General features: G+C 33.5%; 2 protein-coding genes across 3 annotated transcripts; both read left to right on the top strand.

Annotated features, from left to right (window-relative positions):
- Nucleotides 1–23,399: 23,399 nt before the first annotated feature.
- LOC131042110 (uncharacterized) lies at nucleotides 23,400–27,424 on the top strand. The gene is made up of 7 exons (XM_057975425.2): nucleotides 23,400–23,813; nucleotides 25,864–25,944; nucleotides 26,064–26,152; nucleotides 26,261–26,335; nucleotides 26,547–26,608; nucleotides 26,718–26,771; nucleotides 26,957–27,424. Exons 1-7 carry the CDS (start codon nucleotides 23,691–23,693, stop codon nucleotides 27,118–27,120), a joined length of 648 nt encoding a protein of 215 aa, XP_057831408.2. The 5' UTR covers nucleotides 23,400–23,690; the 3' UTR covers nucleotides 27,121–27,424.
- Nucleotides 27,425–43,849: 16,425 nt separating this feature from the next.
- Nucleotides 43,850–47,109, top strand: LOC131042109 (uncharacterized). Of its 2 annotated transcripts, none has more exons than XM_057975424.2 (7): nucleotides 43,850–44,223; nucleotides 45,581–45,661; nucleotides 45,792–45,880; nucleotides 46,032–46,106; nucleotides 46,303–46,364; nucleotides 46,477–46,542; nucleotides 46,702–47,109. In XM_057975424.2, the coding sequence occupies exons 1-7, from the start codon at nucleotides 44,101–44,103 to the stop codon at nucleotides 46,863–46,865; spliced, it is 660 nt and encodes a 219-aa protein (XP_057831407.2). In that variant the 5' UTR covers nucleotides 43,850–44,100; the 3' UTR covers nucleotides 46,866–47,109. The 2 variants fall into 2 exon arrangements, with proteins under 2 accessions (XP_057831407.2, XP_057831405.2); XM_057975422.2 differs by having other exon boundaries at nucleotides 43,858–44,223; nucleotides 46,471–46,542.
- Nucleotides 47,110–72,089: the final 24,980 nt, after the last annotated feature.

Below are 72,089 nucleotides of genomic sequence, written 5' to 3'. Positions count from 1 at the left end.
TGATGGATATGGAGTTTGAATGTTTGTGTAGGGATGGATGGAAATGTTGGCAATATCAACTTTGGCACACACCTTGAAGGGTGGTGGAGTGATGAAGCCATAACCGATAAAACCCTCAAAGAGAATCAACTAGCTTATGCAACAAGAGTAACACAACAAAAGTAACGAGAAAACATAACAAGATTACATAAACAAATCATATTATTGTTTTAGAACTTTTGGCAACCATCTGTTTATCATCATATAATCATCAAAGAATATCCATTAGTTAAATGGTTACATGCATGCTATCAACTAGATATAATCCAACCGAAACTCTAAGAATCAACCAGATCACAAAATGCAAATCTCAATCCTTATTCTCAATTCTACTTCCTCTCCCCCTACAAATGATTACATAACATCATATTTATACCCACCCGGAACATATCCGGGTTGACCTCATAAGATTACATTTACCAATGCAGGAAAATGAAACGTGTAATTAGGTCGGTCCTAAGAATTAAAGAAATCTTTCTAAAAAATAACAACCAAGAGGTGTAGTTCAGCAAGAAGGTTGGCCACACGCCAAAGAACATCGGACAAGGCCCAAAATAGATCCACACGCCAAGAATCACGCTGATAATGAAGTAAAACCAACCGGTAAGCACAAGAATTGTCCCGGAACCCAGAAACAGCCAACCAGAAGTGATAACTGACCAGAAAACAACCCAAATAAACTGGGAATATGGAATTAAGCACATGAACTAGCCTAGAAACCAAAAATAAGATCTTCCATGAAAAGAAAGCGACTACTAGTACCAACCGGTAAGAACACAAAAATTTTCATAAAGAACTAAACAAGAACAAAACTGAAAGGAAATATTTTTTGTTGATGCAAGATTGCTCATCGACCGGGGATGCTCCTGCATCATGGAGAGAAAATGGATTTTGGAGTTTGTGATTTTGATGGAGAAGTGGATATGGACTATGAGACATAAGGACCCAAAATAGATTTGAAAGGTGGGAGATGTTTAGATGGAGAAGTGAAGGTGCCCTTTAGAGGAAAAAAATATAATCAATTAAATAAAATTTAATTAGTTATGTAGGAAAGGGGAAATTTTGGAGGGTAATCAATTTTAAGTATTAAATTTAATAAATTATAGAAGAAAGGGAAAAATAATTAAATATTAAATCTAATTAATTAGTGAAAAATTTGGATGTCTACAGTTGGAATTGTAGGAAGTGGTCCATGTGAAGAGATAATGTGTAAATAAGAATATGAATTTTGATTATTCTTATAAAAATTATTTTTCAATGATGCTACTTATTCATTTTTTATTTATACTAACATGGTTAGTGATGACTCATGTCTTATTGATTTAGGTGTCTCATACCACATGACTTCTCACAAGGAGTGTTAGTAATCTTACATAGCATATGATGGTGGTAAAGTGTGTTAGACAGTTCAAATAACCGGAAGACAACTAGGAGAGGGGGGGGGGGGGGTGAATCAGTTGTCACAGATTATCGAAAGTGTTAGCAAGTTAATACTTTAATATCGGAACCCAAAACATTAATACCGAAATAGCAGTTAAACCAATTAAGTATAAACAGTAATCACATAATAAAAACCATCCACACGACACCAAGATTTATACATGGAAAACCTGGTAAAGGGAAAAACCACGGTGGGAAGCCTACCCACAGTTAGATAATACTTTTGCAGTAAGTATGTGAATTACAATTGAGGGGCCTGCACTTGTAGGAAGGCCAACAACCTAGATCACACTGCTCATCACAAAAGGAGCCTCACTAACTACATAGAAATCCAGACTACAATTTGGAGAAGTGTTGAATTGTAAAAGATAGCATTTCCCATGCCTAAGTAGAGTTGATGTTAAGCTCAATACCGGAGGACTGGATCCTCTTACATAAACCAAATTTGATCTCCAATGATCGACCAAATCCTCTGCCTGAATGATATTACATTATTTGCATATTACATTCCTTGACCATGACCTCTAACATAACCACAATTATCTACAATGAGATCTTACATCTATATATACAAACCCTCGACCATAAACAATTAGGTCAGCCACTAGATAATAAACCAATTACATAATTACAAACCATGTCAGCCTTAGACCAAACAAATAATATCCACCACATAAGACATCTTGGGAATACATCGAGAGGTCCAATCCACACGTTACATTAAAGTCGGTCCATAATCTAGATCAACCGGGACCCAGTATAGGTCCACACGCTACAACAATGATCTCCATCTGCCAAGTCTCGAACATGATCACCAACAACATCCTGAAAGTCCACTAGAAGTTGCATCAACACCACTTATGCAATTCATCAAAGATCTTCATCAAAAGCTCTACCGGTGAAACCCTCGCCAAAACCAAAAACTAAGCTTCTAAGCAAGAAGGATAGCATCTGATCACCAGACCAAAACCAATTGACCGAATATGAGCATGAGTATCATGAACAAGACAATTCCATCACCAAACTATACTAGAGCCTACCGGATCATGCTGGATTCAAATCAACCAAAAACCACTCAACCTACCGGGACCAGAAGGGTGCCGGTAAAGCATCCAAACAGCTAGTGTTGGCATCAATGACAAAAAATCAATGCAACACATAATCAACTCCACCAAATAGACAACAAAGTGTTCCTTGGCAACAATAATTTGCATTGGGTTTTTTGTAAAGGGGAGGTAAATATATATTTTTGATAATTAAAGCAACAAAACAAGGGTGTTGACCCTATACAAAATCAAGTTGAACAATCCACTAACAACATAAGGCCAAATAGACCTACAATAGCACACTAGTAGTACAACTAGGAACCCAACTCAAGAGTGGGAATAAATTTCACCTACAACTTGAGGAAGAGTTTTATGGGGGAAGGAGAAGAATTACCTTTTCACCTACAACAAACAACAGACTAGGAAATACTAAATTATTAGGAACATCATTATAAGTGGGATCAAGGGGAGGAATCCTCTTAGAGGGTATGTTAGCACCTGGAGTAGACTATTGATGAACTCAAAAAGGTTGTTGCAGAATAAGAACAATAGGATTAAAAACCATAGGGTCAGAGGAGGCCTCACTAGTAATAAGAGGGGGAGTAGGACCCATGGGAACAAAGAAGCCTATGACAATACTAAGAGGTACAACCTCATCCCCGAAGGAGTCACCATTAGCATGTGAACAATCATCAAAATCAGAAGCCTCGATAGTCAAATGATCACCATTAGCATCCTTCCACCAAGTAGAAACACCTTTATGACATGAGAGAGAACAATACTTGGCTAAGTGACCAGTTGAGAAGCATCTATGACAATGAAAGGGGAGGCCCTCATAATCCAATGATTGAGTCATGGCCTATCCCCAACCAAAAAAACCACATCCCTGAGGAGAGGCATAAAGATGTCTATGTTAATTAAAATGCAAGCAAAAGTAGAATGACCCATGAAGGAAGTGGTATCATCAACCTTGAAGAAGTAGTTGATAGAGTTGCCAATAGCCTCATAACAAGAATGCTCCCAAAAATGAAGAGGAAGATTGAGAAAATGAACCCACACTAGATGCACATTGAGTGGTTCAGTAAGACAGTTAAAAGAAGTTGTCCAGGGTTTGATTAAGAGAAAGTTAACTCCCCAAGCCCATAACTTTCTTAGGACCAAGTCACGATCATTAGAAGAAGAAAAGGAAGAAATAAAAAAACCCTTAGCACAAGGGAAAATTTCAATGTTACCAACAACCAAAGACTTCCAAGAATCCTGCACCCAATGATGAAGATTCGGGAGGGAAGGCCAGAGCCCAACAAATTTGCACACCAATCCACAATGTTGGTAGAAAACAACATTCTACATTCTCACAATTATATTGCACATTCTAGGTCTTATGAGAAATTCACTTTCTATGTTTAAGATGAATGGTGTTGGAGTAATGTGACTTTTGATAAGAAAGGTTGTAGGTTAGTGAGAGGGAATTCAATTCTTGCAAAGATATCTAATTGTGGAGCTTTATGTATGATTAATGTGATACTCATAACTTTGCTAATATAATTAGAAATTATTAAAGTTCATGTATATTGGTGCACCAAAAATTGGCCCATATTGATGCAAAAAAGTCTTCAAACCATGATGAAAAAAGTATAATTTTTTATTATTTAATTGAGTTTAATTTTTGTGAGCACTAGATGTTCTTGGTAAACAAAAATAGAGTTATTTTTTCCTTTTTGAAATATTAAAGCTAAGAGATGTTTCAAATTTATGAAGTGGATATTTTTTTGTCTAATGGATGTTCTCTTTATTAGAAAATCTTGTTATTATGTTAATTAGATATAGATTATTATTTGAGATATACTTAGATTTTCTTAGACATAAATATGAAGTTTTCTTTGTATTTAAATATTTAAGGCTATTGACATTTGATAATGGAGATAAATATTATTCTAGGTTCAATTTAATGATTTATGTAGACAAGTAGGTATTATATTGTAGAAAAATACTCCTTTCATTACTAAAGAAAATAGGATCATAAAATGATAAATTAAATATTGATGAAAAGATTCTGATTTCAAAAGTATAATGAGTGGTGCTAAGGTTGTGAGTATTCCTTATTACTTGGTCCACATTTATCCTTATTTAGATCTAGTTGATATAGCATATGAGGTATAGCTAGGTAAGAAATCACTTGTTTCACATCTAAGAGTTTTTTTATAAATATTTTAATTACATTCTACGGTAAAAATAATTTAGATATCAAACCTCAAAAGTGTATATTCATTAGATACGGTGAGTATGTTAAGGGTTATAAGATTTAGAATCCTCTAACCTTTTAAATCCAAAATAATTAAAAATAGAAAAAAAAATAAAATACTTTATGAGATGGATTAAAAATTAGGCAAATAATAATAGGTCGGATTTGAGGATGCAGAGGGAGAAAACAATTTAGGTGAGATTTTTGAGAAAGTAGAAAAATCCTCTTTCTCTAACCTCGAAGAGATCCACAAGATAATGGTATTCACCCAAGGAAAGGAAGCCTATTGGATGCAAGTGGGTGCTTGACAATTTTTATTTAAAGAAAATAGTAAGTTTAAGAGGTATAAGGAAATATTTCTACTTAAAAGATACTCCTAGAGAGAGGGAGCTAATTTTAGAGAAATTTTCTCTCATATTATTTTTTAAAAATTGGTTTCCTACTTTTTCTTATGATTTTAAAGACAAAATGGATGTCAAAACTATACTCTTGTAGAGAGATCTTTAAGAGATTTATTTATTTTGATTAAAAGAAAAGAAAATTTGGTTTGTATGTTGAAAAATAATTACATAGTTTGAAACAATCACCCTAGATGTGGTATTAGCATTTATAATTTTGCATTAAAGTTGGGTTTTATTAGAAGTGAAGAGCAATGCGTAGATGTTAAAATTATTGATAATTGGTTGTAAATTACTATCTTGTATGTTGGATACATGTAGATGAAACAACAAATTAAAGAATAGACATCTTAAAAATTAGTTTTCTAATGCATTCAACAAATTAATACTTTAAGGTTAGTCACAGTAAGCATGTTGACACTATTTTGCAACAATTTTCTTTCCAATATTATAAACTAGTGGATATAGTATTCCTTTACCTATAGATACAAACATTTATTTGGATTAGTGCCCTAAGTTAGATAATGATTTGGAGGGTACATATAATTTTACCTATGCTAGTTCTTTAGTAGCCTAATGTAGAAATATGTACAAGACTAAATATTAGGTACCAAATAGTGGGAGTTCTTAGTAGGTTCATGTCTAATTTTGGGAGAGATAATTGGATTTATATAAAGAGGTTGTTTAGATATTTGCAAGAAAATTCTAATTAATATTTATGTTATTATGATGTGAGAAATTTTCTGGACATACAATACTTTGTTGATCTATATTGTGTTGGTAATTTGGATATAAGGATGCGCACAAGGGAATATGAGTTTTTTTGTTTGGTAGAGTTGTTATTTGGATGAGTAAGAGGCAACCCGTGGTTTCTTTATCTACTAGTAAAGTAAAGTACATGGCTGATAGACATGTGTGTAAGGAGACAATAAGGTTATAGATTTTTTGTTTAGGTATTGCTTTTATTTCTAGGGTGGTAAAGATAATTTGTAATAGTCACAGTCTTGTATGTTTGGCTAGAAATCCCATGCACCACACACAATTTAAGCATATAAATGTGCAATATCACTTTTTTCATGAGATGGTAGAGAATAATAAGTTCATGATTGATAAGATTGAAATTCATGATAATATTTTAGATTGCCTTATGAAATTAGTGAGCTTGAAGAAGTTCTTGTTTTAGGGAGGCTATAGACCTTGCCTCATCTTGTACTTAGTTCATTTATAGTTTCTTGTTATGCCATTGTGATGTATGATATTAAGTAGGGGAACTAGAGAATAAGGTTGTATACTGTTTCATGCTTAAAAATCATAAATATTGAAATAGGAAATAAGGACAATCATAGAATCCTTAACTATTAAAGCAAATTCAAACATAAATAAATGAAATATAATGCATGAATGAAAGAATTAAACAATAATCATAATTGAAAACACCCTCAATTGCATTGTAGCTTCCATTGCTCTTCTCCAGAATTGTGTGGTTGATTGGCTCTCAGATGTTGCACCAGGATTCCTACATAGATTAGACACAATAATTTTGAAGTCTGTGATTATTGAAATTGAGAAATTGATCTTGTATTTATAGATTTTCAAGTGAGATGGGGTGAGATTTGGAACTGAAGTGTTGATTGATAGTTCACTAATTTTTATTGATCAGTTAAGTGGATTGATTGATCTGTTAACATGATAGATTGATCTGTTAACTCAATTGATTGAATAGTCAACTATATTGATTGGGAAGAAGACTGAATATATGAGTTAGTCAAAAAAGGTGATTTGTAGTGAAAATGAGAGATTGAAAAGTTAACCGAGTTAACTAATTAGTTAACTGATTTGATCAACCAGTCATGATTTTCAACATGTGCTATAGGATTTTGAATTGAAATTCATTTTCATTTTGATTTGAATTTGAATTTGGATTTTTGAATGATGAAATGCACATGAGATTTACTGAAATTTATTGAAATTCAGATTTGGTGAAATGTGAATTTGGGAGAAATGAAATTAGATGGAATGAGTTGAAATTCGAATTTGGGGAATTGGAGGAATAAGTTAATTAATTAAATAATTTAATATGAAATTATTTAATCATTAGAAATGGGTTTAATTAAATACTAAAAATTATTTAATTAAGAGAATTAATCATAATTAATTAAATAAATAATATTTAATTAATATTTGAAAGGGGGTTAAATGATTAATTGATGGAGAAATGATAGGAATTGAATGATTAATAATGTTGAAGGTGATGATTGAATTAGTTTAGAAGACTAATTAGTTTAATTAAATAATTAAAGAATTACTTAATTAAATAGGACGAATAATTAGTGTGATTAATGAGACATTTTTAGGTGTCTACAGATACTAACATTGAAAGCCTGTATACTTTTCATGTGTCCATGATGCTCTTGGAATGAATACTTGGATGCCCATGAGATGTTGAGAGTAATTATTTTTATTTTTCTTCTCTAAGAAATCATGAATATTATTGCATTGACTATACAAGGGGAATTATAGTTGGTAGGCATTACACATTTTTAGTTTCAATATATTGTATATGTCTGTAATGTAGTGCTTAGGAGAGTGGAGAATTTTGTTTATGAATTATGGGGTCCATATATTAGTTAGTCACTCTATTATGGAGAGCTATGCTTAGGATTTGTGCCCACCTCTGTGGATTAAATATTTTATACATAGGATGTCTATTTTGACAAATTGATGGATTTAGTCGTGGAGGCATTGAATTTTTGACAAGACAACAATTTGGTTCTTCTTTGTTTTAGGAAGCCACTTATAGTTTCCTCTCCTTGGTTCTTTATAAATTGGATGATTGGAAAGTTTTTTACATGGGTCTTTTGTAGATTGAGTACTATTATGCTACCATAATGTTGTTAGATCAAGGGATTTGATAGAATGTGTTATGTAAGAATCAAGTTCCTTTGATGATTGTTTTTTTAAGGTCTCTTCACAGTAATTGTGTTGTTATGTGTTCTATATGATTTTATTGATCTTAATCTGTTAATATATGTTCCTAAACACTTTTCTTTATAATTTTATTGGATAATTACAAGAATCCTTAATGATATTTAAATATTATCACTAATGATTTATGTTTTCACTATATCTAATTACTTTATTCTTAATTAGAACATATTCTCATTCTAAATACATACATAAAAATTATCCAAAAAATATCAAATAATTATATTTCAAATAAAAAACAATCACATTTCAGAAAACATAATATATGCACATTATAATACACTCATATTAAGACTTAAGGCACATATTTTCTAATTCAAACTCATTATAATGCATACGTATGCATACTACCAGTAAAGTCTGTGTCTATTTGTTGTATCTCCTGCCTTTCATTTTGGTGTTCAAAGATTTCTGAGTATATTTAAACATTTTGATATCTTTGTCAGCAAGAATAAGAATAAGATATATATTCCAACAGTTTGCCTATCTTTAGCAGCGCTCCACCTTATGAATAAGATCCACTGGGCTATTATGAATTGCATCTAATATTCTGATTCACTCTAGATTTTAAAATCTGTCTACAGTGTATAAATATAAATTCGATTATAAAATATATTATGAATTGGTGCATTCTGTTGGCCTCATAATCAATTCTGATATTCATCATGTTTTATTTCTGAAAATTTCTTTTTCACACAATTTTATTTATAATACATTTATTATGAAGAATATTCAATCATCTTATATTGCTATGAATGATACATGGTGTGATGTGGGTACACGTTCATTACATGTACATAACATTTTCGCACCTTGTATCGCTATTCTTTCTTCTTAATATTTGCTTTGATAGAAAGACATGTTGGACCAAGAGTGTTTCTCTACTTGAAAGGTAATTAAATTCTAAGAGTCTTTAAATAAAAGTAATGAGTTTGAAAGGTACCTAAATGACTCAGTAGATAAGAAATTTGATTGTTCTATTCAAGGGGATCCATTAGAATCTAGATGGAAAATCAATATTTATGTTCTATTTTTCTCAAATGGCAAGTTTATAGGCTACCCATGTGTATATATAATCTCAAGAAGTTTGTATTGTAGTGATTAACAATCTTTCATAAGTAAAGAAAAACATGTCTTTTTTAATAAATTTTCATTTATTGATTTTCATATGACAAAGAGTTTCACATTTGTAATTTATATAACTTATCAATTTACATAAATACAAATTGAAATTCTAGATTTAATCATTATATAATCCTATTCTTAAAAATTAGAAATAGTAGGGCAAGAATGAGCTTAGGAAGTCTTGTTCTAAAACAAATCAAAGCATACATTTCCTATTGCTTGCAAAAGAAGGTCTAATCATCTAAGGTAAGAGGACTTAGAAAATTTGTAGTTGGCAACCACTCTATTGTAGGTGCAAGTTGCAAACACAAGTACCATAGTTGTTGTGCACAAAGTTGATCAAATAGAGTCCATTTCTATTATAAAGACACCATTTATTTGAAACACTCAAGAGTTTAATAATACTAATAACAAGATTTTTAAATCTATTAAAAACCAACAAAGAGAATTGGAAACAATCTTTATTAATTATAGTCAAGTTTTCAAATGGTTCATAATCAATTGAATGTTGGATTTTTACATACATATAGGTCTTCCTAATATAGAATCTATGAGGATTTTCTTCCAATAAGCCATAAAAGACAAAATAATTTATAATTACATTAAAGCCTAGTTTTTTTTATAAGAACGACCATAAACTTTAACTTTACAAAATGACAAAATTATACTTGAGAACAATATTTAAATCCATCGATCTAATAGAACCATCACTATCCCATTAACACTATGCAAAATAAATTTTTATAAGCTATCTTGCAAAGTAGCCCAAATTCTAGGAATCTCCACACTAGGTCTTCTTGATACTTGAGTTGTATTTGATTTTAAAAATGAAAACAATTCTCCCATGTCCATATTCTAAGTTCATTAGAGCTCCTATCTCTTCTTCATAAGTACATGCATATATTTTTCATTGGTATTCATTTCCTTGGGTATCCTCTTTGATATGTAGTTGTCATCCGTTTATCTTCTTGCATGATTTGAGTAGCAAATAAAATCTTACTTGACTTTTTCCCTTTCAAAATTCTCTTAAAAACCCACATTTGCTATTCAAGTATTCTTTTGTCTCATTGGTCAAGATACAAGTATTAAGAACTAGTTATCAATATGCATTTATTTCATTTCTAAGTACAATTCAAACAAAAAATATACAATGCCCTACATATTCAAAACAAAATATCAATCTCCTATTTAAGATGAAATTTCAAACCATATTTGAAATGAACTCATAATTATACTAGTAACTTATATAGGACTAGGAATTTATAAACATCAAAACTATCAATTATCATGTGAATGTGCATCAATTTATTGTTGGCTAAACATACAAATACCTTAGGCTAATAAATTGAGCTCTTTGACTACTAATTAAATATAGGTCCTCTCAATGGAAACATATGACTAGGTACATATGTTATGAGTGGCAATCACTTGTACATTAGTCCAATTGACACTTGCATTATAATAAAATCTTATTCATTTTATATGTATACAAGCCTTTACATCACCCTTTCTCATGAAGGCAAACACAAATGTCTATAAGTCTTAATACATAGCATCAATCATAATCCTTTATAATTCAAACAATCAAACACAAATGAACATTCAAACATCTCTATCTAAATTATAGCTTGAACTTGTCCCAAAATATTTATTTTAATTCATTTTAATACTTTTTGCAAAGCCTCACACAACTTTTAAATATTTTAAACACCATTTGTATATTCAAGGAAATATTATACTTCATTGGTCTTGGACACACGATGACTTCCTCCACTGCGCTCTACAATCTAATGCCTTGTGTAGTTTTAAAGTATTGACCCTATGTGGATTCATGACTTGGTATCATCATTCTCTATTTATTTAGGTTTTAATTGAGTTTTATTTGTATTTATTTATGAGAGTTTTATTTTAATGATTCTTTTCATGAAGTTTTGAGAGAAGAATTATATTTGCAATTTGTGGAGAATTTTGAAGGAAAATTGTGGAGAAGGGTTTGCATTTTTTTTTGTATTGATTGAAGGATTTTTTTTCTTTTGCTTGGGGCTTGGATTGGAATGATACAATAAGGCACTAGCTAAGGTGCATGCCACATATTTGGTTAGTTGGATCCAAGAAATATGCATAATAAGAATAAACCAATACCACATTAGAAAAGCATCATGCCTATAAGAAAATAAATGGTGATAAAGGACTATTCAAAGTATAAAATAAAAGTCATATGCAGACTTCAAGTGTGAAGGGCTATGCAATAGCCAATGGTAAAGAGATACCAAGGTCCATAGGGCTAGTCATACAATGATGTTCGGGGGATAATCTAAGGGAATGATGGAAAGAAAACCTTATAACAAGTGTCAAGTTATGCCTAATGAGTAACAAAGTCACATTGCAAACTTAAGATGTACATAGGAGGATTTCAAATATAAAAAGTTTCAACAATCATCAAAATTAGGCTAAAACATACATGTTGACAAGAAAATATAGACTAGAAATTTGAGTTACTTATATGTTAGAGTTTTGTTTCACCCCAATGTGATCGATAAGGAAGAGAATATAAAAGAGTGCAATAAGATTATATAATGAACAAAGGAAAATATACACATGTACTTATTCATTATATGTATATTAATTCTCCATAAAATCTCATATATCATTATATTCTCATATTATACATTATCGTTGTTGTTCATACATCTCTCATAGCTTGAAAAATATTCTTCATACAATTATTAATATGTGTATGTGTATGTGTATGTGTATGTTTATATTTATGCATGCATGCATGTATGTATATACATGTATATATGTATATGTGTATGTGTATCTATAGACATTTATGTATAAATATGTATATATACAAATATATACATATGCATATAATATCTACCAAAATAGAGAAGATAAAATATAAAAAAATGAATGTGTGTGTGCATGTGCGTATGTATGTATGTATGTATGTATGTATGTATGTATGTATGTATGTATGTATGTATGTATAATACACAAACATATAACATGTATATGTATATGTATAAGTGTGTGTCAATGTGTGTATATATATTCTCATTTTATATTTTATCTTCTCTATTTTGGAAATTCTTCCATCCCACTATATTACATCATGTATCATATGATCATGTTACTATATCAATTTCTCTATATACGGGGACACATCCTTATCCCTATCCCTTCCTGATTATGTCATTTTAAAGTTACCTCAAGTCATCTAAATGTGTCTCATTGTTGGTCCTTTGAACAATGGTAGTTTTGACTACCTTCAATCTATATAAGGATGGATTATTTGATGCCAACATTTGGTACTCTATTGGTTTCACCATTGACCTCTATTTGGCCACTATTTTGAGTTTTCAACCTAATGGAAATAGTTTAACTACCTTTCCCATCCTTCAATTATACTGATTTGAATCATCTCTATCCCTACCACTATGATATCCTAGATTAAATCATGTCTTGTCCTTAATACGTGTTGGTGTTATCTACCAACTTCAACAACAAGATTCAAATCTACTTTAATTTTTATGTAGAAAATCTCAAAATAGCCATTGGCTTAAATGTGTATGCATCTATATTATTAAAAATATATGAAAATTGACATAAATAAAAAAGTATCCCTAAGGCAATTAGATACTTTTATTAATTACCTAAATCGATTATATATATATTTATCTAATTAATAATTGATACAGATAGTGCACTTGAATCTCAAGCTTAATTATTAGTGCTTTAGTCTTGAATCTAGAGAAGGAGTTAGTGAGTTGGAGTCCACCACGAGTTTGGTATCAATGAAATTTTCTAATATCTACTATATTAATTAGAAGCTTACCACCTATTTGAATTTTTTGTTTGATTAATGGTCCCAGCGTATTGATCCTATAATTGTTGAAATGGTGTATGTACTATTTCACTATATGCATGGCGTGTCATGCATTAGTATCTATTGTTGTGTCATATATTTTAGATTTTTGTAAAATTTGATTTTTTAAGATTTTCTATTTGTATCTAAAAAAGTTCTAGTAAACTCAAAAAAAATTAATAAATTATATTTATATTATTGTAAATGTTTTCTATATTCTTAGTCTTCTTGTTTAGTGATACCTATTATATAATAAATTATATCTTTGTGTAAATATTCCCTATTTATAGGCATTAAGTCTCCCTAATTCCATCAATAAAACTTGTATTTTCAACACCTTCCAATTTTTATTCCAAAGGCAAAAAAAATAGTCTACATTTATCTGCAAAATGTGTTGGATAGAATCCAAGATTTTTATTATATCTCCCTTCATAAAAATTATATTTTATCAACACAAAATTCCACCTAATTCTCTACAAAATTATATCCCAACTCAAATATTTCTATTAGTGATAGTTGTTTCAAATCTACCTAAATCCCTAATAGTGTTGATAGTACTAAATGATAGTGTAGCCACTAGTTGGATATATTTTTTCTACGCTATGAGTTCTTATATTTCATTCATGGGGTCTCATATTAAGATTGGAAGTGGATTGATCAATTATTTTTGTTTAGATTATTGTGCATCATTTAATTCACCAATTGTCCCTCATCTTTCCTTCAAGTATAAGAGTGATAAAAAAAATTGGCATTAAAATTTTATTATCTTTTTAGGTCTTCCATGGACACCTCTTTTAGGTGTTGTACTATATGAAATTCACTCCAACAAATAAAAGACTAGTTATCTTTGTCAAATGATTTAAGTGAAAATCACTTTAAGATCAATTAATACTTTTAAGAAAGGAACTAATCTATCATCAGTCTAATAGAAAGATCAAACTAATATAGATGAACTCAATGTGTTTTACCCATGAGAAAATAAAATTTCCTTGCAAGTTAAAACACAATAAAAAATGGAAAATGTTTTTTAACAAACTTATGAAATCAAAATTTGAAGTGTAACGGTAGAATAGAGATGAAATTTGATAGCAATGCACCACATAAACATCTACACATCATATATTATAATTTTTATAGTAGGAATTATTGAGATTCACTTCTTCCCTTAGGAAATATGTCCAATCTACATAAAAAAATGAAATAAGAACAACTAAGTAGATCACTATGTAACAACAAAAAGAAAAATAACAAGATTTTAATCTATTTATTCAAAGGAAAATAATAATATGATACAAAAAAGAAAGGCATTGGAAAACATTCATTTCGTTGGATATCTTCACCAAGAATGACCTATAGCTACAAGAAATTAAAATGGTTAGTATCAAGTATAGGATTTTTTTAAGAATGATTAAACCCTCATTTTTGTCTTTCAACTTCCACAAACAAAATGATAAAGATGATAATAAAATTATGTATGATCTTATCTCACTTGCATCAAAGTAATACGAGAAACAATAAGAAATATGATGAATTATAGCACTAAGGCCCATATAGACTAAACAAACTAGCATATGTAAAATAGATTGAAGGGAAGATAAAATCCAATGAGTGCTTGCAACACAAACATATTAGGCACTAAGAAAGTGATATTTAGTGAGAGAGAGAGAGAGAACACTATCACTTCAATGAAAGAGATGAAAACTAAATAACCCTAAGGAAAGATATAATGGAAGATCTTATTAGACTTCAAGGTTCAAATCCTCACAAGGATATACAAATATTGAAATAAATATTCATGTAGAGATCTAAAAAATTACCAAATATTGTTGTATATTAAGGCTAGCATGAAAGTATTTTAGAGATTCTCAATAGCTAGAGCTCAAAGTATGAACAACCTAAGAGGAATAAAATACCATTCAAAACTGTATTTTAGAGGGAAAAGAAGGATAGTCAAGGGTCTTATAAATCATTCAAGCATTCAATAGAGGCATTAAGAAAACTCAAACATGTGAAGGAGGTGATGAAATGTTTTAAAATGATCACCTAGTGAATATAAATAGTGGTATGCTAGCATATAATCATGTGGATGTCTATTAATTATGTTCTCATCTAGGAAACTTTGGTCTCAAAGTCTTAAAAAACTTTAGGAAAGGAAGGACAAGAAAGTACTTAAACATAATTGTATGAAAATAATCATAAGAGATAAAACATAAACACAAGCTTAGAATTATATGGAAGAAAACGTTGGGACAAAGGATTAAACACACCCAAAATAATGCTACGGGGATGGACACCAAAGTAAGAACAAAACATGGCTTAAAATTGCAAGATTATGTAATTTTGTATCTTATGTTTTGCCCCTGCGTTCTAGCAGGCTTATGACATAAAGCGATATGCTATGCTATAGTTTATAAATGAAATGATGAAAAGTATTGAGATCCAAAAATGATAATATAAAGGAAAAAAAGAGTTATTCGGGTGGGGAATTGTGCATCTAAGTTGAGAATCTAAAAAATAAATGAATTAGAGAATTAAAAAATGTACACAAAAAGTAAAGTTTGAAAAATATATAAAACCTACACAAGACAAGGATTAGACTAAATATTATATACAAAATAAATATGTTACAAAATTATATAATTCAATGATTAAAAATATATATTAGAAAAATGAAATACATACACAAGCACACGAGAAACATAGACAAGAAAAGAGAATGAAAGTGAGAGAAAAAGAGGTATTTCTAGCAACGTGTTACTAGAAAGGATGTCAAGGATGATTATGAAAGAGATAGAACATTGCAAGTATTAGGAAGCACATCTTACTTGTATGAATCAAATAAAATATAAATTGGTTTGTAGGGTGGCCATGAAAAGTACACAAAAGGTAGGTCATATAAAGTGCATATACTACAAAGGGCTAGTTCTAGGTGATTCATATGCTACTAAAGTAATCCATGTGAAGTGTGTGAGATAGAAAGTTATGTTGCTAGATGGATTAAAAGAAATGATGTGAGGTGTGTGCAAATAGATGCCCCATATTAAAATAATTGCATTAATGACATATAAAATTACTCTTATTGAAGAAGTTGAAAATAAGATGAAATAGTATTAGGAAGAACACATAAAATGATATGCTCCCAAAGTCACATTTGAGAGAGAGGTTCCCCCAAAGAGAGGCACAAAAGATGATTATATAGCCTGGGTAAAATCACAAAGTTGTGTCACCTTTGGGCTAACTAGTGCAGTCTGATAATATGATGAAACTATAAGGATCGAGTCAACTACTGAGAGGGGGGGGGGGGGGGTGAATCAATAGATAGAAAATAAACTAAACTTTCACCAAACAAACTTTTAACTCAGAATCCAATCACTAAACTAACTGGTTTAGTCACTGTATCAAAAACTGCAACTACACTGTCAAACTTTACCTGTTAACCAAAACATCAATGATACAATGCAACAGATCTGAAACTCAAATACCATTTAACCAAAACATTAAACCACTTCATTAATATCAGTAATAGCTCATTTCAGATCATTTTCGGTCATCTAAACATATCTATGCAGATTTACCAGTCATTCATATCAACCATATCAAAAACACATCCACAAAATCATTCACCACTTGACACAATGATTTTTCACGTGGAAACCCAAATGGGAAAAACCACAGTGGGGATGAATACCCACAAGTATTTTGAACTCTTCTGAAGTTTACCCTGTTAGGAGCCAAGCCTTGTTAGAAGCTTTTACAATAATGTCCCGTTAGGAACAGATCTGGTTAAGGACCACCTAGTTAAGGGATTGACTACAATACCTTGTTAAAGGTAACCTCAGTGGAGGATTTCAAATCCGAGCTAATGGATCACCTGGTTAGAGGATTTCAAAAAGAAGCCTGTTAAAGCTTACCCAGTTAAGGGATTTAGCTATTGTAATAGTTAGAGAACAACAACTTTGTTGATCTAGTAATAGCACTTACTTGCTTAATCAGATACTTTTCTGCTCCTATCTGCCTTCACAACATTTTGCAGACACACCTTTTGGTTCAACAACAATCACACTTAACCAAATTTGCCAACATAATATTGAAACAAATCATCGGCCTTATACGAAAATACATTAGGTCGGTAACACAACACAAAACCTACAAATCTCATAAAGATTACAAACATATCGATTCAATCTTGACTGTTAGATTACATAGCAATCAACTACACATTGTTTTAGACAACTTCAACCGCTCCTAGATTACCGCACATTGGATCTTGTAGCTCATCACACATTTTTCACTTCATGCTATGCATTTGATCATTACCAAGATAAACGTTTATCTTCACGCGCCAAAACCAATTTGAAACTCATCACACGCATCATGCTTACGTGGCATCTTCATCTTCGATTATCATTTGGTCATAGATCATCACAATCAATTCTCCAAGCTCCATCGATTAGGGTTTTGCTTATCAACTGGTTAGGGTTACCGGTTGATCTATCTGCTTCAATAATACTACCAGTTGCTTTACTGCATCATTATCGGTTGCAATACATCTTCATTACCAGTTACTATTGACATCAATGACAACAATAGACTTCATCAATGCAATCTTCATGCAATGCCAACACAGTCCAACTGAACTATTTTTTTGTCGTGTGGCACCTGTTGGTGTGGTTGAGGCACCTAGATGGTGCCAAGAGTTTGGCCGAACTATTTTTAATACAAACCTAGTTCGGCCAAACTATCCGAGATGTGTTATGTGTTGTGGCAACAAAATCATCATTTTGTTGCATTTCTGAAACTTTTCACTTCTACTATATTTTTCTTTAGGAAAAAATAGTTTTTAACAAAAATAACAAAATATCCTTTTATGGAGCTCAAAGTCACGAATCTAGACATATAATTTTTTTAAATATTTTTTATTTTTTAAACATTGCAAATAGGTTTTTTAGGTTAAAAAAGAGGTTGATTTGAAATTAAAAATAAATAAATGAAATGATATTAAAAAATTTACAAAAAATATTTTTCACTAGATGAGAGAATCTTCTCCAAAAGGGTATATTTTTTTTTTATTTAACGCTAAATTTAGTAGACAAAAGGTGATGCCGAATGAAAACTACCAAATTTAGCTACGTTGGGCTTCAAAATATTATTACGAGAAAAATATACATCAAAATTTAATTTAATTTTTTTTTGCACTGCATATATATGTCCTTGTTTTGAAAAATTAAAATTAGGAAAAAATAAATTCATTTTCATTTTTTTGGTGACACCGACTAAAACCCCTGATTTTCAACAATAAAAAATCTCTTTGAATATATAAAATAAATTATTATTTTTTTAATTTTTAAAAATAACAAACATAAATTTCATTAATATTTCTACATTTGATCAGTTCATTTTGAAATTCAATTTAGAAATGTCACTTTTATGTTATCAAAGTTAAACAATTTTAGTTATGTTGGCCACTTCCTTTATAAAAGGGTGACACAACATTGTGCTTTTACCCATAGGCATGATACATAAAACATTATGTAAATATGGAATGCCCCATCATGCTAGAAAAGGATTTCATGTATGGAAATAAGTAACAACAAATGGAACAAAAAGGGATCTACATGCTTGGGTCCAATATAGATGTATAAGGGTGATAGTTATGAAGGGATAAGGATGGAATCGCCATCATCCCAAAATCATGTAGAAATATGAATATGAAGGAATAATTTTGTGTTAAAAAAAATATAAATTATGCATCAAGATGGAAGAGATATAATGTCCAGATGATTTACATCATCATCAAAATGTTATAAAGAAAAGTACATGAAAAATTAAAGAATATAGATAAAAATAAATTAATGGCATGATATTTTTATTCCCCTATATTTATTCAGTTACAAGAGTAGCATGGGTTCTCCAAGAGGGGATGAAAAAATGATATCAAATAAGAATATGAGATATGACAAAACAATCTAAATAAAACACATATATGCAAATGAAATAAAGATACTATTCTAAGAGTCATCTTCCACCAAATAATTCATGTCCCAATACTAATAATAGAAGAAGGATAAGTTGATACTAGAGTCACAATGATAGTCATACTAGGAGAATCACCTCTAAGAAGATGTAAAGGATTAGCAACAAGAGAAACATCCCCTTGAGAATCTAGTGGGATAGGCATTAACAACTATGTGAAGATTGAAGATAATGATGGAATTTCTATGAAGGATTCAAACATATACTCTTCTACAGAAGAGTCATGCGAATCACTATTAGGATACAAAACACATGAATCACTATTGGGATATAAAACAAGTTGTGACTACTCACTATTATCAATACAAATGTCACTTGTGAGAGCTATATGTGGAGGAGGAGCCTTCACTTTAGGCAAAAGTAATAAAGAAGGATAAGTGGTGGGAGCAAGGGAGGATTTTTGTGTGTCTTGTAAGAAGGTGGTATTACCTGATTATTAGGTTTGAGCTTTGGAAGAGAGAAGGGGATATCAATATTAATAGTGGTTAGGAGAAACACATTAATAAATATCTAGTAATACAAGAAATACGTGAGTAGTGTTATACATGATGCTTATATTGGGTAGTGCTATACAAGATACTTATATATAGAGTGTATAACCAAACTACCCCATAACCTACTTAGGTAAAGACAAAATAGTGGTTATGATAGGTGGCACAACAAGCCAAAAGAGGTTGTGTAACTCAACTACTTATTTGTGGGAGAGAGTGACACATGTAGCTAATGTATTTCTCCACATGTTCTCATATTGAACACATCAAATAAACCTAAGAAAGCTTAAATAATACGTGTAGGAAAAATAACACCCCTAACATAAGAAAAATTAAAAATCTACACTTACAAGTAACCATTCAATGTTAGGAAACCATGAGTGGACAATGAGGTTCACACGATATTGTTTGCTTTCCACTTGTTGTCAAAGAGGTAGGAGGAAAAATAGGAGGAATCACAAAGGGTTTAATGTGAGGGCAAAGAGGTTTGGTGGGGGCTAGCTACAAATGTTCTAAAGAGGAGATGCCACATAATTAGAGAGGTTAGAAACAATTATGGTGGCATGTGTGCACCACTGAAGAATGAAATAAATTTAGACAGTTTTAAACAAAAAAGAGAGGGCTCACATCATAGTAAGTCATGTTTGACCCAACTTTAGATGAGATCAATATTAACTTGGGATAATTAGTATCCAAGTTTTTAGGTCCCACTTGAAATGAAAGTGTATGCAAACCTAAAATAGGTAGTGAGGGTCCATCATGCTTGTGTATAATTTTTTAATTCATTTCTTATAGTAGTCTCTATATAATTTGTGAATATATATGAACTTCTCTAGAACCATATTTACCATGTTGATAGGGTCAATGAAAATACCATTTTTCATTTGAATTGAATAGAGATGTAGAGATAACCATCATAAATGCCCATTGGCATGTCAATGAAAGAAAATTAAATTATATGTTTGGGAATAGACCACTCTTGAGGTACTCAAGGTTGATTGTTGACTATTCCCATCATGCCTAGGAAAGGAGAAAATTAATGTTAGTATCTAATAGATTTTGAGTCCAGAAGCAAGGTCAATAAAGTTTGATTGATGATGAAAAGTGGTTTGTGTAGATTTACAAGTTTTATTTGGTTTGACAATACACTTGATCCCCTTTTCATTAATGCTAGAGACCTAGATCACATTAATGTCAGTTGATTATATGCTTTGAGATGTAGGCATGGCTCTATATTATTATTAAGAAACCTATAGAATTGACAAATGGCCTCTGGGTTGTAACAAGGTGAGAGGGGTTTATTAGTATCCAATTTCAAATTGGAAACACTTATACAAATTTAGCATTCAAAAGCTATTGTAAAATAGAATAAAGAGATTCAAATAGTCGTGTAAAATGTTGAATTCTCTGTTGTTTTAAAGGAGAAATATTTAGGGTAGTAGAATAAGGTATCATAGCCAAAGTTTTTTTGACAATTGTAGATTTATTTTTTAAAGATATTTTTATTATTTTTATAATTGTTAAATGATGAAGAAGAAGGACCAAATGAAATAGTAGGAGCCTACAAAGCTAGTGCCTTAAATTGGCTTATTATTTGCTAGTAATCTTACAATGCCATGAAAAATGTGTGAATGATGGATAAAAAAATAAGAATATTTTTGCCCTTAATTAATGGATAGAGGTTTCTAATGAAACCCACTACACATTATAGTTAGGTAATGCGTATTAGATCTATAAAAATAGATATTGGTAGCTAAAGATGAACTCATTAACCTTTTCCTAAACACCTACTATGCAATGTACCAAGTTAGTAAATGTAACCTAGGGACCAATATTATCTTGAAAATGGTGCAAGAATTGGTTGACCAACAACTTGAAAAAATCAATAGAATGATCTAGTAGTAAGAAAAGCTAGTCCAACATTGTGTCTTTTAACAACTATAGATTTTTTTAATTGATAATTTGATCTTGAAATATAAAATTACATTATCATAAATTATGCCAATATTTACATTACTTTTGTTTCCTTTTTTTTTCTTTTTTCTTTTTCTTTTTTACATGTTATGCTTGCTACCTATGTTTATCATATTTGATCTCATATTGTTATAGCATACTAGTTAAAGCCCATACTTTGATCTCAAATTGATGCATTTGGCTTCATATAGATTCACATATTGAGTCTACATTAATACATCTTACTCTCTAGAGTTACTTGTTGCAATCCATTTGCTATGCCATTTCTCTAGAGATTTACATCTTGGTCCTTCATTGTCATATCACATTCCTAAAGTCACCTTTACATCGTTGAAACATTATGAATTTCCCTATTAATGATAGTGCTTACTTTTCTATATTTTTTACATTATTGGGCATCTTGCCTCCTCTTCATACCTTATATGTTCCCATTTTCACATCTTAGCTCATATACATTGGGGATACCAAGATTCTCTCTTCTACACATTATTGATTTATTTTAGGTAGATGTCCCATTATTGTTGCTTCATCACTTGTCTTGTGAACATGCATTAGAGTTCCAATTACATTCTATCATTTACATTTCCATTATCACTAGGGATATTTCCTTACCTAAAACTTTTTTTGTTTCTACTCTTAGATGCCCCACTAGGGGCATATGCCACTCTAGTGACCTATGTACTTACACATGTATTTTTGGCCATTGAGGGGCACATCACTATTTTATTGCCCATGTTGGGAGCAACATTATCATTCATGGATAACATCTCCAACACACATGCTTACATACTGCACTTTTTTTAGTCATTTCTATGCATAGTTATATGATTACATGCATAGATTACATTTACTTTTCATGTACTATTTTTCATCATATAATTCCTTGTATCTCATGGATGCAACTAATTATAATTTAAAGATATCCTATGACCAATGCTTTCATTCTGCGATCTTGAATAAACTTACATGTGCCTGCAAAGATGCACTTTTAGCTCCATTTGAAAGTACATATAGAAGGCATATTCACATTATCACATACTAGAGGGTATTATATTATATGGATCTCATAGGGATATCATTTGAGTGTTAAGATATTTGGTTTACATGTATGTTTGTGAGTGCTACATTCTTTTACATACACGATTATTCTAGGATTCACATGCACCTAACCGTATACCCATATTATTTCCTATTTAATTTTGTGTCGTTTTAAGGAGAGCTCCTTAATACATTGACATATTGATAAATTACTCAATCTTGTGCAAAGTTTAGTCCTATGTCTAATGCCACCTACACACATTCCTATAAATAGACACCTCCTTATGATTCACACATCCCTCTACATTCTATTTATCCCTGTCCTAATTACACTTACCGATGCACCTACTTTTATACACACATTACCCTTATTTATGTTCCTAATTAAATTTACATTTACAATACAATTTATAATATTATTAAATAAAAGAATACTATAGATTCATGTCTTATTCATGCGAATCCCTTACAACAACCCATTCTAACGAGAAAAACTGCTTTCCAATATCAACTTTGAATACTATTTGAACAAGAAGTCAAACGAAGAAGAGAAAAAGAAAAGGAAAACTAGGACTAGAACTTCCAAAAAGATTTCCAACTACGTTTCATTTGAGTTAGAAATAAATAATTAAAAAAGATTAATATATTATAAATCTTATGTCTTGAAGGGTACAGACAAATTATGATATAAAATAGACAGTTAGGTTGGCAGGGGGCAGGGAAGATGTTCAGTTACAAAGGATATGTGCATCCGTTGTGTCGTACTTTTAATTGCTCAAATATACCACCAAAATAGGATTTTCATTTGCATGGCAATCACATAATAAAATGACTCCTTGAATTTCATTTCTGATTTGTTGTCCGGGGAAGTGGAAAAGACTTGTTTGGTTACATTTTCATTGCATTTCTTGGTTCTTTTCCAACTCCTTAAATACCCACATACCAACATCAAGCTGTGTATACAGTTGGAGATTTTAGTGCAAATTCTTGGAGGAACAGTGGAGAAGAATGGACAGGTATCAGAGGGTTGAAAGGCCCAAGCCTGAAACTGCAATAGATCAAAATGAAATACGTATTACCACCCTGGGGCTGATAAGAAATTATGTCAGTTATGCATCCAGTCTTTTGCAGGTAATTTAATTTCTTTTTCTTTGTTATTTGAGATTTGTTTTCTTGTTGGTGGATAAAGATATCTTCTATCTTCTTTATGCCTGCATGCTCATTGATCTTGAAGAATGGATTCTTGAAATAGACATTTTCTATGTGGGTTTTGAATGAATTAAGGATTCCAGGTTCTTTTGATTTAGTTTTCATGTTTTGGTTCGCAGATTTTAGTATTTTTTTGTTGATCTTGAAGAATTAGGCCTTAAATTTGACATTTCCTATGTGCGGGTTTTTGTCAGTTGTGGTGTTCAGGTTCTTTCGATTGCCTCTTTGATTCGTCTTTTCTCTTATTGTTTGTTTTCGGGGCGTTTTAGTACTCCTTGTTGATCTTCTCGAATTGGGCCTTTTCTTCTTATTTTAGGTTTACCTGAACTGTGTATGTTACAATTTCTTTTGATTGTTTCTGGATTCATCTTTCATAGCTTATTTTGTGGTGTCTTAGCATCGTTTAATGATCATTGTGAATATTACCTTGACATTTAGCATTTTGTGGGTTTTAGTATTTCTTTTTGATCTTAGTAAACTGGATTTCGTTATTTAGTTGTGCTCCTGATTGGGATGAATTTTAGGGTTTAGTTTAGGCTTTGCCTGAAGGTATGATCTAGAGTGGGTTATGTATCTTATATTTAAATGAATTAGATTCTATCAATCTTGATTCAGTGCCTGCAATTTTATAACTCATCTTGTTCAGCAGCTTAGCTCCCAAGTCATAATTGTAATATTGGGATGTTCTCATTGTCATATTCAGTGTCCCAGTATAAAGTTCTTCCTGAACCATAGGCAGGGATAATTATTCAATAAACTCTTGATTTTCTTTGTACTTGGGATGTTTTTATATGTTCATGTCTATATTACTGGGTTCGGTCAAAGATTCCCCTGTACCTGTACCTGTGCCTGTACTGTTCTGGTACTGCTACTGCTCTGGGTGCCTCGCAGGTTCTTTCATTATTCTGGGTACCTGACTGTCATAAATAACCATAATTAAAAAGCAGCGCTGGTCCAGGTAGGACATTTGTAATATAAACAAAAAAATGATAAAAATTTTAAATGCCCAAAGAAAAAAAACATCTCTAATCTGCTGAGAGTGCCCCCTACATTTGGTTGTAAACTTTGAATGAAAAGTCAATTTGTTTGAAGATTTTAAAAACTGATCCAACAGAAGGAAATATTTTTATGTTCTATGGAAAGCAAAAAGCAATTGATTCCCCATAACAAATTCCTCTGGGATTAGAAAAAATTCTCAAACAGTCAAGAAATTTTTGATAGCCACAAACCACTTTTGTAGGCATAGGGCTTTGTTTCTCAAATAATAAATCTCATGGGAAAGTCTTTGGCTGATGTGAAGATCTGACATCAGCTAGGAGAAAGAAGCAGAAGGAGCATTTTCTTGTATATATGAAGCATGGCATTGGAAATAGTTTGTTGGAAGAAATGACAGTGATTTAAGACCTTACCAAAGTTTTTTTCGCTATAATACATTTTTATTTAGGTTTGACAAACTAAGTTCACACCAGTAGGGAGATATTAATAGGAGTGAAATAATGACTAAATGCACTCGAGGAAAGACATGTAAAAGCACTTCTTCTGGTATTGCCTTTACATTCCAATTTTCTATTTTCTGCATTGTTTTCATTTTCATTCCGAACTTGCGATCTCTCTCCAGTGTATATCAGTTGCCTACCTAGTACAATGAGTTGATTATTATTAAATTATCATGCTTTATTTATCAATCTTCCGTAATCCCCATTGACCCACTTTTGTAATTTGTGGACATCAATGTAATCTTAAGAAATAAAAAATGTGTGATATTATTGTATGAAGAAATATTGTCACTGTATTATGTCAATATGTTATCTTGATTTCTTGTGCAGTGCAAGTACTTTGCATTTACCTTCTAACCACAGCACGAGATTGTGCTTGAATTTTGGTTTTTAAGCCTGGACATAAATTTTTATTTGTTTTTGAAGTGTGGAATAAATCTGATTTCTGATTTAAATATTTTATGCTTTATTTTCAGGACAAGACAACCCCAGAAATCGTCTTGAAGGCAATGGGCCAAGCCATTAGCAAGGTTGTGGCTATTGCGGAAATAATTAAAGTGAGTTTATTCATTTCCCCTTTCTCTTTATGTTTAAGAAGGTGAAAGCTTAAGTTACTCCAGTAGTAGAGAGTTATTCATGGATGCTGCTATTTAATCTTAAATGTTTGAACTTGCAGCGGAGGGTGCCTAGTTTGCATCAGATTACCTCAATCAGCTCAACCAGCATAACAGATGTTTGGGAACCAATTGAAGAGGGGTTGCTTCCGTAAGTAATTTTTATATAGCTGTTCATTTCCATACATGTTTTTATCGTTTACTTGTTTCTGCTTGGGTTGATTGGTGTGATGAGTTTCTAATTATTCCTTTACCTTAGCTTGGAGACAACAAGGCATGTTTCAATGATCACAATTACTCTCTCAACCAAGCAGCTGGATTCTACTGCCACAGGGTATGATGTTTTAGGTTTCAGATCTAAATAACTCCCTATCAGATACCAACAATTTAATTAAGAGTTAGTGCCTTAATATAATTTCCATGTTCCCTGATTTTAATTGAACAACTTCCATTCTAAATTGAGTTGATAATTGTCTCTTGGTTCGCACAATATTTTATCAATCAGCACATCTAAAAGTCTAATATTTGAATTATCTTGATGACAGATACCAGGCTCCGTTGCTTTCTGATTTAACCAAACTAAAAGCCAGCGTCAGCGTTTATGGAGGTGTGGCTTTAAACAATTTTTACCATACAGATGTGCCCTTTTTTTCAAACTTTCATCTGTCTATTATGAAGGGCTAATGGCAGAATGAGTGTTTACATTATTGTCTCAGGAGGTAGAGGCAGAGGTCGTGGAAGAGGAAGGGGAAGAGGCTGGGGAAGATCAGGTAAAAATTTGAAGTTAGTGGGTTTATCAATATACATTCTAAATGTTTTGTAAGGCATTTAAAGGTTGATTGCTATGGGACTGTCACCGAAACATTAATTTACTTTATTCACATGTAAAAAGTTCTCACACAATGGAATCCAAAACGACATTTATTCAATTTACTTTGTTGTTTGCTCATTGCAGAGAATGGTGGTTACTATGATAATGAAGGCAACTATGGTGGAGGTTACTACAATGGAGGGGGATGGTATGCGGATGGGGGATTTGGTCGTGGTAGGGGGCGTGGAGTATTTCGTGGACGTGGAAGGGGAAGGACTAGGGGCAGAGGGAGGGGGAGAAAGGGATAAGCCCATGAAATTTTGTCATACTTTGAATATAGATACTTGGTTCAAAATATTTTCAAAATATCTGTCAAATGTTTGTTAAAATGAAATGATAGATTTTTGTAGCAGTATGAAAGAGATAGGGGATTTGTGAACATGAATTATATCTGGCCAAACCATGTTTTAGCATGGAATAAGCATCTACCAGGGTATGTGTTGGCTTGGTTGATGAAAGGTGAAGTTTAGACTGGTTAAATCCCAAAATGGCGGAAGTGCAATTGCTACACTGATTTGTTTTTTAATTTCAAAGATTGATTGCTATGTGCTATGAACCCTTAGAAATAGAATACATTTTTGAGGTGAAGGAATGGATATATATATTAGTCTTTCTCGTAATCTAGGCATATAGCCAATACATATAATTCTTAAGTAAATAAAAATAACTGAATCATGTAAATAATATGATATTGATGAAGGTAGTGATTAAATCTATAAAATGATATGTAACAATGTTCATTATTCCACTTTGCAGTCTATCAGCATGACATGGTGGAATAATAAATTTTGTTTGTGCATTATGATAGATTCATCATTTACTCTATGTATATTTTTGTGCATTGTTGTAAATTCAAACTTTATATCCATTTCTTTTATCATTTGTAGCAATGTGTGGATGTGACTGAATAAGAGATTTATGTGTTATAACCAAAGAGAAAGGTAAAAAGCATTTGGTTTCTAAGTTGAAATCTTTGTATGGTCTAGAGCAATCTTTAAAGATGTGTAAAAAATTTGAACTCAATGTTGGAGAGATTTAGTATGCTAGCTTAAAAACTGTTGTTTGTTCATGTTACAATGAGAATGAAATTATCATTTGAACAATGCCCAACATATCCTATTACGATGGAGGATACGACTAGATTTTATCAATGCTAGTGTTGTTAGTAGTTCGACATATTACATGGTTTGTACAAAGATTAAACATTGCTCAATTAGTAGGAGTTTTTAGTTGATTTATGGCTAATCTTAGATAGAAACATAAGGATGCTATAAAGAGGGTTTTTAGATATTTATGAGGTATTTTTAAGTCTTCTATATGTTATTATGGTTATCCTTGAGAGGCCCAACATTAAGTTTTATGTGACTGTCAAAGTGTCATGCTTGGCAAAGAACCAAAATTTTCATGTATGATAAAGTATATTGATATTTAGTAATATTTTGTTTGTGACATTGTAGAGGATGGGAGGGTGATATTGGAGAAGATAGAAATTTTGATGAATTTTAAAAGTTCTTTGACAAAGCGTACAAGCACAAAGAAGTTCAAGTGATGCAATGAGTCCATGGGCCTCTTGAACCCTAGCAATTAGATTTCAATGTTAGTGTATCTCTTTCTCTTGCAATGTGTTCAACAAACAAGACAAGTGGAAGAATGTTGGGTAAAGGTGTTTCAACGTTGCATTAATAGTTATGCACTTGTTAATTAATTTTATAGAGATTTTATTTTATTATGGAGTGATATAGGACAAATTCTATGATGCATAAAAGCATGTAAGACATAGAAGTTATATTGAAACCTTGACCAACATTATGACAAATTCTTACACTTGTCACAAAGAATCTTTTTGAATATTGAATTATAACTAATTAAAGTGTCACTAATTTTGTGTGTTCAAATACAACAAGTTATGATGTTGTAAGATGTAAGGAATATGCTAAAAATAGCTATGAAGACCAATACAAAGGAGGAGAATTTGAGTATCATACCTCTCATTGGTTTGCAAATGGTTTTCCAAACCATTCATAGCTTTCAATTTGTAAATATGATTCTACATTTTATAAATTAAATATATTAAAAATCTGCAAAATACTCTCCTTATTAGATTGGTATAGGAAGTGTTTTCACATTCCAATTTTTTTTTTTTCATTTTTATTATTCTTATTTCAAAGAAAATCAATTCTCAACCATATTCAAACTAAACTTTATGCACTTTTATGTTGTTATTAAGAAAAAATAAACCTTCCTCTATATTTGTGTTAGATCCCTAATATTCTCTTTTTAAATATAATAAATAAAGCATTTGTGGCATTGCTAAACTTTAGTTTTAGTTTTAGTTCTAGTTACTACCTTAATCCCTCTTAATTAGGATAAGGAAAATAAGGGCAAGGTCCCATTGGGGGCTTTGGGATCTATTTTGATGAAGTAGGAGGTCCCATAAAACATGAAAATTTATGCTACAAGATTATTTGGAATCTCTTCCTAAAAAATAGCACCATCTACTTTTTAGAATGACATATTTTAGCACATGAAATTGGCATGGGGCTAGAAAGTGCTTCACCAACTTAGGTATTTTTTCTCACTTGTCAACTAGTTAATATATCATCATAAATTTAAAATAATAAATTCATATACTATTTTGTAATTATTGGAGGTCACTCTCTCAAAGTGGCCTACTACTTTGCTGATTTTTATATTTATTTACGAGAAATACAAGTGGTATTGGTGTAAATTTGGACCTAATTTATTCATACAGGGTTAAAATAAAGAATTAACTTTTTGATCATTTTTGTGCAATTTGTTTTAATTTTATGTTTCTTTTTATTAATTGTCTCTATAAACAACAAGTTATATTTGTGCATGTGTGTGTATGTATATATATGTATATGTATACACAACATGTTTGTGTGTGCATGCATACACACACACATATACACATACATACACATATATGTATGAATGCATATATGCATACATGTATATATGCATATATACTTATATATACATGCATATGTACATATATATACACGTACATACATATATATATATATATATGTATGTATATATATATATATATATATATATATATAGATAGATATATATATATATATATATGTATGTATATATATATATATATATATATATATAGATACATACATATATATATATATACATACATATATATATATATATATACATACATACATACATATACATATATATATATATATATACATATATATATATATATATATATATATATATATATATATATATATATACATATACATATATATACATATATATATATATATATATATATATATATATATATATATATATATATATATATATATATATATATATATATATATTCATTTTTTGAAAGCTTATGAAAATTTAGATTAGGTAAATTATTTGTAATTTATTGTTAGAGATCACATAAAATATGTAACATAGTGGTCAAAATTAGGTCAAAATATTATTTTGTTTGGATAAGTAAGGGAATCTCAAAGTTGCATGTATTACATCTTTATTGCTTAAAAAGCCCATTTGGGGGGGTGAACCCACAATAGTGGGTTACACTTTTTGGCCAACTTTAACACTTAAATGAACATTTTGAAAAAAACCTTCACTTTCCGACACCTATAACTTCTAAACCGTTAGGAATTTGAAAATAATGTAAACTAGCGATTTGTGACATCTTCTCTTATTGAATCAATTTGTATTCATTTTTGTATCTCCTTTTTGAAAACTAGTTTTTAACCGTAAACAACATTTTTTTAGAGTGGTGTGCACCCCAAAATGCATTTTTTTTGTACAAATGAAAAACTTGATTCTTTCAAATTTAGGTTTGTAACATCGATACCTATGGCATGCAGTTGGATTCATTATGATGAGTTGAATATTTTTTATTAAGTTTTGAAGCTGAACTAATTATAATTTAGAAATAGGTGTACGTTTGAACTCATAGCTTATTTTGCATATATCAAAATTCAATTTATTTATTTTATTGGAAATAGGACATCAATACCTAGGGCATAGATATTTTTCAGAATTTTTATGAATTAGAGAAGTTGATGTTTCGTGGAAAACCTATATTTAGTAAAATTTAAAAAACAAGTTCATAATAAATTCAATATGTAATAAAGTGATAGTCATTGGAAAGTTTGTTTGAGGACCATCCTGCATTCTAGGTTGTCAAGATTGTTCCATTTGAGCCTTGAACCAAAGGTTTGAAGTCCAAAAATATGAAGAAATTTGCACAGTCTGGGGAGAGATGCATAGCAAGGGGGTTCGATTGAACATCCCTTCAAATAAAGGGGGTTCAAATGAACCCCTTGACATTCGCTCGAACCCGTGTTCATACAAATAGATCTTACATAAACATTGTTGTAACAGACGTGCTCGAACAAACATGGCTTTTTATAATGACCGATGTTCGTATGAAAATGAGGCGAACATTTTTTTTTTTAAACATTTCCATATATATAGATGTTTTTATTTTTATTTTTTTAAAACACAACAAATTAATTCACATTTTTTTATGAGAGAAGACATTTGAAGGTGATATTTTTGTGTCAAATTTTTAAGGAAAATAATTTCAAACGAAGGACATGGAGAATAAAAAGACAAGGGAAAATAAGAGTTCAAGGAAGTATTCGCCTGAGATAGAACAAAGATATCGAGCACATATGAATCTTTACTTGAATTCTATTTAATTTTACATCTATCATGTACCTAAAATTGTCCTTTATTTGATTAATCAAATAATTTTTTATTTAATAATTCTATCTTAATTATTATTTATTATTTAACTAGAGTTCAGTGTGTTTGTGCTATCTAAAATTATTAAACATTTGGAATTGATACATTAAAAATAATCTTTTTTGATTTATTATTCTCTCTCTACTTAAGTCTTTTTAGAACATCTCTCTCTAGATCCTTGTCTTGTTAGGACCTCTCTCTCTCCTTAAGTATTTTAAGGACCTCTCTAAGTTTTAGGATATATTTTTAGAACCTCTCTCTAAATCAGCAAATTATACTTGGAATTGGTGCATTAGAAATAATCTTGTTTTAATTGAATCTCTCTCTCTCTCTCTCTCTCTTGGACCTCTCTTTTTAGGAACTCTCTTTTTAGGAACTCTCTTTTTAGGAACTCTCTTTTTAGGACCTCTCTCTAGATTAGCAAATGTGTGTTTAATTGGTGCATTAAAATTAATCTCTCTCTCTCTCTCTCTCTCTCCTTAAGTCTATTTAGGACCTTTCTATATTAGCAAATATTTGTTTAATTGGTGCAATAAAATTAATCTTGTTTTAATTTACTCTCCCTCTCTCTCTCTTATATATATATATATATATATATATATATATATATTCATCTTTTGTTTGCAGAATATGATCAACAAGAATAAAGTTTTCAAGTGGGAGTTGAGGCAAATGAGGCTGAAGAACACATAGTTGAAGATAGGGAGGAGGCCCAATTCGAAACAATGGAGGTTGGAGGAGTTAGACTCGCTTCCTTCTACTAGTTTGGATGAGCATATTGTGAATCTAGCTAAAAAGGTGAAGAGAAACATTTCTTCTAAAAATCTAGATCATTTACTTGAAATGGATGTGGACGAATTGAAACTTCTCAGTGAACAACCTCGACATACTAAAAGGAGGCCGATGAATAAAAGTGCAAAGGAAATAATTTCTCAGTTTGGAAATCTTAATACATTAGAGAAAGCTCAATTGTTATCAATTGTATTTGTTTGTAATGAGTTAAAAGATGCATTAAATTTGTTGGGTATAGATACAACAAATAAAAAGAGGAAAAGTTCTTAGCTACAAAAATCTATTGTTGAAAATGTTAAGAAAGGTTTGGGTTCCACTAGGAAAAAATCTAGATCAATAGACAAGACCATGTCAGAAAGAGTTATGTTGACATCTATACTAAATAAAAAAATGCCCCCAAAAAGACAAATCTCTTCATTGTTGTCCAAGTTTGGTTTTAGTAGAAAGACAATATCAAAATATGTGAAAAGGAGATGTTTTGGATGATACTACCTCAGAAGGGAATTGGGAAATTATGTGTAGAGCTCCTCATTTTGATAGGATTCAAGATTTTATTAGGAACTTGGTCTCAAGTTTTTGGAATGATAACACTCGTCCTTCGTCAAATAGTAGAGATATTATCAAATGTAGGATTGGGCTTGATCGTTATGATATTCATGTAAAGCATTGGTTAGACACAACAAAACATGAATTGTGTGTGATGTTTACTAATTCAAACCCTCATATAAATATTGGACAAGAAATGTTTGAAAGGTTAAGGCCATATTATGTGAAGGTAAACAAAGTCTTTAAAACTTGTTATTGTCGTTATCATACTGGATTTGATCTCTACTATCGGGTGTTTCAAAAGATTAGAGAAGAAAGTGATGGTTATAAAAATGATCCTCCTAAGAAAATAAGTCAATTCATAACATCCATATTATGTGATAAATCAAATGATAATGCAATCGGTAAAATATATTGCATAAAAGGATTTTGTGAAACATGTGGAAAGTTGGCTAAATTGCCTTTGAGAAATGAAGATATTGACATGACATAGATGGTAAATTGCAAGAGTTACAAGTACACAAATTTTGAAACAAAATTTGGTTAAGAATCCACAAGGTTAGATTATGTTGAACCCCCCTAACGTCACTCGTACAATCGAATGGGGTGTTTGATCAAACCCCCAAGGATAGTTCAATCAAACACCCCTTGTTAAATTGAACATGCTTCACCAACTTTTTTTCCCACCCACATTTTTCCTTCATGAGTAAAAGTGTAACCCGCTATTGTGGGATCACCCAACCTTCATCTCCTAACTACCCAACCATGGAAAATACAAAGGGGCGACCTCTACTTGCCCAACAACATAACCATGAACTTGAATTACACTTGATACATCTACAAATAAAGAAATGGGCTAAGGCCTTTAATAGAGAAATGTGTCAACCATAGAAAGTTACATGGTGGCCATAGAGATCCACACCCTACCAATACAAGGGAGTTGTACTATGAATGAGCCGAAAGGGCTAATATTCCCATCGCTGATCTAGTTTAAGAATTGGAGGAAGGGTCAACATAAGGAAGAAGTATCCACCCGTGGTCTTAACACTAATGCAAAACATTGCCAAACACAAAAAGAGGGGCTCCAAACTAGAAGAGGAAGAGTGTGGAAGTTGCCTCTATTACTACAAGAAGGCCAATGAAAGACAACCCTATTCTCACATCTACTTGAGATCATCTTCCACACCAAGCACCAAAATTGTTTACTCTTCTCTGCTAGTGCTCTATTGGCTAAGCTATTAACTTCTTGATTGGCCTCCCTGAACACACGATTGGTAGTGGCGTCTTCAAACGATTTAGAAACTTATAGGACCATATCTAGCAAAGCCCTAGCTTCCAACAAGGGGTTCTATTGGTCCTAAAGGCTTATGACAATGGTGGAACCACCTTCAACCTCCACCTTCTTGATGTTCAAATCCCTACAAAACCACATACCTAAAAGAGAGTCTGCAACTTTGCCTCACTGTTCAATTCCATGGGAAGAGGCATAAAAGCTTTTCCAATAATCCGACCACTCTAGTCTCTCACAATGCAACTAACATCAAACACCCCAAGATTGTCATGAGAATCTCCATCAAAGTTTAACTTGAACCAAGCAAAGGATAGATGAGACCATTCTATCAAAGATCTCTTCTTCTAAGAGTCCTGACCCCCTTGACCAATCACTGTGGAATTTAAAGGCCAAACTATAGATTCGTAATCTTGGAATCCCCTGTTACGATGGTATGATTCTTGGAATTCTACCCCAACAATTTCCTTTTAACCACCTCTACAATGGTTGCTTGTGTCTTGTTTAGGAAGGAGGGCAACGGCAATTATTTTGTTGGAATGTGAAGTCCAAATTGATCTCATCTAGATGTGGTTAGTTGTCATGAATCTCATCTAGCAAGTTTTATTAGGAAACCTACTATAAATTATAGTAATTTCTGCATGTGTCATACATATAGTTGTGCGAGTCATACTTACTATATTTATTAATTTGTCTTTAATTAGGACTTTGGAACTCGGTTATTATATGCTACTCGAATTCATGTTTTCATGCACTTTTTGAGATTGTTGTAACTGTGAAAATTCTTGAGAATTAATATACAAAAGATATTTGCCCATAGTTTTTTACTGGTATAATTTTACCAGGTTTTTCCACGTAAATTTGTGTATTTTTGATTAAGGGTAAACAGGTTTTGAGGGGACCAAAAACCTCGTAGAACAAGTTTTGAGGGGACTCAAAACCCCACAGGTTTTGAAGGGACCCAAAACCCTCAGATTTCACCAGGATCTGGAACCCACATAACAATGCTACTAAAAGAAAAGAACATCAATATACTAGCAACTGAGCCACAAACTGGACATAAAAATGTCCCTAACACATAAACAAGGGTTTTACAAGGCTCCCTTAACCTACAAATGTTTCCATGGGTGTATCCAAGCACCCATCACCTTCAACATCACTAGATTATAATAGATCAACATATACTCACAATTTGGACTACTGGGGTTTTGGAAGGCTCCCCTAACCTTCATCATGGGTTTTAAACTGGCTCCCAAAACCAAGGGTTTTCCTAGGCTCCCTTAACTTGTAACAAGATATTCAGCCAGCCAACAACACAACTAACCCTTAACCAAAAACCATAACTAGCCAGACTGGGCCCTTTAAAATTGCTAGCATCCAGCTTGCCTATGGGAAGAAACAGGCTCCCACAACCAGCACACACAAAAAATACAAAAACCTGAATGCACACATGGGGATTTTGAAAGGCTCCCCTAGCCTTCAAGACATACACAAGGCAGGTTTTGGAAGGCTCCCTCGAACCCCAAAACAATCTAGAATGCAAGGACAAAAAAACGCAGACCTTGCCATGAAGACCCAAAAGAAAGTAATGGCAGATAGCCTCAACTAGTAGCTCGAACAACATCCTCACCCAAAAGGCCTTCTCACACCTTCTCCCCACCTCAATAGGGGAGAGATCCACCTCAATAGGATAAGAAAGAAGACAAAACTTCAACCTCAGATACTCTCTCAAAGCAAGTGAAAACCCAACCGCTCCCAACCACCAAATCTCCACCTCAATAGGAGAAAGGGCCACCTCAGATATTCTAGGAGGAGAGAAGCCCAGAAGCCCATGCATTACCATCATAGACCAGCAAAGAAAAAGCTCATCCACCTCAATAGGAGGACATCCTAGATCAGAGAATACGTTGGGCAACCTCAACACAAAAATATCACAAGAAAAGCACATGTTGTCTTTAAGAGGAAGCTCAGGAATAAAACCCCTCAGAAACACAGAGACTCCCTCATGAGAACTAATAAATTTCCCGAACAATCCTTTCACAGCCAAAAATATCCTCTCCATCTTCATTAGAGAGCAAACTCTCACCAAGGTAGAACCAAGAGGACAAGGGATTGAGCAAATGACACCCTAACCCAAGATAAAATAGGAGAAGACCAGAGGGTCCGCTCACCCCTAATACAATGAAATCCCTCAAAAAATGCCACACTCTTCCATGACCATGCAAAGCCTTGCTTCATGAGACCCACATAAACAACAAGGGACAATGGATCCCCCCACATGGGCCCGAAAAAGAAAAAGCAACGTAGAATAGTCTGCATCCCGCCGTGAGGCTCCAAGGTCAAACCCGCACCACCAAAAGAATAGTACCAGGCAAAGAGAGGTGGCAAAAAGACACCGCCCATCCTTGAGAGGAACCCATAACCTGGCATGACATAGGCCACCAAAACCAAAACACCACCGTTGGAGATCTTGGATACCCAACATGCTTCAACACCTATGTGAAAAGAACTGCAAACAACCAGAAGCACAACAACCTCTCTGCTCAAATACACGAACATGGGTGAGGATATCACACTTCCCTCCTCTCCGCATTCAACCCACACAAAATTGTGCAGAATCTAGAGCAACAAAGCTGGGCCAAAGGGAAGAGGCCCCCACCTTCGCCATCTGCCTCGTCATCCTTGTCTCCATTGCCTGAATCATCAAGTGTGAAAACCCTAGCTCAACAACATCCTCCTTTCCCGCTCATCCCGCTCCAACAAGAAACCAACGTAAATTTGTGTGTTATGTGTTTTTGTTCTTTTCTTTAATTTTCTACACTTGTGATTTTCTTACATATTTTTCTTGAAAATTCTTTTATTTCTCTCCTTCCACAACTCCCAAAGAAAAATGAAAGGACTAATGACCCATAGGCTGGAAAAGAGTATGTTATTTTGGAGGAGTGACCATCCTTGGAAGAGGTTAAGGGTGTCATTGGGGAGAGCACCACTCCAACCTAGTTTGACACATAATCAACACTAACACTCCTGAGAAGAAGGGGAAACCAAGGAGGAGATGATCCACATTCTCTTCATTGGCCTTATAGAGAGGGCACCTTGAAGGCTCCTGAAATCTCATGTACTTGAATTCATCTAAGGTCAGAATATTGTTTTTGAAGAGCGACCCAAGGGAGTGGGTTGACTTTCATAAGATATCATTTATGCGAAAAAAGATGGATCAAGATGTTTGTCTGATTCTACCTTTGCTCTACCGATTTATATCCATCCCTTACATTGTAGTGGCCTGAGTTTGATCCATTCCATATGATGTAATTTGCCCCATCTCTAATTGTGATGATCCTATTTCTAAAGGAAACTTAAAGTTTCCTAACTTCATTGATAGGCAAATCTAATTTGTTTAGATCTTTCCATTTCCATCCTAGGTCAACATTTAGCTCATCCACTTGCACATAATCTCAAACATGTGTGCCCCAAATTTGCACTAGTGTCATCCCAGTTTGAGGCATATCTAAAAACTCATCCATTATAGGATATCCACTCCATAAATCATCTCAAAAGAGAGTTGATCTATTGTCATGGATGTCCCACATCAAGTAGTTTATAATAAGTTCCTTGCAACTAATCATGAAGTTCAAAACCTTGGATCCATGAGGGAGGTTTCTTGCAATTAAAATGCAAGTTGCATCCTCTGAATTCAAGTATTTATTATATAAAAACTTTGCCCATTTTTAGTGTGGCTCCTTAAACAGTCTACAAATCAGTTTTGCTCTTAGTGCTTTGTTTTGGAGAATTTAGTTCCTAATCCCTACAATTCTAGTTGTCTTGGGCTTGCACATCTTTTCACATGCAATGAGAGGCAAATTCTTGTTATCCGAGGAGCCTTGCCAATAAAATATTCTTACGCTTTGATTTTGTTTCTGATTGGCACCAAACAAAAGAGCAAGGTGGGACATCATTAGGTAAATGGGGGATTACTGAGATGACTACTTTCAACATTATTATTCTCCCCACCCAAGATAGCCAATGGCATTTCCATGAGGCAATTCTCTTAGAAACTCTCTCCTCAAGTGATCCCACAACTTGTTCAAACTGAGCCCAATGACAAGAGGCAAGCCCAAATATGTGCACAAGAGTTGGCCTTTCTTAAAAGCAACATTCTCAATATTTCTTTCTCTTGTCTTACATCCGTGAAAAATGAAAATACCTCAATTTTGTATTTATTTGCCTTTTGTCCAAATGTAGCTGAGTAGAGGTCCAAAATATCCTTGAAAATGGTGGCTTCCTTCTTTTTGGCAACTCCAAACAATTTTTGTCATTAGAAAACTGTTGGTGTAAGATAGTTGGGACATTGCTTCGTGACTTGGATGCCTTCTATGTAGTTATTGTTAATGGCCTATGTTATTAGTCTCCCCAATGACTCATCCATGATTATGAAGAGGAAGGGGGAGAGAGGGTATCCCTATATTAATCCTCTTGATCTTTTAAAGAATCCCTCTAGTGACCCATTGATGAGGACTAAGAATCTAGGACTTCCAATGCGGTTGAAAATATAGTTCAACCATTTCTTCTTGAAGCCAAAGGCTTCCATGACTTTAAGAAGAAATCTCCAATCTACCTGGTCATAAGCTTTCTTGATGTCTAATTTGATCAAAATGCTTTGCTTCTCGATTTTTTGAATGGAGTGAATTTCCTCTTATAATATTATAACACCATCCAATGTGGATCTGCCCAACACAAATCATGTCTTCTCGTTTGAAATAATTGTTGGTAGGATGCACTTCTACCTGTTTGCCATTGTCTATGCAAGTATTTTATATATGGTATTGCAAAGTGAGATAAGTGCAGAGTCTTCCAAAGAATATGCCTTCTCCTTCTTCAGAATTAGAGTTCAATAAATATATTATTAATGTCTCTAAGAAACTTTTATGAACTCCTTGAGTCCTTAATTTACTCCACAACTTCCCTATCTATGACGTCCCAACACTTATGAAAGAAGTTGGCTGGAAACCCATCAGGCCCCGAAGCTTTGTCTGGTGAGAGTTGGAGAACCACAACCCTTACTTCTTCATTAGTAATATGGGTCATGAGCATGCAGTTCTACTTCTCAATTACTCATTTGGGAGATTTTGGAGGATACTATTCTGCACTAGTAGATATGAGACACCCCAGTTATTAAGAAATTTTTGAAGAATCTTACCATTTCCATCTTGATAAAAATAGGGTCTTCTATTAATGATCCATCAACTAATTTTATCTTTGACTTTCTATTCAAATCCCTTCTACTCTTCATCAAATTGTGAAATTATTTGGTATTTTTATCTACTTCATCGATCCAAACTTCCTTAAATATTTTTTGCCAATGGATGGCGAGTTGGTGATGTTATAAAAAGAAGAAACATAGCAATGGTGGTTTGGTTTGCTTTTGAAAAATTTCAAGAAGTGTAGAGAATGTGAGAATAATGAAGAGAGAGTTTTCAGAATACAAGGAGAATCAAAGAGAGAAATGAATCAGAGGGAATCATCTTGACATAAGTTCAAGTACAAAGGGGCATTACATTGCCAAAACAAAAAAGAGTAACATCCCAATGACCACCTTCAATCAAAAAATATTCACAAGGCAATAGAGTGACACACACGTCTCCGTAATACACATGTGTCCAAGCTCAATCTGGACCTAATAGTTGGGAAATTGGGCATGACAGGTGGCAAGAATGCTTGGCAAATTAGGGATTAATGTTTGAGCTTTGATATTGTCTTTAATTCAGCTAAAGAGGGGTTCATGTATCGTGAAATTGCATGAGGTGCAATTTACAATGTTACAATCTGATTATATTTTCATGACACAACATCTCTTCTCCTTAGGATAACCTGTGCTCTTTTGCATAAAACAAATCATTCTAAGGGGGGACTATCATATCATATTATGGCTATCTTATCTCTCTCTTCTTATATTGTATATTTTAAAAATATTTTTGTATCCATCTATCTTATTGTCATCTAACATGGGGGAAACCTGCTAGACCTTGTCTATATATACATTATGTTTATTTTTTGTGACTGTCCTACAATGCAGTTTGTAGTAGTCATAGGCCGATTGGATTTTTGTATGGTACCTAGCATAACACAACTTGCTAGCAATACATATCGATATTGTCTTATGTGTAAGAAAATTTTTATGTCTAATTTTTTCTTTTCACCTAACATGTTCATTTGTAGCTAACATGTTTATGGTGATAAAACTTAACAGTCTTTATGGAGGATCGACTCAAGTCACTTCCCTAGGGGCAACTCAGATGGATAGAAGACTTTGCATCCTCTCTGTATCTTGGGTAAAATACTCTTGACTTTGCTCTCTCTACTTTAGCTTGCATCTTCTCTTGAACAAATATGCTCGCTAAAGTGTGGGCAAATGTAATGTCATAAGTTGCATCTGATGCAATTTCACATCACATAAGCCTTCCCTTTAGTCATAATTAAGACATTTATGTTCTTTAATTCTTAATCCCAATAAAAAGCTTCTCTAACACCCCACATGTCTAATTTCTCGACCATTAAGTCCGTTTTTCATCCAGATGGATGGGCACTATGCAAACATCTGCTTGATGCGCTAGTGTCCCACATAAACCCATGATTGTGCTAACAATTGAGATGTTACACTTGCCACATTTAATAGTGTAATGCCTCTACCAACTTGCATCAGCTTCAAGAATCATTTTCCTTTACCAAAACTTCTCTATTTTACCCCCAATTGACATTTTTGAAGTGCATTCACTTCATCCTAGCATAACACAACCCTTGAAACTCTCTCTCTCTCTCTCTCTCTCTCTCTCTCTCTCTCTCTCTCTCTCTCTCTCTCTCTCTCTCCTTTCTAATTTTCTCACACTGGAGCACTCTCACTTGGTCTTGCACACACCATTATTCACTATTTTTCTCGCTATAGTGATATCTTGTTACATTGTTGTTATCTTAGGAAGAGGTCATTGTTATCTTGAGGGTTTTTGTTGCTTCTCCATTGCACCAATATGTTGTTCAACTTTTGTTCTTGAGGAGAGGCAACTCTTTGAGATTTAATTAAGCATACAGTCTTATTATTCTCATTGTATATTATTCATTTTGTTATTTTATGTCTATGGTCAGTATCTTTGTCTTGGTTGTTTGTGGAAGTGGGAAAACTAAAGTGGAGGTTTGACTGAGGCAAACCCTTATTGAATCACCCAACATATTTATTTGGTCTTTTGTGTGTAGGTGGAGGTGAAGAAATTACTTGGAAGAATTTTGTGTTTGTTTGGCATTCTTAGTGATCTCCATACCTTCTCTTGTCATTGCAATAATTTATTTTTATTTATTGCTTTCATTTTGATCTTAACTATTATTTATTTAGTTGCATTTATAATTTCCCACATTCAAAACATGATGTAGATTATTCTTCGTTTCTCTATAGAAATCCTTATTTTATGTCCATACAAGACGCCAACCTACTGCATTATTATCTATGTGTCATGTTGTCATCCATGCATTGCATGTATGCCCTAGACAAAGATCTAGTTGGGTTCTTCGAGGGACCTCTATGATCTGTACTTCCAGTTTTTGAAGTCCCATAAACTTAGAAAAATCTCTATGCATAGTAAACACACATTTACTTAATCATTAAATAAACCTAAAGGTCACATTTATCTTTGGGCTAGTCTGAGTGGAGGGTTAAAATTTGAGTTCTTGAAGGATTTAATTATCCTTCATAGTGGCTCATTTTTATACTCTACAAAGTCATCATGAATGAACCCTCGAGGATTAGGTTTGGGTCTAGGGGCTATCCTAACCTTGGGAGCAAACCACTTTTAGCGTAAGCATACAAATCATGGCATGGAGTCATTACCATGATTGTGGTTGTAAAAGTTATGAAGTCAACACTTCTAAATTAGATGAAAGATGCTTGGTTGGTTAAGTTATTACTAACTCTTGTGAATTAATTTAGAAATAGTTTTAAAAATATTAACAAGTATGAAAGGGTGCTTATTACACTAGTACACTTTGAGAACAACTTGAGGAATTTAGGAGTTGAATAATGAATATCAAGTCCAAAATTGAATGTGCAAGAAGCGAAGAGTAGTTTGCATTTGGCAATAGTTGCAAGCTTTTATTGTAGTTTCGTATTTTTGATAAAATAGACATTACTTTTATTTATCAATGTGAGAATGAGGTTAGATTATAATATTGAATTGATATCATGAGAACCTACCAATTGTGAAATGTGGTTTTTACCAAGGCAAATGATAAACTACAAGTTACATAAAAAATTTATGACTATTAATACAACCTCATTAATAGAGAGTCAAAATCCTTATCTATAATGGCAATACAAAATATCATTGCAAACCCATGTTGGGACACCAAAGGTAACTATCATAATATGTGCAACCATATGTAAATTCAAATTCCTTAAATTCAAATTCCTTTAAACTTGTACTATTAGATTAATTGTCAAAACATTTAGACATAAAAATATTCCGAAACTAACACGCTCAAACCTTAAAAGAGTCTCCTTTGAAACTTGTCAAAATTTTCAATCCATATCATGAATTCATGAAAACGTAAAGGACAAAAGAGAAAATTGTGGGAATGTAACCTCAAGACTATAGACCTATCAAACTAGATGAAACCTTGCAGTTCTACAATTGATAATTTGTCTAAACATTTACTCACTTTCATGAGGATTACTAGGCTAACAATGAATTATGACTTGATTTAGATAATTTTAAGACATTGTTGGATGACTAAATTTGACTCTAGATCACTTGTGATTATGATTTGAATGGATAGGCAATTCAACAAATCAAAACAATCAAGAAAATTTGTGACTGAGACTAATTGGCATGAATATTTTCAACTTGATCAAGTCAAGACGATGACATTTATTTAAGAACAAATTGAAGTATCTTTTGGAAAAGTAATTTAGGGATGCATGCTAGCCTAGAGAACACACACAAAAAAAAAAATTCCATGGTAAACAATATGGATAATAATGTCCTAATTGCACTTACCTATCCACTTATTTTCAATTTCTCAAATAAGAATTTAAATTTAAATGTTTTTTTTTTCTGTGAGGGCCTACTAAGAACAATTTGACTAATTTGTTGATACACCCTTGTATTTAAATACACTAAATATATTCATTGTAATCATCAAATATCTCTAAACATTCCAAGACATATAATTCACATTCCCATTTCTATTGACACACTAAGACGAATAATTCACATTCCCACTTCTATTGACACACTAAGACAAATAATTCACATTCCCACTTCTATTAACACACTAAAACGAATCTAGCCTTACACAAACATTCTAGACACTTACAAAATTTGAAGAGAGTGTTGTCTTCAATCTTCGTGTAATTTTTGAAGTTAATTTAGGCAAACTCCCTTATAAAGTTGATAAAGTTGATACAACTTCTAAGAAGATTGCAAACTGCGTTCTTTTGACTTGCAGCCAATTAAAAGAGACTGTAAGTTAACTATAATAATGTGTCTAGAAGGATGTCAAATATATTACACGTCTATACCACCAAAATAGAATTGAACTTATCAGTGAAATGTGTCATAATTTGCATAGCAATCACATAATAAAATGATTTCTTGAATTCCATTTTATATTTCTTGTGGGGGAAGAAGTGGAAAAGACTTTCTTTGGTTACTTTCTTGTTTTTTTTAACTCCTTAAAACCTTGCAAATACCCACATCAAAAACCCTGCAAATACCCACATCAAATTATGTATACAGGGAAGAGATTTTAGTGCAAATTCTTGGAGGAATAGAGGAATAGAGGAAAAAGGGGAGTCATGGATAGATATCAGAGGGTGGAAACACCCAAACCTGAAATTGCAATAAATCAGAATGAAATCCGTGTTACCACCCAAGGACTTATCAGGAATTACATCACCTATGCATCCAGTCTTTTGCAGGTAATTTAATATTTTGCCTTGGTTATTTGGGATTTTTTTCTTGTCCGTGGACGAAGATGTTTTCTTTATGCCTGCATGGTTATTGATCATGATGAATTGGGCCTTGAAATAAGCATTTTCTGTTTGGGTTTGAGAGAACTAAGGATTTCAGGTTCTATTGATTGTTTCTTGATTCAGCTTTTATGTTTTGGTTTGCGGGTTTTAGCAGCATTGTTTGTTGATATTGACGAGTTAGGCCTTGAATTTGACACTTCCTATGTGGGCTATTGAAGAGTTCAGGTTTCTTTCATTCACCTCCTTATTGTTTTGTTTTGTGGGAATTTTAGCACTCCTTATTGATCTTTCAGAATTAGGCCTTTAACCAGACATTTCTTATTTTAGGTTTCTTTTGATTGCTTCTTGATTCATCTCTCATAGCTTATTTTGTGAGGTTTTAGCATTGTTAAATGATCCTTGTGAATGTGACCTTGAGCTAGACATTTCCTTTTGGGGGTTTTGCTTGAATTTTGGATTTCAGGTTCTTTCCTGATTCATTGCAGATTGTTTTGTGTCTTGAGTGAATCATGGATTTTGGGTTTCGGGTTATTTTACTTTTTTGATTATAGCATCACAGGAATCACACCGCATTGAGTTATTTCACCCTAAGGTGATTTTTTTTTTGGTTTTGTTTCCAATTTCAAGTTGTTTTAGTTGTTTTGTGGGTTTTAGCTCTCTTTTATCTTAGTAAATTGGATCTCCTTGTTTAGTCATGCCCTGATTTAGTCAGTTTAATCGTGCACGAGGGTATGATCTAGAGTAGATTATGGTATTTCATTTTTGATTGAATTAAATTCTGAACATTTATCTTGTGGGTCCATAAACTTGTAAGTTTCTCTGTTTTGTGGGGTTTAGCATCGTTACAACCTTGGTAAATCTGCCTTTCCTTCTATGATTTTTCTAAAAAGGTATCTGTATGATAGATATGATTTCAATTTTGCTGCTGCTTCTGATTTTTGTCTGTTCTCCTTCCAAAACAATGAGGAATTGCTAATATCATGATTAGACTTTAATTAAGGAATCGTGCTTGCTTTATCAGTCTACTTTGATCCCCATTGACCTACTTGGGTAATTGTGGACATTAATATGATCTTAAGAATGTGTGACACTGGTTCATCAAGAAATATTGTCACTTCAATTTCTGAACAGATCTTGGTTCTGCTGTCTTTATTTCTTGTGCAGTGCAAGTACTTTGCATTTACCACAGCATGAGATTGTGCATGAATTTTGGTATTGAAGCCTGGATTTGGTTTGTTTTTTTTGCTTTTGAAGTGTGGAACAAACTCTGGTTTCTAATTTAAATTTTATTTTTCATTTTCAGAACAAGACAACCCCAGAAATTGTCTTGAAGGCGATGGGCCAAGCCATTAGCAAGGTTGTAGCTATTGGGGAAATAATCAAAGTGAGTTTATTCAATTCCCCTTTGTGGCTAAGACTTGCTCTTTAGATTTAAGAAGTTGAAAGCTTAAGTTACTCCAGTAGTAAAATGTTCATAGATGCAGCCATTTCATCTGAAATATTTGACCTTGCAGCGGAGGGTGCCTGGTTTGCATCAGATTACCTCAATCAGCTCAACGAGCATAACAGATGTTTGGGAACCAATTGAAGAGGGATTGCTTCCGTAAGTAATTTTTATATAGCTTTTGATTTCCATACATTTTTTTTTTGTTTGAACTTTAAAGAAAATTTTGATTAGTAAACTGGACCTTAAAAGCTGATAGGAGGATTTGGTTGAGTTGTGTGATGACTTTCTGATTACTCGTTTACTTTAGCTTGGAGACAACAAGGCATGTTTCAATGATCACAATTACTCTCTCAACCAAGAAGCTGGATTCTACTGCCACAGGGTATGATGTTAGGTTTCAGATCTAAAGTACTCTGTATCAGATACCAACAATCAAATTATGAATTAGTGCCTTAATATAGTTTCCATGTTCCCTGATTTTAATATAACTTCAAATTCTAAATTAAGTTGTTGATTGTATGTTATCAATCAGCAGAATCAGCTCTTAAAATTCTAATATGTGGATTCTTCGATTACAGATACCAGGCTCCCTTGCCTACTGATCAAACCAAAGTTGAAAAAAGTATCAAAGTTGATGGAGGTGTGGCTTGTAACAACTTTTACCATATAGATTATTTGATGTATTTTTCTTTACTCTCGTCTATATATTATGAAGGACTAATTGCAGAATGAGTGTTTACTTATAGTCTCAGGAGGTAGAGGAAGAGGTGGTGGAAGAGGAAGAGCAAGAGGTTGGGGCAGAGGATGGGGAAGATCGGGTATGCATTTTAAATATATAAATTTTAGATGTTTTGTAAGACACTTGATTTCAAGATTGATTGTTATGTCATTAATAATATCGGATTTCCACAATCCATAATGAATTATTACAATTACTAATAAAACATTAATTTCTTTTTTTGGTTTTCTCATTACAGAGAATGGTAGTTACAATGAGAATGAAGGCAACTATGTTGGAGGTTACTACAATGGAGGGGGATGGTATGTGGGTTGGGGTGTTGGTGGTGGTAGAGGGCGAGGAGTATTTCGTGGACGTGGAAGGGGCAGCAGCATGGGCAGAGGCAGGCGAAGAAAGGGATAAGCCCATCAAAGAAATGTGATCAGAATTACATCTGGCCAATGCATGTTTTGTTTGATTGGCTTGTTAGAGTTGAAATTGGCTTGATTGGCTTGATACAGGGTTGCCTTTATAGTTTGGTTGAAAAGAATAAGAATAGTTCTAAAAACTCTCCTCCTCTTTCTTTCTTCTTTTTTTTTGGAATAATGTAAATTTTCATTAATTTTCTAAACAAAAATCTTGTAAATAAATCATATATTTGTTTTAAGGTTTACTCTTCCTAAAATTTATATTTCACCAAGTTTTGTTTTAAGGTTAGAAGTTGGTACTTCTTTTTTGTGTTGAATATGGTGACTATTATATTGAAATTATGTTGATTTTTTAATTGTAAGAATGAAGTAGAAATACTTTGTGTGGATTCACTTCATGACTTTAATTTTAGGGCTTAGAGAGAGATATTAGCCACATTATTTTGGAAACTATAGTTGTTGATTACGATGTATAAGAGATTTTATCTCTCTCATTTTAGTGAAGTTTGATGCAAGCATATTGAGGGCAGTGATCATGATGTATGCATGGAGCTTTAACATGATATGGTTGTTTATATAGGTACATGGTGGTGATGGATTGATTCATAAGTTGTAGTTGGTGCTTTATCTTCCTAGTTTGGAGATCATGATTCTACTTTACTCTTTGGTAGTTGCTAGTGTTACAATTGAGTATTTTGATTGTGTGAGGGCCATGGGATATCTACAATTAAGAGATGGTTATCACAATTTTGTGTTTACCTTGATATTCATTATTCTATTTCACTCTTTGGTAGTTGTTAATGTTTTAATTGAGTACTTTGATTGTGTGAGGGTCATGAGATATTTGCAATTAAGATATGGTTATCATGATGTTGTGTGTACCTCGACATCATGGTTTAGAGTAAGCTTTGGCAATGATGACAATTTGTCACTTAGTGATAGATAATCTTTTGTAGTGGTTGTTGGTGTCATGAGGAGCTCTTGGAATATGTTTCTATTATGCAATGAGAGTTTATTGACATCTTTATTCTATTGATAAAATGGTGCTTATTTTTATGTAGTTTGGAGATGTTGACAATTTGTTACTATGGAGGACTATTGGAGTCTTTGATTAAGGCATTGGTTATGATTTTTTAGGTTGATAGATGATCCTATGTTTGAAGGATGGATGTTATTGTGTCATGGTGAACTCTTGTGTGTTTGTGTACTAGTTAAAGTTTTGGCATGATATAGTTGCTCTTGGGAAAAAATATGTTCATAAATAAATAGATGATCTTTTGAGAAGATGTAAATCATAAGATCATAAATAGTTCTTTGATTCTATATTGATCATGTAGTGGGAGCTTTGGTAGTGATTTGTGGTAGTCTTCTAGTATTGAGTGCAATGATCATTTTTCCTTGGAGCTTCTGAGTATTGCAATGATGTAATTGGAGTTTAGTCATCATGGAATCGTTGGGTAGGTGCTCATGGATATTGGATAGACTTGGGGGAGGCTAGAGATCTCTTGTTCTTCAAGATTATGTGTTGAGACTATTACTCTTTGATCAAGTTTCACCAAGAAAATCGAGGCGCCTACACTTGGAGTTAGAGGTGAGTTCAACATGGACTTGAGGAGATTTTCATGGAGAGATTCATGGTGGCTTGATACATCTCAAGAGAAATATCATTCTCCACTCTTGATCCACTAAAAAAAAATCATCTAATAGGCATTATTGATATTGTTTTCAAATGCATTTTGTTTCATGCTTTTTCTTCTCATGTAAATGAATCTTGAGCCATGTATGTTAGTTCTGGAAGGCTTATTTTAGGATTACTTGGTATGAATTATTTTTCCTCTGTATCTTTAAACATACAAGTTTGTTATAAAGATGATTTTGAGGAGTGCAAGGGATGGTTTTGAGCATATTTATTTGTGAAGGGAATAGATGTTTGTTGGTTTGATCTTATTTTGGTTTGAAAGGTTTATTCTAGCTATTTTCTTTATATATTATATGTTTGACCTTGAAGTTGAATAGTTGGATGTTGATGAGGCTTTTTGGGAAGATCTTACTTTTCACAACTATAGAACATTTGTGTTGATAGAAAGACGTTCTCCTCTCTATGGTTTAGACCTTCTTCTTGGAGATTCGTGTTAACATGATATTGGAATTGATGCTTGTGTGGAGCTCCTGTGACCATTATGGAGGCTCTTCAATCTTTATCTATTGGGTGCCTAGCTTTGCATGTTGTGCATGTTAGCCATCAGAGTCGTCAAAGAGTAATGGAGCACTTGGTATTGACTAGATTGATTTGTTGTGGGTTAGATGCCCATGTGATTATAGGTTGTCCATTAGCGGAGACATGGTTGGTTGTAGGTAGTTTCTTCCTCGTTTTTCTAGATACCACAATGGTTTAATCTCCCACATTTTTCTATAAATTGGAGCCTTAAAACATTAGTTTCATATGTTTAGTTGAAATTATTTAGGTGCTATCAAATCACTTAGTGATTATAGTGTTGGTGTATTGTTGTACAATCTCATTTGAAGATAATAATATACTTGTCCTATTTCTCATGTGTAGTTTTTTTTTAAAGGGTTTCTCCAAGAAAATTTGGTGTTATCTTATGACATTTCCGTTTTTATGTTTATGTTGAATGTGCAACCACATAGTATCATATTGGGTAATCTAAGCTTTTAAATTCAGAATCATATATAAAAGTTCTTTACAATTTAGTTTCACCTTGCATTTCCAACATTTGGCATCGAAGCTAAGGATTATATTGAGCGATGGACACCTTTCTTTTAAGTGTTGAAGGTTTTTTGGCTATAGTGGGAGATTTTGCATTGTGGGTTTTGTAAGTTTGTAGAGAAGATTGTGTAGCATGATCTCTACTTCTCAACAAGATATTGAGAAGTTCAATGGTTCTAGGTACAAGATGTTGAAGTTAAAGACGGAGGATCTTGGCCTTAAAGAGATTGGTGTTTCTATGATATATCATTTAAATCCCTTCAATTTGATTTTAATTCAGCTAGTGTCAATAGATGTTAAGATAGAAGATGAAGATTAGTGCATTTTATTGCTTTGTTCTTTTCCCAAATATTAAAAAATTCTAATTGTTACCATAAGTGGTTGTAGTGTAGAGCCTAAGATGGACAGTCCATCACTACACTTCTCTCAAAAAATAAGAGAAGAAAGATCATGAGTGTTGGCTCCCAAGACACTTTGCATGTATGGGATAGGTCCAAAATAAAATGGCCTAAAAGTGACAAAAATAAGGATAAATCAAAAGGATGTTATAGAGATACTCTAAGAAGAGAAAAGTGTTGGAAATATGATAAGAGATGGCATGTCAAGAAGGAATGCAAAACAAGAAAAAGAAAAAAAATTCCTACATTAAAAAATTCCTTGAATGATGGTGATTTGGATGTTTTTTTTTTCATTTCAGCTAACATTTTTTTTAATTATGCTTCACTAAATGATTTAGGTTTCTCTAACCATGTGAATCCTCACAAGGAGTGGTCTTCTACATATTTAACTTTATGATGGAAATGATTTTTTTCTTGGTGATAACAACACAAATAATTTTGTTGGTAAGGGAATGGGAAAGTTGTGTTTTAGGTCATAAAAGGGTTAAAACCCTTGACAATGTTTCACATATTCTAAGATTTGTGAGAAAATTGCTTTTTGTATCCAAGTTGAATGATTCCAGAATGCATGTGAAATTTGAGAAGTTGGATTGTAGGTTGATAAGAAGGAATCTGTTGGTTGCTAAAGGATCTTAGATTGGAACTTTGTTTAGGCTTGATGCCTCCACTTTTTGTAACAATGCCCCAATGTGGATGGCATTGAAAATGCATGTATGTTGTGGCACCATATATTGCATGACATAAGTGAAAAAGGTTTTAATACCATTTTAAATTAAAAAAATGGTTGATATTTTTTTTATTATTCTATTTAGTAAAAATGATTTTTGTGAATGTGTGTTTAGAAAACATAATAGATCAACATTTTCTATTGGAACTAATAAAGCTAATAGATCATTAGAGATCATTTATTCAAATGAATTCAGACCAATGGTTGTTGACTCTTGACTCTTTTTGGAAAATCAAATTATTATGTTACATTCATTTATGACATCTCTCATAATAAATTGGGATTTATTTTATCCATGTTATATCTAAGGTGTTCACTAAGTTAAAATAATTTAAAGCCTTTTTTGAGAAATAAACATATTATAAAATACGGGTGTTGAGATCTGACAATGTTGGTGAATATTATTCTAGTGAATTTGATGAGTTGTGTAAGCATGCAAGTATTGTTTGGTAGAAGATTACTCCTTATACCTCGCAACAAAATGGGGTACCAACAATAATGAACCAAACCTTAAAGGAAAGAGTTGTGAGTATGTTAAGTGGTGCTAATATTGATAGATGCTTTTGGGTAGAAGATATAAGGACTACTTTTTATTTTATCAATACATCTCCTTGTTTAGCTCTTGTTGATAAAAATCCTTATGAAGTGCGGGTAGGTATAAATCCTTGTGTTTCATATTTAAGGCTCCTTTATTTGAAGCTTATACCTATGTTCCTCAAGAAAAATGATCCAAAATGGATCCAAAAGCTTAGAAATGTATCTCCATACATTATAATGAGAATATAAAAGGTTATAAGCTTTGGAATCCTCTAACCCATTTTTTTTTTGTTTTAGAGATTTGATTTATAAAGATTTTAGAGCTTATTTAGGTGAAGAACAACCAAAGGAGAAATAAAAGACTAAAATAGTGCACTGAGAGACAAAAGTAAAAAAATAGAAGAATGCACATGTGGAAGAATAATAAGATAGATTAGAGAATGGAGAAGATGAAAAGGGTTCAAAGAGTTCAAATGATGTGTGGGATGACCATACAAAAGGAAATGCATAATTCATTTCTCCAACCTCGAGAAGGTCTACAAGATAAAAACATACAGCTTAAAGGTATTATAGCACACCATATTTTTGTTGTAGGAGTAGATAGGTGATCCCTCAATACCCCTAGAATCACTGCATGACCAAAATAGCTTCCACAAGAGATAATGATGATATAAATTGCATATTAAGAATGAATTATTTGATATGGTTGAATATACAAGATACCTTTCTTATATAGACAAGGTATGATGGAGTATGAGAAATATCCTTGATACAAACATTAATTGCATGATGCAGATATTAAATGCTTAGATAATTAAAATTTAATGAGGTGAGCATGAGCCCATTATAACTTCTAGAAATGACACTTGCGACCTAAGTAAATTTAACACATGATAGGTTTCCACTAATGTCTAATTAGGAAATAACCTCATTCACACAAACACCCCCCCTTAAGTGCAACTTAGGGAGAAGGATTATTATGCAATTGATGCAAGACTGATGGCGTCTCTAAAAAATATTCATGTGTCTCCTTGCCTAAGAAAGATGATGATGTCACACTCCAAGTGAGTACATTCCTAATCAAAGAAGAAGGTGACAAACTAGAACAATGGGGAAATTGATATACTCTTTTGATGATGATATATGCAGATAGATAGGTATGTGACATAGTGTTTGGATGTTGTGTGCACAAAAGTGTGATAGTCAAATGACCATAAAGCAAGTGACACACCAATGAAACATTATATATAAAAATATTTAATTAATAAACTAGTAAAACAATCAATCCATTCCAAGACGTTCCATTGTTCTATATCTCTAAGGATTCCTCCAGTCATGGTTTTGCTCTCAGATCACTGAGCATGTGACTTTTAGAATGACAACTTAAAGGATAAGTGTTGTGATAAAGTGATCTATATGCTATGCAATTAAGGTCTTATATGATAATAACCATGCTATTGAAATTGATCTATGATAATGAAAGTATTATGCTTATGATAATGAAAATGATAAATGCTAACACGGATAATTGCTAATGATAATTATGATCTAAAATGTTTCTAAAATGCTTGTGTATATGAGAGGGTTTTGTGTAACACAATGTGTAACTTGATAATGAAAGAACCTTGATAATGAGAGCACCTTGATAATGAGAGGATGAGTCCTATTTATAGAAGAAATGGGTAATTGGATGACTAGGATGGATTTGTCTTAACAAGGGCTAGGATTGCATGAGGAGGGCTTGATCATCAATACATGTTTGCAACTTCCACCAATGTAATGGTGACAAGTGGCATCATGAGAAGGCTCGAGAGGAGAGGGATAAAGCATTAAATGCCTGAAGGGACATAATGGTTACCCTAGGTGGTTGAGTTATTGGATAAAGGCTTTATCCAGGGGTAAATGAATGTGCAAGGGTTAAAATATTACCTTAGTCAAAGCATTAAATTATTGAAGGAACTTGAAGGTTAGATGGATGGTTGGGTTAAAGAAAAAGTCTCTAACCAAGGGTCAAAGATGAGTTAGTTTGATTAAAGCCTTTAAGTCTTGAGGAGACTTTGAGGGTTAACTTGTTGAAGGGAGAAAGCCTTTAAGATTTTGTAAGAGCCTTGATTGTTTTGAGAAGTGACTCTTCCCTAATTCCTTAGTTTTAGGAATGTGCAAACACTTAGAAGAGGATTAGGCTAATTTAAAAGAGATTAGAAGAATATAGTGAGCAAGTGAATATTGTAGGAGAATGCAAGTGGGTGAGGATAAATAGGATTTTAAATAAATAATTCATTTATTTAAAATAGTGGTGCAACTTGCTTTTTTAGGAAAATGCAAGTGGATGGGGATTTAAATAAATATTTATTTAAATGTGTGAGGAGGATATAATTAAAAAAATATGATTTATTTATTTAATTAATGGTCTGAATTTGGCTAAGTGAATTAAATTAAATAAATTGAATAATTTATTTAACTAATAGAAGAAGGGGGTTGGGATGAATTAATTAAATAATTAATAGTTGAGAAAGGGGAAATGATTAATTAAATGTATTTAATTAATATATGGATTAAGGATAATTAAACAAATATAAAATTCATTTAGTCAAGTGGATATAAATAGGTGTCTATATTTTGCCCCTCTTTGAAGTGATGTGTGTTGACACGTCGATTCAAAGAAAAACTTGCTTGATGATGTTGATAAAAATTTTGATTTGCCCTTGATGCTGATTGTCAAATAATGATGCGAGTATGCCCCCTTGGGAGATGAATCAGATAAATTTTTGAATTTTTGACGATTTTTGAAATTTTTATAATTTTGAAGAATTTTTTAATTTTTTATAATTTTTGATGTATACCCGATTCATTTCTCGATAAAAAAATGATTGACGCTTCTGAATAAGTTGATTATGGAAGTGGAAAAATGCACCCCACTTAATTACCCCCTTTTACCCCTTTTAAAAAGTAACAAGTGAAAAAGAATGGTCGTTTGACTTCATTTGTGCATGTGATTTGTAGAAGAGAGCCCGTGGAGAAAATGGTGATTCCGTACCACACCCACTGATTCGAGTGAGTTAGGCAATATTAGCGACCCACCGCATATGGACCTCTAGTAAGTACCTTGAAAAACATGCCTTTGTGTAATTTTTAATTTTTTTTCGCATATTTTATATGTTTTTATATGCAGTTTATGTCATTTTTGGTGCATGCAAAATGAGTTTTAGAGCTTAGGCATTTGTTTTAGCGCATGAAGTTCTAGGGAATCCTCTTAGCACATAGGTTTAGAATAATAGCACATAGGTAAATTTTGTTAGCGCAATGACCCCTTTAGCGCATAGATAGGATAGTTTGGTGCAATGGCTGGATATTTTAGTGCATTAGGTGAAGTAGCGCATTGGCCAGTTAGAGTAGCACAAGCATGGACCGTTTTACCACATAGATGAGAATAGCACATTCGAAGTAGGTTTTAAAACATTGAACGATTTTTCTAGCGCATTGATGAGTTTGGCACATAGAAACACTATTCTAGCACATCTTCCCTAGAATGATGAAAAATTTGATCTTTCTCCTTGATTTTGATATGTTTGATTGTGACAACTTTTGTCATGTTGATGATTGGTAGAATAGATGATGATTGACCTCATGATGAATGAGAATCAATGATAGGCACTCACCAAGATTGATTGGAATCTCCAACGAGATGATTAGATAGATAGATTGATTGGCAATTGACCTCATGATAGATGAGAATCAATTATATGTGCTCAATGAGATTTGATTGAAATTTCCATGAGCCAATTAGATTGATAGATCAAAAGATGATTTGTGATATGTTATGATTTGTAGGAGAAATTAGGAGTTCTACAGTCTCGAGAGCGATTCCTGAAGACTTGGAGATTGATCCCCCACCTGGTGTAGGTTGATCTAGATATCATCAATAGACATGGATTATCATCCTTGTTTGACATGCCTCGGTACATGATTAATAAGGGTTTATTGATGGATTTGGCTAAGCGGCGGCATAGTGACATGAACACTTTCCATCTAGTGACTAGTGAGATGCGAGTGACACTAGAGGATGTTTACCGGATTATGAGGATCCTCGTGGTTGGAGACCCAGTTTCGTATGAGAACACTAAGGAGGAAGGTACAAAGCACTGAGGAGGGTGTTTCATGATGATCATATTAGTGGTTATGAGATCCCTTGGCAGGAGATGGTTGATATGTATGAGTCACTGCCATCTGTACTTTGTCGGTTTTGTTGGAGGTTTCTTAGGTCCCGATCGCAAGTCGAAGGGACTTTCAGTCAGCTGTGGAGTAGTTTTAAAGATGACGATCACAAAGGGTAGACAGTATGCTTGGGACTCCTGCATGCTTGGACATTTATATCGTGAGCTTCATTAAGTGGTTTGCCAGAGAGTAACGAATCTATCAGTCAAGGTCACACTATTATAGGTTTGGGCTTGGGAGCATATAGCGATTACTCGACCCTTAGAGGATAGAGAGTGACCAGTTGGCAGGCCATACATTTTTGGATACACAGGTGCTATGGTTCAGTGTAAGCTAGAAAAATTTGAGTATTGACATCGAGTTCTTGATGATCTGGATACTGTGATATGGAGGCCCTATCTAGATTGCGAGTCATGGCCAAAGGATGTTGTAGAGATGCCATTTGTTTTCTCATCCAAATATTTGATTAGACGGGCATTGTTCATCATTGAGAGATTTATGCACACTTGGGTGTATCAACAATATGACCGCGTACAGAAGGTACCGCATGGAGCATGTCTATATGCTCGCAAACAATAGGATGTGGCAAAGTGGGGTCCCACTATTTAATATGAGGCAGTCTGCGCAAAGTATTTTGGTTTAAGGGCACATACTTGGTATCATGTAGCTGGCATTGTGGATGCAGGGATGACTGTAAAGTACTCGCAGTATTTTGTTGCACACACAATAACCAGATTGTCTAACCCTGCTGAGCCAGTGCTAGATTTTGATGATGAGGAGGGAAGGATACGGTTGAGGGGATTCTGATGGTGGAGAGGAGATGATGATGATGATGATGATGATGATGATGATGATGATGATGAGAGGAGGAGGAGGAGCAGGAGGAGGAGGAGAATGATGGGGATGGGGGAGAGGGTGGAGGTGGTGTAGGTGGTATAGGTGCAACAAGACCATCAACGTCCTAGGAGAGAACAACCTAATTCTCATGTTCCATATATTTTGTACCATTTTGATGCATCTTTCATTTATTTAGACTTGATATCATTGTGATAGGGAGATACTCAAAAGTTGGTTCAAATTGTGGGTTTGTAATCAAATTAGTTTACAAGTTCCTTCAAGGGTAATTGTTGAAGGTTTTGTCACTTGTTTAGGTACTGTCTCTTTGGTGTTTTTCCTGCTCTATGCTTCATACCAACCTTAAGATCTTCATACCATATTAATTATTCAAACTTGCTCTCAAGTCTCACAAAGGTGAGACTTTGCTACTTTAACTCCAATCACCAAAATCACTCACCAAGAGTTGCAAGAGGTTTGGGACATTAACTAACATCCTATTAGGCTTATTTCAACTTGGTTTGGTGGTCTTTCCGATTGTCTTCTTACTTGATTTAAAGAAAAGATCAAAACAGGGCTACAAGAAAAGAGCCCCAATTAGCCCTCTGAAACTGCAAATGTGCTTATAACTCCGCAAATTGATAAAAAACCCCACAAAACCCTTGCATTTATGGATACCCTTTATGGAGATCTTTCAAATTTTTTCTATGAGGAGGTCTGAAAAGTCCGTACAACCACTGTCCTATAGATGTGCCTAAAAATAAGGGTTTTCAAGGGTTTTAAGTCTTCTAACACCTTAACATCATTCCAAACACTTCTTCAAACCACAAAATCTCTTGAGAAGGTTTGTAAAATCATTATTAAGCCTTCCAAATTCCTTCCCTGCAATCATAAAGTCAAACACTTGATGTGCAACCAAGTTTCAAGAGGAAAAATGCTCAAAACCCATTGTCTTACTATACTTTGACTGCTCAAAATGCATTTCCCAACTAATTATTCATTGAAATACCCTTCCATATAGCTTAAAATTTGTTTCCAAACTTAAATCTACCTTGGGAAACTAAAATAATGTTCACTTGGTGAGGGTTTGTAGAGAAACTTTGTTTTTCACCATGAAGGTTCACTAGTCGGGCTATAGGAGCTCACCTAGTTAGTAACAAAAAGAACTTTCTTTGTCATTGCCAAAAAACAAAAAATTGTATGTACAAGAAGGCTATGTACAACAACTTTACTTTCAGAGGCCATGGAGAAAGAGCCAAAGAAAATCAAGTTGCTTCCATTATTGAAGCCAAACCCTTACTCAACCGCCAACAGGGTTAAAACAAAATAAATTTGCTAGAATGATAAAAATCCACACCAACACACAAAACCAAGTGAAAGAGATTAAAAACAACATGGCACAACTTCCCAAATGAAAATAGTACAACCAAATGCACAGGAAGTACGAACTGCTATACCATATGGAGCAAAAAGTGCAAGAAAAAGGACAAAATTTTGAGTTTTTGTATTGAGTTCTTCTTTTTTTCGAATGTCAACCAGGTAAAAAGTTGTGTGAGGATTTAAATAGTCACTCACCACCTAAATCATGCCCAGGTATGGACCAATAACCACCTTTTGCATTGTTTTTACAAATTTTCCAAATATTGTCAAAATGTTGCTTAACAACATTGACACTTTTTGATACAATGAGCATTTTTGACTTGTGATCCAAATAGACTTAACTCCACCATGTGAAATGGTTTCCTTGAACCACACAAACATATTCCAATTCCTAACAAGGCTTTATAAGGAGTTTTGACTATATTTCCACATTTTGCCCATTCTAGGCTTACAAAGCACAGAAGGTCAAAAATAGACCAAAAACTCAACAATCAACAAAACTAAGACACAAAGGAAACTTAAACACACTAAAAACACCCTTTGGACATACAGAAATTCCATTATTAAATTGTGACCAACATAGGCCATTTCAAACCAAAATTTAATGAAGTGCTCCATTAGCTTCATTAGGTGCTCCTGCACCATACTCCCCCAAAGACAAAGAAGTCAAGTGACTCAGTTTGGAACCAATGAGGGATCAATTCCAAACTGAAGAAAGTTTGACTCGAGTACCTAAGTATCCTTGGAGTATGGTTTGTTCCTCCACTTGATCAAATGCTCCATATAGACTTGGTGTCGAGTCTTTTTGAGAATCCTAGAATCCAAAACCTTTTCAGCTTGTGGCATGGGTGTAGAAGGAAGGGGTAGGTCTGAAAGTGAATGGTGAACATCTGAAACTCTCTCATCCTCCTTGGAAAGCTTCTCTTTGTATGCAACCAAATTTGCAATATTAAAGATAGGAGACAATGCAACATCATTAGGCAAATCAATCTTATAAGCATTAGAGCCATACTTAGCCAAAACCTTACAAGGACCTATCCTCCTCATTTGGAGTTTGTTGGGAATTCCTTTTTTAAGTTTGGACTTATCCAAGTGCACCATCAAAAAGTCACCAACTGAAAATTGTCCATCTTTCCTTGTTGCATCAACTCTAGCTTTGACCTTCTGCGAGGCATCTTGGAGAGCTTGCTTTACTTGGTCATGAACCTCCTTCATAGACTGAGCTACATCATCAGCTTGACCACTTCTTTGCTGCACATTACCAAGGTTTCTCAACTCCATAACACCCCTTGGGTGCATACCATATACTATCTCGAAAGGACTATTACTAGTAGACCTGTTGACACTGTCATTGTAGGCAAACTCTTCTTGGTGAAGAATCTGATCCCAAATCTATCCATATTCTTTTGTCAAACACCTTAAGAGGTTACCAAGTGTTCTATTGACAACCTCTATTTGGCCATCAGTTTGGGAATGATAAGCTGAACCAAAAGACAAGTTAGTACCCAATCTTTTCCAAAAAGTTCTCAAAAAATGTCCAAGGAATTTGACATCTTTATTTGAAACAATACTAATAGGAAAACCATGGATTCGAATAACCTCTTTAAAAAACAAGTGTGCAATGTGACTAGCATCATGAGTAGTATTACAAGGAAAAAAATGTGCCATTTTACTGAATCTATCAACAACAATAAAAATGCTATCAAAACCAAGATTTGTTTTGGGTAAACCAACCACAAAATCCATATTCACACATTCCAATGGCCTTGTAGGAATGGGTAATGGCTGATAAAGACCAACATTAGTAGATGTGCCTTTTGCCTTTTGACAAACCATACACTTCTCAACATACCTCCTGATATCCCTTTGCATTCTTGGCCAATAGTAGAAATGTTGCACAACTTCCAATGTCTTGTTTAGACCAAAATGACCACTCAAACACCCATTGTGCTTCTCTTGGATCAGATTTTCCCTCATAGAGCCTTTGGGAATACACAATTGTCTACCTCTAAACAGCAAACTATTTTGCAAGGTAAAGTCAACATATTCACTATAAAAATGGTTTTAAAATTCTTGACAAACCTTGTAAATGGTTGCAAAATCTTCATCATTTGGATACAAATCCTTGAAGCATTCAACTCCAATGCTCTAAATCTGCACTTCTTGCACTATTAATAGGCTTCTACTCAAAGCATCTACTACTTTATTACATTGTCCCTTTTTATGCTTAATGGAAAATGTATATGATTGCAAATACTTAACCCATTTGATATGTCTATGACTCAACTTATCTTGTGAATTCAAAAAACTAAGAGCTTGATTATCTGTGTAAACAAAAAACTCTTTGGGCAGAAAATAGTGCCTCCATTTTCGAAGAGCTTGGAAAAGAACATACAATTCAAGATCATAGGATGAGTACTTCTTTTTTGCATCATTGATCTTTTCACTAAAGAAAGCTACTGGTCTATTATCTTGACTCAAAATAACACCAACTGCTATGTTACTTGTATCACATTCAATAGTGAACAACTTATCAAAACTAGGAAGAATGAGTACTGGTTGTGTAGATACCTTTTGTTTCAAGAGTTCAAACCCCTTATTAGCTTCTTTGGTCCACTAAAACTTTGTCTTGACTCCTCCTTTAATAGTATCTAGCACAGGTACACAAATCTCACTGAATCCCCTTATAAACTTCCTGTAGAACTATGCCAAACCATGAAATCCTCATACTTCACTTGCTATTTTTGGTGTTGGCCAATTGGTGATGGCTTCCACCTTTGATGTGTCCATTTTCAAGTCTCCACCTGAAACTACAAAACCAAGATAGACTAGTTCCTGCTTCATAAACTCACATTTATCCAAGTTTATTGTTAGTTTCTCATCATGCAATTGTTGCAATACAATTTTAAGATGCTTTAGATGTTCATCTTTAATTCTACCGAAAATCAAGATATCATCTAAGTATACAACAACAAATTTACCAATAAAATATTTAAGCACTTCATTCATGAGTCTCATGAATGTACTGTGAGCATTTGTGAGACCGAATGGCATAACAAGCCACTCATAAAGTCCTTCATTAGTTTTGAAGGTTGTTTTCCACTCATCACCTTCCTTTATCCTAATTTGGTGGTAGCCACTCTTGAGATCAATCTTTGTGAAATACTTTGCACCTCCCAAGCAATCCATCAAATCTTCAATCCTTGTGATAGGGAATCCGTATCTAATAGTGATTCTATTAATGGCTCTTGAATCTGTACATAACCTCCATGTTCTTCCTTTCTTTGGTGCTAACATTGTAGGTACGACACAAGGACTTATGCTCTTCTTTATCAAACCTTGATCTAACAACTCTTGTACTTGTCTAGCCACTTGTTTATTCTGTTCTGGGGTCATCTTGTAGGCTTCTTTGTTGGGTAATGAAGCTCCAGGAATGAAGTCAATTTGATGGCTTATGGCTCTAGTAGGTGGTAGGTTTTCTGGTGCTCCATCACTTATGATTTCTTTAAAGTTGTCTAGTATTTGCTACACTTCATGAGGTATTTGAACCTTCTTGTCTTTCTTTTCTTCCTTTGGTTTCACTATGAGAGAAAACCCCACTCCTTCACCCTCTTCAAGAGTGTTTATGAACTCTTTTTCACTCACCAACAAGGCATTTGGGTTTTTGGACTTGCTTCCCTCTCCTTCATCATTTAAGGACTGAATTTTGTAAGTAACTCCATCTTTTTGAAAAGAATAAGAGTTTTTCTCACCATTATGAATGGCTTTTCTATCAAATTGCCATGGCCTACCTAGAAGTAGGTGGAAAGCACCCATTGGGAGTATGTCACACAAGATTTTATCCTTATAAATCCCTATTTTGAGGTCAAATCAAGCTTGTTCATTCACCACCACATGCTGCTCCTTGTTGAGCCAAGTGACCTTATATGGACTACTATGTGTAACTCTCTCCAATTTAAGTTTATTTGCTGCTTCCTCTGACACAATATTGTTTGTAGACCCTGAATCTATCACCACTCTACAAACCTTACCCATGATCTTTCATTTGATTCTAAATAAATATCTTCTTTGAGTTGGTTCCTCTTTGATTGGCTCCTTAATCAAGACTCTTCTCATCATTAAACTTTCCCCATCTTCTGAAGCTAAGCTCACTTCTTGTGTTTTACTGCTTGCTGCATCTTCTTGTATATATGTCACTCTTCTTTCACCTCCTTGAGATGAAGAAGATTTCTTAGGGCATCTATAGGCAGGATGACCCAACTTTTGGCAATTGTAACACTTCATGGTGGAGAAGCAGGACCCTCTTCCTGGTCCACTAGATCTACCTCTACCTAGGTTGCTAGATCCCCTTCCTCTATAGCTGCTCTTGCTATTAGAATCCCCACTTTTCTCTATAAGTTTGGACTCTCCTTGGAACCTTTGATCAACTCCTCTTCCACCAAAATTGTCTCTATGGCCTCTACCATCTCTTCCCCTACCTCTGGCTCTATTGCTTTGTTCTTGCTTCTTCCTACTTTTCTCTTCCACTTTGAGTGCCAGTTGGTAGCACTTATGCACTGTATTGGGGCACAAGAAACTCAACTCTTCTTGTATTCTCCATCATAAGCCATTCAAGTATCTTGCTACTTTGATGTTATCATCCTCTACTACCTTGGATCTCAAACACAACTTCTGAAATTCCTCAGTATAGCTACTCACATCCAAGTCTCTTTGCCTCAAGTTTTGTCTCCTCTTGTGCAACTAGATTTCATAATCTTTAGGGATGTATGCCTCTTTCACCTTGGCTAACATTCCCTTCCATGTAGTTATGGGGTTCTTGCCCTCTTTTTGCTTCTCTTCTTGGATAAATTTCTACCAAGTCAATGCTACCCCTTTCAATCTAGACTTGGCCACCTTCACCTTTTGTGCCTCACTGATTCCATCACATTCAAAGTGATTCTCCAATCCCTCTATCCATTCTAGGACTACCTCTGGCTCCATTTTTTCACAAAAAAGTGACACTCCTAAGGATTTTCCTCCTAAGGCCTTAATTTCTTTAAGGAAAGGTTCTTTAGGAAGAATAGGGTTTGGTTCAAGAGTCCTATCCTCTTCTACAACTTCTTTTCCCTTCCCTTCATTGACCTTGATTGTCACTTTCCTAGTTTTGTCTTCAACTACGTCCAGTTTGCTCTCTAGCTGTAGTAATCTTTCTCCGAGGAGCCTATTTTCTTCTTGTTTTCTTCTACCTTCTTTTCTAGCTTTGCATTGGTCACCATCCTTAAGATATTCTCTCCTACTGATTCAGTTTTTGTCATATGTTGGCTTCTTCCCAAAACTTGGAGGCTCTAATTCCACTATGATAGGGAGATACTCAAAAGTTCGTTCAAATTGTGGGTTTGTAATCAAATTAGTTTACAAGTTCCTTCAAGGGTAATTGTTGAAGGTTTTTTCACTTTTTTAGATACTGTCTCTTTAGTATTTTTCCTTCTCTATGCTTCATACCAACCCTGAGATCTTCATACCATAATAATTATTCAAACTTGCTCTCAAGTCTCACAAAGGTGAGACTTTGCTACTTTAACTCCAATCACCAAAATCACTCACCAAGAGTTGTAGGAGGTCTAGGACATTAAAAAACATCCTATTAGGCTTATTTAAACTTGGTTTGGTGGTCTTTCCAATTGTCTTCTTACCCATTTAAATAAAAGCTCAAAACAGGGCTACAAGAAAAGAGCCCCAATTAGCCCTCTGAAACTGCAAATGTGCTTATAACTCCACAAACTGACAAAACACCCCATAAAACCCTTGAATTTATGGATACCATTTATGGAGATATTTTAAAAAAATTCTATGAGGAGGTCTGATAAGGCCGTACAACCACTGTCCTATATATGTGCCTAAAAACAAGGGTTTTCAAGGATTTTAAGTTTTCTAATACCTTAAGATCATTCCAAACACTTCTTCAAACCACCAAATCTCTCGAGAAGGTTTGAAAAATCATTATTAATCCTTCCAACTTCCTTCCCTGAAATCATAAATTCAAACACTTGATGTGCAACCAAGTTTCAAGAGGAAAAATGTTCAAAACCCATTGTCTTACTATACTTTGACTGCTCAAAATGCATTTCCCAACTAATTATTCATTGAAATACCCTTCCATCTAGCTTAAAATTTGTTTCCAAACTTCAATCCAGCTTGGGAAACCAAAATAAGGTTCACTTGGTGAGGGTTTGTAGAGAAACTTTGTTTTCACCATGAAGGTTCACTAGCTGGGCTATAGGAGCTCGCCTAGTTAGTAACAAAAAGCACTTTCTTTGTCATTGCCAAGAAACAAAAACTTGTATGTACAAGAAGGATATTTACAAAAAATTTAATTTAAGAGGCCATGGAGAAAGAGCCAAAGAAAATCAAGTTGCTTCCATTATTGAAGCCAAACCCTTACTCAACCGAGAACAGGGTTAAAACAAAATAATTTTGCTACAATGCTAAAAATACACACCAACACACAAACCTAGGTGAAAGAGCTTCAAAACAAAATTAAAAAACTTCCCAAATGAAAACAATAAGGCCAAATGCACAGGAAGTAAGGACTCCTATACCATATGGAGCAAAAAGTGCAAGAAAAATGACAAAATTTTGAGTTTTTGTATTGAGTTCTTTTTTTTGAATGCCAACCAGATAAAAATTTGTGTGAGGATTTAAATAGTAACTCACCACCTGAATAATGCCCAGGTATGGACCAATAACCACCTTTTGCATTGTTTTTACAAATTTTCCAAATATTGTCAAAATGTTGCTTGACAACATTGACACTTTTTGGTACAATGAGCATTTTTGACTTGTGAGACAAATACACTTAACTCAACCATGAGAAATGGTTTCCTAGAACCACACAAACATATTTCAATGCCTAACAAGGATTTATAAGGAGTTTTGACCATATTTCCTCATTTTGCCCATTCTAGGCTTACAAAGCATAAAAGGTAAAAAATAGACCAAAAACTCAACAAACAACAAAACTAAGACACAAAGGACACTTAAACACACTAAAAACACCCTTTGGACATACAAAAAGTCCATTATTCAATTGTGACCAACATAGGCTATTTCAAACCAAAATTTGATGAAGTGATCCATTAGCTTCACTAGGTGCTCTTGCACCACATTGTACACATGACATTGATTATTTTTTGAGATTATATGAGATGCAGCGATGATTTTGGATTTATATGGTCCTTATATTATTTATGATGTGATGTTTACATTCTTTTTCCTATATGATGAATGCATTTGATTTCGTCTCTATATGTTTATGATGCATTTATGATTTACTTTTATGATGTATGGATGCATTTGATTCCTAGATGCATGATATGTTTATATGCTTTATCTAATTTTGCATATGAATTCTATTCTAGATGTGTTATATGTCTATATGATGTTAATGTATGATAATGTAATTGTAGACACCTAAAAATGGTCAACGCTTGCGGAGTCATACTTTAACATTTGCGCATTGCCTCATTTTAGGTTTTTGCGTCGCATTAACATTTCTCCTATGATTCGCACTTGGTCTTTATCATTTGCGAGCATCGAGTCATTCTTCTATATTCTTCATCTGTCTCACTTTCGAATTTGGTCTTGTCGACAACAATCTTCGGTCATGATTTTGGTCGATCTTTGTCCTTGTCAATCTTGTCATATTGCGATCGATTCGTCATCAATCCTTGTCCTTTTCAATCATGTCAATTTGGTCAATTTGTTATTGATTTTTGTCAACCAATCTCAATCAAATCTTTTATCACATTGGTCATTTATCAATTCAAAATCATGATCGATATCAATTATCTTCAATCAAGACCTAATTGTCATTCTCGCATTGCTAATTCATCTTCTAGGGTTTCATGATTTAATCATTTAACCTTGTGTGTCATTTCTTCCTCTAGGATTAATAAATTATTTATTTATCCTAAGTCTTCTCATCACAATTAAATGTTCATTTAATTGGCTAATTATTCCTCTTTGTGAATTAATTAATAAATGACAAATTATTAATTAATTTACCTAATTCCTAATTTCTTAATTCCTCTTTTTCTAATTTTCTAATTTTCTAAATTCTTAATTTCAATTCCTCCTATTTCTCTCCTAAATTCATGGGAATGACACATAATTTGTCATAATTGACAATCAATCAATTTTGACATAGAAGTTGTCATAAATTGTCATAAATTATCAATCAACAAATCTTTGCATAGCAATTTGTCATAGAAATTTGTCATAAATTGTCATAAATCCTTGCATAGCAATTTGTCATACACATGTCGTAATTTTGCTATTCTTGATTTGAATTTCCATTCGAATCACTATCATGCTAATTTGATATTTTTCTCCAATTTATCTATAAATTGGATGAATTTCTTCAATCAAAATCCCTAATCCCTAATCAAACTATCGAATTTCTAATAACTTTGTCAAATCACACTTCGAGTATTCTTGAGCAATTTCTTATTTACTTGCTTTCATATCATGATCATGCACTAGTAGGTGAGATCCACAAACAAACTATTTGGAGAAGAAAGAAGAACAATGGAGCCGCATGAAGGGAACATCTGGTTTGCATGATCTTTTTACATGTTTTGTCTTTATGTCTCTATTGAGTGTGCTTAGGATAGATTCATTGCATTCTAGCCTTTTGTGATTAGACAATGATTAATGAATATTTTATAATGTTTGTGTTGATTCCCTATTTCCTATGCTACAGTAATGATGAAATCTATATATGATAATGTTTTATGATACTATTTGTTTATGTTTATGTGATGATGCATTGCTTTATGATGATGAGATGTATGGATACATGCTTTTATGATGTGATATTGATGTGATGGATGTAATGTATGATAATTATTTGTGATATTATTTGATCATGCCTATGTGATGATGCATTGCTATTCATTAATGATTTGAATGTATATGTCATGACATGGATGAACATAAATGCAAATGCTACTAATTTTAAATGCTTATGAATGGATTTTCTTTTTTTTAAATGTAATTAGATGCAATGATAATGAATGCCATAATGTGATGAGGTGAATGATGTTTTTTTTTGTCTATGTCAAGTGTATTCAATCATTGAATAAGAGAGATAAAATATTTTATCACTTTTGTCACCCTTATGCAAGCCATGCCTAGAATGCTTATTCAAGATCTAATATGAATGCAATCTATCTTTACAATGCAAGCCTATTTATGCAATGTTTTCATTCTATTAGTCAATTTGTTGTGCCATTTTTATCATCATCGAGCTTTTGAAAATGTTGGAAGTTAATACAAACATTGATAGTATAATTGAACCATGATGACCTGAGTATAACTTACATGGATTTTGATATTGCAAGACAACACAAGCATCAAGGTATATTTGAACCATGATGACCTGAGTGTTGTTTGAGTAAAATAGACAATATTTGACCCTTTTTTAATGTAAATCTGAAATGTCCTTGATGATATGTTACCAATCGTGTCTTGTGACAAATTTGTATAGTACTAATGATCGCCTCACAAACAGTAGACAAAGAAAAACATCATATTCCTTCCTCGCTTCTCTATTTATAGACATCCTTGAGTCACTTAGGAGATATGATAACAAAAATCAAGATACAAAAATTGAACTCCCCTATCAAAGTGATCAAATCATGATTCAGAATAGATCATCCATTGAGTTTTTGTTTTACTGATCTTGATGTTGAGTTTGATAGTTGGTTTCCTTAACTGGGATCTATGTTCAACGCTGAGGTTCTTTGCGAATTTTATTTTCAATGTGTTGTCTTACATATGTTTCTCTATTTTGTTAATCTCAAAGTGGATTTCCTCCATTGAGTTTAGGATTTTGCCCTGTCTAGAAACAATCTTTGATTGTGGATATATACAAGGATCACCAAGTCATGGTGAGACATTATTGCAATGCCCTAGTTGTATTTGAGGCTCTTTATTATGGATATGGACAATGATAGTGAAAATAAGATGTATGACATATGGACCAATATATGGAAGAGTTGATCTACCAAAAATAGTGCCTGTCACTAGGTTTTCACTACTTGTTATTGCACCTTTTTTTTGTATTTTTTCATTTTTTCACTTTTTTCATGCATTGGATGATTCAAGTGTAGAACCTTTTGAGATGGATGTTGTTGATGGTTTTTTAAAATAGATCCCCTTCTATTTTATATAGATGATATGCCCCAAATCCATATGCTGATATGATGACAAATGAACCTAGCCAGTTTGGCTCAAATTTTCCCTTCTTTTCTCGATCCTGTTGATTATGGGGATTCTCTTTTAGTGCCAAGTCACCAACTTGAAACAATATTGGCTTCAACTTGTGGCTATATCTTCTGGGAATCCATTGTTGATTTATTTTAGGGGATCAAAAGCATGTTGACGATATTCATCTAGCAACTCCAACTCTTGTACTTTGCTTACCCGATATTCCTCATCTGGGATGAGTCCTTTCAATGATACTCTGAGTGAAGGTAGCTTGACCTCAATGGGTAAAATGGATTTTGATCCATATTTAAGTGCATATGGTGTGGCTTGGGTAGGGGTGAAAATGCTAGTTTGGTATGCCCACAAGGTAGGGTTTAGTTGGACATGCCAATCATGACTGACATCGTTCACAATTTTATTTAGGATTTTCAAAATGGTTTTGTTTGAAGCTTTTTCTTGGCAATTCCCTTAAGGATAATAAGGTTTGGAAAAGATATGTTGGATGTGAAATATTTCACAAATTTATTGCACATCTTGGTTTTTGAAGGGTCTACCATTATCAGTGACAACAAAACTAGGAATGCCATATTGACAGATAAAGTAGTTCAAAATGAAGGAGGATTTTTACTTACTGGTAATAGTGGTTAATGGAACAACTTCAATCTAGTTGGTGAAATACTCAGTAGTTATGATTATGAATTTGTGTTCATTTGAGGAGGGATGGATCTTACCCATGAGGTCGAGTCCCCATTGAAACAACAACAATGATGTTGTGAATGGTTGCAGCTCTTGTGTCACGACATGTATAAGATTTCCATGGATTTGACATTTCTGACACTTTCTAGCAAATTGATAGGATTCCTTTTCCATGTTTGGCCAATAGTATCCCATTCTCTAAAGTTTCTTGGCCAGAGTAGGATCAATTGAACGTGTACCACAAATACCTTTGTGAACTTCTCGCAAGGTGGTTTCAGATTCATCACTTTCCAAACATCTAAGGAGAGTACCATCAAGACCCTGTCAGTAAAGCATATCAGCTATTAGGGAATAACGAGCTACATGACGGATGAAGTTTCATTTTTGGTTCTGAGATAAATTGGGTGGAAGGGTATTGTATTTTAGATAGGTATAGATTTTCCCATAGGTTGGAGATTCAGAACCTACCAAGTGGCATATGACTTGGGAATCGGGATTGTCATAGGCAAGGGAAAACACTTGTTCCGCCAAAAAATCATAACAATTATGCTTATTTGGAATTTGTAGAAGAGAGGAGATGGTTGCCATGGCATTTGCAACTTTGTTGTCCAATCTTGGAATTTGTTCAAATTTGATCTTAATAAAGTATTTCTTAAAATCATCCACCATTATTTTGTACGACATCAACTTGTCATCCTTTGTTTAATAGTCATCATTGAATCGATTAATGACTAATTGAGAGTCTACATAGACTTATTATAATATCAAAAATGTTATTCCTTGTAATTAATGTGAAAAATGATACTTTCCTCCATGCCAATGGAGGTCAGGTTCTACCATCTTGTCCATTTGTCCACTCAGATCATCCTTGTTAGCTCTGGCCAAAGCATTACCAACTCTTTTGACCTATCACCTTCGTGAACACAGGTGTGGTGTGAAGACATCCGTGCAACGTGCTAGCATCCTATGAATATGGCAATCCATAGGTGACCGTTTGAGCATTACACCTGTGCCTATAAGGAATCGTAATGCCTCTGCATATGTCCATCGATGTCTGAATTCCTTCCTGGGCCTTTATCTTCCACTTTAGAGGCATTTTGAGGGGATTCTTTGGAAAGTTTGGTAGTCTTCTTGCAGGTTAAGCTCTTAGAGACCAATTTGGACAACATACTATCAATACCACCATTGTTGCAGCATCTCAAGCACACTACACCAGCATTTCCAACAATTGTATGTGAAAGGGGAGTTTTCTCAAACCTCTCTTTCTTATTTTCCAAATGTTCATTTCTAATCTTGTATTGCATTTTCAATCTTCTTTATCATATTATTATTCTCGTGGCTTCTTGGGTTGTTCGTGGAGGTGGAAACACCAAAACGGGGGTTTGACTTAGGTTGGCTCCAAAAAACAACCCCCAACATTTTCCTTTCCTATATGTGTAGGTACATTGTCGTGAAGAGGAGATTAACTTGCAGGAGGCTTCATAGCATGGACCTTTTGTTTCTCTATTTCTTTCCCTTTTCTCCTTCCATTTCCTCCTGGTTATTTCGTATATCGCATTTATTAGCTTAGCTTCATTATTTTCTATATTTTTATTGCATTATAATCATATTTGGAACTTTATGTACAAACTTTGTCTCTCCTCCATATAGGATGACAACGTGTCATGCTGGTGTTCCATACCCACATGCTCATCCTTCGAACAAAAGATTGACAGAGTAATTTGAGAGCCTTGTTGTTGTTTTTATCCCCTGGCTCACCTTAGCGCCAGTTCATAGAGGTAATCGGAAGGAAAATTTGTCCTCAAGGATACATCATCCTTGAGGTGGCAAATTCCCTCCATTACATTTTGGTGAACCTGACGTGAAACAAGATTATCCTTGCATTATTTTCTTTCCACTTCATTTGGGTGCATTTTGTCTTTTAAATTTTCAATAAGTTTAAAAATCTGGAAACAATCTATAAAAAAAAAGAAAAAAAAACTTTCATTCACATTTAGTCTAAATTTCAGCATTTTTCGTTTATCATTTAAAACCAACTTTATCATTTGGTGTCCCTATAGTGTGGTCCTGAATGTCATGTATCTTGTCTGTGAGCTTTACGAATCAGATTGCAACATGAGCCATAGTTAGGAGGTCATCCAGGTGGAGTTTTCCCCCTGATCACTACAGTCCTCCTCTACCCAGCACCATGCAGGGAGAGTAGTTGTTCGATCGCAATGAGTTCTTGACCTCTCATAGCTTGAAATCTATTCTAACTGGGGGGCCTTCTCCTTCTAATTCACAACCTAATTCTCCTAGGAGTTCTACCCATTATTCCCCTCCTATGGCCGATCACGATTTTGCAATCACTGTAGACTTTGAAAAGATCAATATGTTGGAGCAGAATCTAAGAGACTTTGAGGGTTTCTTGAACAAAGAGAATGTCCTCCCCTAGGCTAGGAATATCGTGTATCTTGATAGACATGTTAATCTCCAAAAAGAGAGGCCTGGAGATGTTGAGGGCCTTGTCCATGATTGTTAAAACCCATGTGCCCCTGGCGGATACACCCCATGTGGACAATCAATATGATCCATTTGGTTCTAAGGTTAGTGTTAGAATTCCAAGGCTGATTGCACACATGGTGGACTTCACCATACCTAGTGTTAGTGCTTCACTCACTCCCTTGGGCTACGTAGGTATAACTAGTAGTTTGACCATCGTTGCTGCTCAGGTTTCAGTAATCAGCGCTAGCACTACATTTGTTGGTGGCCCTAGTCCTTATGGAGGTTTCAGTGGAGGTGGCCGTGAATCTAGCCCACCTCCACCTCCTCTGCCTTCTAATCCTATCTTGAATAAAATCTTACAGAAGATGGGGTAGTTACTATTACAACTGATGAAATTAGCCTCTGTCTCTGCTCAATCATTTGTACCTATGTATTATAGGAAGAGTCCTCTAGACATTACCATCCTGAATACTATCCTTCCAACTGTCGCTAAATCCTTGAAGTTTGATAGGTTCAATGGTGATGGGGACCTGAACTTGCACATAGATTCCTTTATGACTGTGTAGTGACTACCATAGTCTAGATTTCGTGTTGCTGAAACTGTTCTCACATTCCCTCAAGGGGACAATGTTAGAATGGTATAGCTCCTTACATGATAATTCTATTTGTACCTTTGATCAACTTATAGATATTTTCCTCAAGCAGTTTCAGGTGAAAATTGGTAGTAGGGTCACTATCACTGACCTTGTTCATTGTAAACAGAAGCCCAATGAAAAGATTTTGATTTCATTTTGAGTTATCAATCTATCTCAACCAATATCTCCTTTTCCCTGTCAGATAGTGATCTGGAAAGGATGTTTATCGGTAATCTGTAATCGATATTGAGGGAGAAACTATCTCTTAACTGATATCAGAACTTTGCTAACATGTGCTTTTCTCTCATCGATTACCAGCACACTGTGTCCTAGTTCA

The sequence above is a fragment of the Cryptomeria japonica genome, chromosome 2 (genome assembly GCF_030272615.1).
Source record: "Cryptomeria japonica chromosome 2, Sugi_1.0, whole genome shotgun sequence".
In the NCBI taxonomy this organism is placed as follows: domain Eukaryota; kingdom Viridiplantae; phylum Streptophyta; class Pinopsida; order Cupressales; family Cupressaceae; genus Cryptomeria; species Cryptomeria japonica.
Note: the sequence above shows the minus strand (reverse complement) of the source record. Positions and strands in the feature narration are given on the sequence as shown.

Bases quoted from the DNA above. Each gene is read 5' to 3' on its own strand.
- LOC131042110 (XM_057975425.2), top strand. From the start codon at position 23,691: ATGGACAGGTATCAGAGGGTTGAAAGGCCCAAGCCTGAAACTGCAATA. The intron at 23,814-25,863 runs GTAATTTAATTT...CTTTATTTTCAG, and splicing joins ATGCATCCAGTCTTTTGCAG to GACAAGACAACCCCAGAAAT. The intron at 26,772-26,956 runs GTAAAAATTTGA...TGCTCATTGCAG, and splicing joins AAGAGGCTGGGGAAGATCAG to AGAATGGTGGTTACTATGAT.
- LOC131042109 (XM_057975422.2), top strand. From the start codon at position 44,101: ATGGATAGATATCAGAGGGTGGAAACACCCAAACCTGAAATTGCAATA. The intron at 46,365-46,470 runs GTGTGGCTTGTA...GTTTACTTATAG, and splicing joins AAGTATCAAAGTTGATGGAG to TCTCAGGAGGTAGAGGAAGA. The intron at 46,543-46,701 runs GTATGCATTTTA...TTCTCATTACAG, and splicing joins CAGAGGATGGGGAAGATCGG to AGAATGGTAGTTACAATGAG.